Here is a 70811-nt window from a genome sequence, read left to right on the forward strand (position 1 = left end):
ATATAGAAAAGCAACATACAAAGCGATTAATATGCTTGACCACTATGAACTTCAGGACAAACTCAACAGGGAAGCCACTTAACTTTTAAAGCCATTATGAAGTTAAAGTTAAATGTTTGCAGAAAAAAGTAAACGCATACACAGTTTGTGACCTAAATTGACCACTGCTTCTATTTTCTCATGAAAGGTGATTACATCAATTACTAATAGCAGCCCCAAAAATGGATACATGTGACATAAATATGGCCTTACAGTATTTATTCCTGGCCATTTTTCACTTTGCCAAACATTTTGATTTTTTTTTTTTTTTTTTTTTTGGGGGGGGGGGGGGGGGGTGGTTGGCGGCGGTAAGTGGGGGAGGATGGGCATCATAGATGAGTTGTTAAGATGGAGAAATTTGCCTCCCAAGTCCAACAATTTATAGCTTCTAACTTCAGAATCCTGAACAAGCAATCCGAAGATAGGGTACAGTAATCAAGGAGGGTAGGATGTAATTAGAGTTTAACAAACATGCTTACGTCACCTTCAGTTAAAAATCTAGCATATTTTAAAGCATAGTTAATGTTTATGTCGCCCATTTTTATGTTGGCAGAACAAAATGTTTATAACAATGTTTATCCATGATAATTATATCATCCAATTGAGATTTATGACAAAACCAAGCATCAATAAAGAAATTTACCTGACCAGTGCTCTCAAGCCGGCCCTTATATACACGTCCAAACCCCCCTTCCCCTAAGAAAGACTCTGGCCTGAAATTCTTTGTTGCGGCTGCGAGCTCACGAAAAGTGAACGTTTGAGCAGCAATATTTCCACCAGGCCCATCCTTGGGACCCGGTAATTCCTTTTTGTACACTACATTGCTTCTTGATCTGAGTCTGTCAGCTCCTACAAATTCCATTATAACAAAGAAATGCAGATCCATAAGTATCACGCAATTCCCACCTAGACACTCAGAGGCCAAGCTGTGTAAGACCTAAACTCAGTACAGATTGCAAAGACAACAAAATCCCATCACGAAGGCAAAATGAAGGGAACTACAGTAAGCTATAATCCAAATCAGTATGCAGTCACTATGATCAACTTCGACTGCAAAACTTCGTGAATAACAGTTCTACTAAATTCAGCTCTCTTGTATAATTAAATCAATTTACAGGCATCTTCCAGTATTAGTCGTACACTAATTTGAAGCCAAACCTTCAACAACACCAATAACCATTTAGATCGAACAAAGCAATCAATCAAATTCATCATGAGATCTCAATTTTCAAAACAAAAAGATATTAACTGTATCAAAATCTGGTGGGGTCTACTTAAAACAGCCCAGAAATTTGAGTTTCATAATCCTCATCAAAATAATTAATCATGTAATGATACACAAAACCAAATATAAGAACCAAGCATCATGAACATGTTCTTTACAAACATAAATAAATCAGAAACATCCCAGATCAGATCAAGCAATAACATGGCAAAAGATACATATACATAAAGATCATATCAACAAAAACTATAAATAACAGGAGGAGGAAGAAGAAGAAGAAGAAGAAGAAGAACTAACCAGAAGTCAATCCGGAAATGTTAGAGGAGATCGTGGGCTGGCCTTGCTTTCGATCGTTGCTTTCTTTCGCGGGATTCAGCTTCTCATCCTCCTTCGAATCAAAACACGAAAAGCAACCCATTTCCCCAAATCAAATAGAAAAGCGTTTTTTTCTCTCCAAAACAAAAAATAACACCAGATGTATCCAAACTCAATCTACCGGTTCATATTCCAATCCAATTATCCCCCAAATCCCCATCACAACACGTCCAAAATTCTGGGCCTCTCTCGCTCTCTCCGATCAGCTTGGGAACGACGACGATAGATTGGCAGAAAAAGAAGACGTCCAAAGAGAAAAGACAAAGCGAGCGAATCCAAGTTTCATGAAAAACCACCAACAACGATAACAAAGAGAAACAGAGAGCCAAAAAGAAATAATTGCAAATTAAACAGAGACTGCAAGGAGCCGGCTTTGTCTTCCGCTTCGTTTTACATTTGCTGTGACATTACACGCACACCTTATATCAATCTCTCTGTCCCTCTGTGACCTCAGTTTCCCACTATCTATCAGTTTGACCGAAAATGAATACGGAATTTCTGTGCGCGTGTTTCTCTCTCTAAAGATTTTTTTTTGCTCTCGGTAAAAATAGAGTTAAATAATAAATATAGTAATAGTGCCTCGAGGCAAGAAGTAATTAATTGTCTTAATTAATAATTGTATATTATTATAAAAAAAAAATTAATAATTACATATGAATAATATTTCTTGCATGACTCTTGCACAATTCTTACAAATTAAATGTCTTAAAAAGATTTATATAAAGTTCGAAACTAAATCTACACTGTTAAAAATTTTCCAACCACTATAACTAACAAGTTGAGTATTTACGGATATGGTAGTTTATTGTTTTTATTGCGACACAAATTAACATTGTAATAAGTGGCCGTACATGTAGACGTGTCCTATGGCGGGACTTTAATTCAACTGTAAACCACTTTTATTTATAAAATTTAATTAAGCTTTGAATTAATTTCGAATTATATACAGTCTCTCTAATTTTGTGTTTATGATTAATCTGATTTTGTATTTCCTCAAATATTTCTTTAAATATCACAAAATTTAAGATTTATTTAATTGTTTTCCTACAAGTTCCTCCCTTTAATTAAGTTTTGACTTCATGACCTAGTAATACTTCTTCTCCTTTGTAATAATGGGGTTTGGAATTACATGTGGTTTACCCAAGAAAGAAAAAAAAAAAAAAATTGGGCTGCTTTTTTAGTATACGTGGCACGATCCTAAGTACATATGTTGTTCAATAGTTCTTACTAAACACAAAAGTTTTTATGACTACTAAACGCATAATTATTATTATCGTTGAAACGCACCATTTTTGTTACGGCTGAATATATATACAGTTACTAAAACAATTGAATGCACAATTCTTATTACTGTTGAATGCGCAACTTTTATTACTGCTATTGTTAGGCAAACAACTATTATTCTTACTGAATGCTCAATTACTATTACTGTTGATACGACATTGTTCTTACTTTTGAACTCCAAACATATACTTACTGTCACAAGTAAAACTGGTAATTATCATTGCCATTGAATATATACTTATCAGTACTAATAAAATTATAATTATTTTTGCCATTGAAATTGTGTCTGGATTAATATTTGAAGGGATCTCCCGTTACGTTGTATTCTTTTTGTTACCCTCTTTTCCCTTTTCCCTCCTCCCTCGATTGAATATATAAATAAAAAAAATATGATTAATGTTATTTTTGCAATTAAACATAATGATTATTGATTGCACTCTATTGTGTGTTGTCTTGTTTTGTGGGACTTTCGACTTAAATCTTTTGCACGCCTCCAATGTCTTGGTAGCTGCTAGCTGTCTTCATTGGCATAAGTTCCAAGCTTGGCTCCATTGATAACAAACTCGGACTCAAATGTAGTTTTCCATTCAATTTTTGACACACGAAAAAAAAAAAAAAAAGTGCCCTAACAACTATCAATTGTTATGTTTTTTTTATTTTTTCGTCCTTTTTAGTCTACCATGCCTTTTTTATTGCTACTTAAACATATAACATTAATATGTTGCAAATGCAGTTGAGTCAAGTTGCTACTTATTAGGTTGAAGAGAGGTTGTGTCACATGAGGAGTGGCATTTATTGGATTAGAAATGGACTCGCCAAGTCCATTTACTTTGCATCTACTCTCCCTCCTTGGGTCTTTGGAATCTAGAAAGATTATCCTATTTTATATGATTAGAATTGACTGCAATTCATTAGTTGAAATATTACATATGGTTTAGACAGTTTTGAGCCGATGTACCGCACATTTGCCCTATTTATCGAGATTATTTGAATTGACTATAATTCGATCAACAAATTGCATTCAATACTCGTATTGTTTTATAAAGATCAAGATCTCTTAAAATTTTCTAACCGAATTAGAAACAATTCTACGTAAAAACAAAAGAGGCAAATGCAAGTGCAATTTGGGCATAGAAAATTAGAAATGGAAAAGGCGAACCTATATCCCTACCCAAATATGAGGAATCCTTATCCATTTTATAAAACAAGGCATTAGTGGCAGCACTAGGGTAGGGTGGTAGTTGATTGACAAATTTACCCAACTTAATTGCAATTATGCGGAAACCACAAAAACTCAAGACTTAATTGATTTTTAATATGACTAATTTACTAACCATTGATCCATTAGAAAGCCGTACGATCATGTTAGCATAAAAGATCAAGAAGAACGCACTGGGAAGTTGGAACCCTTTTCACCTCCTCCACGGCTGACTACCACTAATTAGCCTGTCCCTTTCAGACTGGTGGAATATTAGATTCCATTCCCACTAATCAAAGTGGACTAATTTAGCTCAAACTAGTTATGAATTATGATGGGGTAATTTTAAATCCAACTAAAAAATAATAATAATAATTTATTTTCAGGAAAAAAATAAATAAATAAATAAAGAAGCCCTTCACCAACAAAATTGTACGTTTTTGTTTTTTTTGGTAAGTTTTATGTGTGTATCATAATTTAATAGTTGATCAAAGTTTTAGAAGCTCCACATTACCAGACTAATAATGAAGTGAAAGAAAACAAAGTGGTGGCCACTGGTAGCAGCCCAAATGTTACGCAATAAAGGGCGGAAAAACGAAAAATAAATAGACAGTGCTGTAATATTTCATTGCGCAAACTAAACACGCTTATCATAAACAACTTTTAACAGCGTATAAAAAAAAATAACATATAACTCGGTTTGTAGAAACTAGAAAATATAAGTTGTTGACATAATTATTGAAAATTAATTTTATTTAGTAGATTCGTGCACAGCTGTTATAGTCTGACAGTAAAAATCAGTCATAGGATTAGCAATGATTTTTTTTTTCTTCTATAAATACTGATTTTTTAAAAATTAATTTTTAATACCATATCATCCAATTGTTTAGAAGTTTATTAAATAAGAGAAATATTAAATGTACTTACATTTTTTTTTTTCAAATGAAATCTTACTAACTGATGTAGAATTTATTTATCGGAGATAACATATCTCTTCGCAGAATATGCATGTCATATGATGCGTTTTTGTTTGTTTAGGGATGGAATATTGAGATAAGCTCGGCTTCTCTTCTATCATGAGAATTTTATTTATTTATTTATTTTTTTTTTTTTTAAAGATGCTTCTATCATGGATTAGAATTTGAAAAACATCTTTTAAGTGGCATACAATTGTTTTTTTTTTTTTCTTAAATAATTACTGCGAAATGATTCTCTCGTACTCGTCCGGTAACAATATATACAACTCACAAGAAAATGTAAATCTTGTAATTTACTGAATTGGAAGTCATTGAAAATGCCACACGTTTTCAATCCGTTCAAACTTTTGGACTGTTTGAGATTTGAAACGAGGCGTGGCAAGGTAAACGTGCCACCGACAATTAATATTCATAAAGCAAACACGCAGTGGGGGAGTACTTCATGGTTCTTCAACCTTGATTATATTAAGTTATTCCCAATATTTATCACCCTACAAGAAGCTTCAATTGTCGTTCTCAATCACAAAAAGAATAACTTTTTTAAACCTTTTTTTGTTATATTACGCGACACTGAGGGTTGGAGCCATTACCCAATATTCCTGCATCAAGGCTTTACAAACAAGTAATACTTAAGCACCACATATAATTATTTATAAATTAAAGTTGATGACAAGATTTAGTAGTAGTTAAATTGATTTTTTTTTTTTTTTAACAAATGTTAATGCAATAGTTTTTTTTTATTTTTATATGTTCACATAAGAGAGGGAGGGGAGATTCGAACTAGTGACCTTTACTTCATAAGACATGGTCCCTAAATGATTAAGCTACCCCTTGAGGACAATGCAATAGTTAATAGACTTGTTATGTCAGTTTTGTGAGATGTTTATATAGTATACGGCATTATCTTACTCTTTTGAAGTATAATAGCTAGTGAAAGAGTAATGTTATATACTCTACAAATATCTCACAAATATGATGTAGCAAAATCTAGTGGCTCTTATTAATTTTTATCCACAATCATTACATAATGTTGATGTGACAGTCTAAACCAATATTTAAATTTTTATTTTATTATATTGATCCATGAGTTGGTTAAAACTACCATATCAGTGTTTTAGGATAATTGTGGAATAATATTTTTTTTATAAAATTATTAAATAAAAAAAAAAAAAAAAAAAAAAAAAAAAAAAAAAAACTCAATAGCTACTAGAGCTTTTCACATCAACTCTGTAAGATATTTGTGTATTATGCAACATTTTTAAAATTGTTGGTTGGCTTGCTTTTTTTAAAAAAAAAAAATTTTGATATTTTTATTTATGAAAGTGTTTAATGCACAACACCTTGCAAATGTTGTGCCAAAATTTTTTTCATTTCATTTTATCTGACTTTAAGATGACCATGTCAATTTGTCAAACAAACATGAGGTACACCGTAGAGCTTGGGTTACTTCAATCCGCGTTTGGTACAGAGGTGTCTTACTGTCTTTCAACGAATACCAGAATTTAATCAAATTTGTCATCTGTATTTTCGGTTTCATAACTTACAATTCCTTTTTCTTTTTCTTTTTTCAGTTTTTGTAACACGTGCTACATGAGAATTTTCTCATTTTAAGTTTTTTTTTTTTTTTTTAAATAAAAACTTAGGATAGATTTGGTACGTGTAATTTAATATTCTGACATTTTCTTTAATATAATATATCTAATAAAAGAGTTGGGGTGTGATAGGGTCAGGGGGTGTAGTGTTCAGCCATCCCATAATTGGTAGATGGGTGGCCCAATTACCTTTAAGGGCTTTAGAAATAGTTTGACCATTTTCAGATTCAATCGCTATGAGGTTTGTTAGGCTATTCCTTTTAATTTTGGGGTGGTACAGCCATTTTCAACGGTGGAATTTAAAGAATTTATTTGTGCATAGATTTATTTGTTACACAAACATACCATATGAAATTATTTATTCATTTTGAGACCTTAAAGATTTATTCATCACAAAATCAAATCTCATGAATCAAAATAACAATTTCTTTTAGGAGTAAATACCTGTGGTAAGACGTATCATCAAATGATTGTGTCAATTTCAAAATGTATTATAGGTGGTACATGGTTTGAGCCTAAATACTGAGATGGTACTTCTGTTAATGAATTTAACAGAGAGATATGCCAAACCAATCAAAACTTGCAACGTGGCTTATATGCCTCATTATTATTATTATAGTTATATTTAAAAAAAAAAAAAAAAAAGACAATAAATACGCATTATAAAAAAATTAAACAAATTAATTAAAAAAGATTTTTAAAAAAGAAAACAAAAACAAAATAAAATTACGGGGTGGCTCAACCACCCTCGTTTGTCTCGTGGGATTTCAACGTAAATCAAACATTTTTTTATTTTTTATTTTAAACAAATTCACTTCTTATTGATAACTAGATCGAGCCAAAAAATAAGACATAGCGACATGACGTTTCCAACCGACAATACCACAGATAATTAGAAGAATGTCTTCCATTTAAAATAAATTTATAACATGGGTAATAGCCTCTTTAATTATGTCGTGGGCGGCTGTATTTGCATTCTTCTCTAACACTATTTATATCATCCATAATATGTCCAAATATACTCAACTGTCTAACAATTTACAAAGCGTCTCCTTTTAATATGATATCGGCAAAACCCATTCCTGTAAACCAAACATTTTAACATGAAAATCGATTGATAAAATGTATCAAAGTTTGACGCTGAATTTCGGATCATGGGCATGTATTCTACGAGGTCACGTGCTACTGTGCTAGTTTAGTCAGTCATATTCAAAAGGCAATTTAATTTTTTTCTTATTAAAAATTGTACACGAACCAAAAAAATTAAAAAAGAAAAAAGAAGTATAGAACACCGCGTTACATTCAAAATGCAGTTCTACAGTCTTTATCAATTACCATAAGGCCTACAAAATTGGTGAATGACTCATAAAATACGTATCAAATGGGCTAATAATCTCATAGAATTGGTGAAACTCTAATGCAAAATAAAAGGCATTTTGACATTGTTAACTATCTATGGCAGATTAACCGTTGATAGCTTATCAACTAGTGTCGAATCGTCATCAATTAAAACCATTATTTTGACATCGGTTCGATTTTGTAGGTGATATAGATTCTTTTTATAGGCGGTTAATTGAACCAATTCAACTTAACCGTGTTTTTTTTATTATTATTTGAAATCAAAATGATGTTGTTTCATTTGAAATGAGGTGGGCTAATCTATTGTCAAATCCAATGTAAAATTATGTCCAATAAACATTTGTTTAGCCAAAAAAAGAAAAAAAAAACATTTAGAGAATATATATATATATATAAAGCCCAATAGTTAACCAATTAACAGACCGGCATATAATCGATTTAACCGAAATAGTAAAAATTGCTACTGTTGGTATAAAGTCGGTTAATTAACCAATTATGGTGATTCAGTGGGTGAAAATTACCTCTACAGTCACTGATTTCACCGATACCCAACCCTAGTCTACCCCCATATTTTTGGACAACATATAGTTGCAAGAGTACGTAGCTTCATATATTATTTTCAACTCAAAAACATAAAATCATAAGTTATATTTATATGTTTTAAAAGATAATTAAATTTTGTTGAATTGTTTATTTGTTTTGTTAGTTATATTTCTTTAATATTTTTAAATAATTTTTGTTAAATTATATTTATTTATTTATTATCAATTTTCGTTCATAATAGCCTTATACTTTGTCAATTTGCTTTTCAACCCACCTAATTTATTAACTTAAGAATATGAGGTAGTAGTTTTATGGGACCTCCAATGAACCTCTCTAACATTTGTTCTCATTTCAACAATTTTTTTTTTTTTTTTATTTTTTTTAATAGTGCTTGACGTGCAATTACTGTATCGAAACACCGTAGGAACTAAAATGATAAGTCTGGCAGTAGATGCAAAACATGAATAGAAAACAAGACGCGTTGAATTATTGGCTCAATTATTATATACATACTCGTCACATGCCGATCCATTGTCAAACATCGATCGATCGATCGCAGCAGCCTTTTGTGAAGAGATCGATGGGAATGCGTTTCGTGGTTATTAGGTCACAACAACAATAAAAAAGGGGGGCTTGGCTTCTTCCCTCTATATCTTTATCTTTATCATGTAAATCATTACTTTACTGAAATATTCCAATGTTTCGAGTTTTCTTTCCTATCACGATGATATGCCTTTGAATAAGACATTGATGATGACGCTCACGGCTCACGGCTCACCTACACTTCTTCACATCCATGATCCACCTGCATTCTTGGAGGACGGCTAAATCCGGTCTACTGGGTCTGGGTCAGCCCGCCTTCCTGAGCGAGCCCAAGTTTGGCCCTTGCTTCATTTTCTCTTCGTCCATTAACCTTTTTCCACTCTTTCAATTGGCTCGTCCAAAGTTTTGTTGAATTTCAAAATTTGATTTTATTTGGAATTTTTTTTATTTTTAAGGTTCAAGATCTTTTTGGTATGAAAAGATCATTTCTCACAACAGCTCCACAACAAGCTGATGTGGTTGGTAATATTTTATTATTTTTTTTGTTTTCTTTTCTTTTTGTAAAAAAATAATAAAATATTACCAGCCACATCAGCTTGTTGTGGAGCTGTTGTGAAAAATGAGTTTAGGGATCATTTCTCTTTTGGTATTTGTAGTTTGAAAACTTTATTTTAACGAATTGCCACGTCAACACCACTTAACACCCTTAATATCGCGACACCTATTCCAGAAGCCACGTCATACAACACACAAGTGCCATGTCACTGCCCCCCCCCCCCCCCCCACACACACACACACACACACACACACACACACACACACACACACACACACATATATATATATATATATATATATATTATAAAAAAAGCTTTAAAAAATAAAAAAGAAAAAAATAGAAGAAGGGGTGGCTCTGTGAGCAAGATGGGGTAGATCGGCCACCCCAATGGCCAAACTCGATTAAGCTTAAGAAAAGTCATTGAGTTATTTTTCCAAGCAGCTTAAATGCGATGAACTCTTACCCAAAGTGAAAATCTATTATCAATCCCGTTCACTCCCTTTTTAACAAAAAAACACAGCCAATCACACATTAGAACAAGAACCCATCTAGTATCTATTATTCCAAATCTTTAACAAAAAAAAAATAGGAGTAAAATTTTATTTTTTTAATTTTATATATTTATTTTTTTGAAAAAATCTTGGGGCTTGAGGGGGCCTAGCCCTCAAATAGCTTCGCCAATGCACCCAAAAACCACTACTAACTATTAATATTGTCAGATCACAACGTGGACAGATCCCTGACGCAGTGACGCTCCATTTTCCAATTTTTGGTCAATTTAATGAATTACTGCACGCACACAGTCACGTTATCGCGAACAATTGCCACTGACTAGTTAGATTCGCGAACATTTGTCCTTTCAAATGTGCCTCTAATGGATTAAGAAACTTATAGCATCCTTATCAAGTTCTTTAAAATTTTCTCTAAATTTAGCTCAAATAATGTAGTTTTTTTATTTTATTCATCACTTTTAAAGTTATTCTTACATCAAACTCTCTAAATTTTTCTCTATTTTAATTATATATTTTTTTTTATCAGTTTTGAGAATAACTACTTTAACTGTATCTCAAAGAACATCAAAGTTTCTACAAACATCAACACAATACCGTAACACATACACAATCGGAAGAAAGAAGAACAAACAGAAAATCAGTTTCAAAGGGGGTTCGGCCAATCAGTGAATTTTATTTTTTTAATTTTATATATTTATTTTTTTGAAAAAATCTTGGGGCTTGAGGGGGCCTAGCCCTCAAATAGCTTCGCCAATGCACCCAAAAAGGGGACATCTATTCATTTGGGATTGTATTGCTTGAACTGCTTATCGAGAAGTCCTCGGAGCTTTCTCCAACCACTTCAACTTCACTGGAAGTCCCGGACTTGGTGAGGTGAGTGTATGACATGGCACTTGTGTTTTGTATGACTCGGCTCCTGAGACAAGTGACGCATTCTTAAGTGTGTTAAGTAGCGCTAATGTGGCATACAGTTAGTTTTTGGACGGAGGTACCGAGTCGGTCTTTTCTCAAAACTCAAGTATTATTTATGATACAAATTGAAACTGAAATACCAAAAAATAAAGTTTTCAAATAACAAGTACCAAAAAGATTTTTAACCTTCTCAATTTTTTATTTTTTATTTTTTATTTTTTTAGCGCCTCAACATACAACACTTTATTGTAAGGAACTCATCCTAGTCGATTAAAGTCTCTTTGGAATTATTTTGTCCGAATTTCAAAACATTTGGGCAAGGAATGAAAGAGGGGGTATGGATTCTGAAATGCTAGAACAGCTTATTGGGTTGTACACATTACAAAAAACAGTGATTTAATGTTGTTTAAACAGTATAACGACATTAACTGAATGATGTCGTTTGTGTTAAAGCGCCCATAATTAGCCCTGTTTAAACAGTAAACGAAGCTAATATGGAGTCTCGACCCTTAAATGGTGATAAATAAGTAGTGCTGTTCAAATTACGCTAAATGAGCAGTTTTTATTTTTATTTTTTATTTTTATTTGTTAGGGTTAAATACGTTTTTAGTACATGAGTTTCAATTCCCATCACATATGGTACCTCAATTTTGAGAAAAGACCAAATTAGTACCTCAGTCAAGTTTTCCTTTCAAAAACTAACGATCCGCTAGGTGTCAACTCCTGAGGATTGACACGCGTTTTAGTATAAAAAAATCTTTAAAAATTAATTAAAAAAATAAAAACTTAAAAAATATATAAATTAAAAAAAAAAAAAAAGAAAAAAAAAGAGTGGCTCAGCCACCCCTTGGCCACCATGGGAGTAGCCGGCAACCCTCATTTTGGCTAAGGGGGTGGCTCAACCACCATCTTGACCGGTCTGAGGTGACCAAACCACCCCATGGGGGGGTGTTCGGCTACCTCATGGCTGGAAAAAAAAAATGTTCAAGAATTTTGGCCCTTGGGGGTGGCCGTGGTACCCTTGAATAATTTTTTTAATTTTTTTTTTTTTCTGCCATGGGGAACCCAGACGGGTCAAGAGGGACTCAACCACTCCTCCTCTTCTTCTTTTCAATTTTTTTAATTTTTTAATTAATTTTTTATGATTTTTTTTTTATTTTTTTATACTAAAAATATTAGTTTTTGGATGGAAAACTTGACTGAGGTACTAATTTTGTCTTTTCTCAAAATTATGGTATCATCTGTAATGCGAATTGAAACTCAAGTATCAAAAAATAAAATTGTTAAAACCCAGGTACTAAAAACGTATTTAATTCCTTTTTTTTATTCTAAAAAAATGCCGCTAACTGCCCTTTTTTTTTTTTTTTTTTTTTGGGTGTGTGTGTTTTTAGGCTTTGGATCCCATTTGCTCAGGCACCTCGGAACCCATTTCTTGTCGGTCCGGTCCTAATTGGGTATTAAGTACCTAGCGTCAATCTGGCCCGGACGAATTAATTTCTAGGCCCAGCTAACCTGCCACCCATAAAAACACATGGAATAATGCTTGTCCTTGATCCTCATTTTTATTTTTATTTTCTCCTGATGACAAAAGAAACAAACGAACGTAGCTTGTTTTCCAAACAGACACGAAAAATACACAGAATATAAAAAAAGAAAGTTTATTGAAATAGATTGTTACAAACATTAAAAACGTTTGAAAAGGTGTTTTGATATAACCTAAATGGTGAAAAAGTAATTTATTATTATTATTATTATTTTTAAAAAAATTATCAAACAATGCTTTTTATTTTTCATTGACGACCGTCGACGGACACCAACATCTTTTGGGATGCAATGAAAGGCACGTAGAATAATCAAGTGGTGTCACATTGAACACGAATCGATCTGAAATTCTTAATTTGTAAATAAGCTAATGAGTCATCATGACCACGATGGTTTGTTTATCTACTGCTGGACTCTGGACTTGCAAGCGTTATTTTATTCGTAGCAACATGATGATGAGTGGCACCCAATTACTCCTCATGCACGCCGCCCGCCCAGACGGATAACAATAATAAATAATAAATAATAAACGAACACAATTTGGCAACGTCGTGGGAAGCATACACATATACAATCTCATACATGATACATACGTGAGGTAATAACCTTGTGAAACGGGGTCAACGTAGCAACGGCCACCACCCCCAAAATTAGCGGCCACACCTTAAACCTCCACCACGTCCGTACACCCTTTCGTTTCATTTCCTTCCAAACAAATTGTTATCGGAAGAAAGATTTTCCCTTGGTGATTACAATTAACAAAGAAGAAGTATAATAATAAGGAGGAAATTATGAAGATGATATGAATATTCTTCACGTCTTTTGGCGTTCCCAGCAACCCAAACTCCATCTTTTCTTTTAATTGACACGCACATACACACACAAGGAGAAAAAGGAAACCGTAAGATCGAGCCTAATCGACAAGTCATGGAGAAAAATCCACATCCTGATCAGAACGACATTGTGTCTTCACCCAGAGATAATTCAGAGACCGTTGATGCCAAATCGGACGGTCAACGACAACATGAGCAGCAAAAGGAAGAAACAGAGGTTGATCAGGAAGACCCACCACCCTCCGATCCCGAGCTGAGCCTCACACAGATTCTGGACGAGGTTGATCGGTTCCTGGAGATCCTACCCAATGCCCAGGAAGGCAAATCGGATCCACCAGATCAAGTTCCCAACTCTGTGGAGTTATTGTCGAAAATGGTTGAGTCCATGATCGACGCGTACAATGCATGCAAAGCGAAGTTTGGTCGAGACCCTGAAGACGACGCGGCGTTTCTCGAAGCTGTGAATCGGATTTCGAAGCTGTCGAATGGGTTGGATGAGTTCCCATCAAACTCGGCATTATCATCTTCTCTGAACCGAGCAAGCTCCGTGCTACAACGAGCTATGTCGTTTTTGGAGGACGAGTTGCGAGTCCTTCTTCATGAAGATCAACCCAAACCCATCAACATTGTTTCAGATCACAAATCTCAGAAGCCATCGAAGCAGTCCTCGTTCGATTTCAATCACGAGCACGACCGTTGCCTCCTACCCGACCCGATCGAACAAAACAAAGATGAAGAAGAATTCCCAGGATTTTCCCAAGAAGCCATTTCCAACATCAACAAGATTGCGTCGGCGATGATCTTCGCGGGCTACGAGAGCGAGTGTTGCATGGTTTATGGCATCTTAAGGCGAAGCGCGTTCAAAGGGGCGTTGAACAAGCTAGGCTACGAGTATTTAAGCATCGACGACGTGCAGAGAATGCAATGGGAGTCTTTGGAAGGAGAAATCGCCTTGTGGATCAACGTCGTCAAGCAGTGCTCCACCAACCTCTTCTCCGGCGAACAGAACCTCTGCGACTCCGTTTTCTCCGACCATCCCTCCGTGTCTCAAACACTATTCATTGACCTCGCACGCCCCGTCGTTATACAGCTTCTCGATTTTGCAGAAGCGTTGGTGTTGACGAAGCGGTCGGCTGAGAAGTTGTTCAAGTTTCTCGACATGTACGAGTCTCTGCGCGATCTGTTTCGGGCCATGCACGGCGGTCCGTACCCGGAGGAACTGATATCCGAGGCATCGGAAGCCAAGACCCGGCTCGGCGAAGCCGCAATGAGCATTTTCTGTGACCTCGAGAATTCTATCAAGAGCGACCATGGGAGGACACCTGTGCCTAGTGGCGCTGTGCACCCATTGACGCGCTACGTCATGAACTACCTAAAATACGCCTGTGAATACAAGGAAACCTTAGAGCAGGTCTTTCAGCAACACCTAAAGATCGACAAGGGTGTTGCTGAGACCGATGATGGGTCGACACCCAAAACGTCGCCGTTCTCGGTACAGTTGTTGACGATCATGGACCTCTTGGACGCGAACCTTGACATGAAGTCGAAGCTGTACAAAGACAACGCGTTGTGCTACGTTTTCTTGATGAACAACGGGAGGTACATCCTGCAGAAGATCAAAGGGTCCACGGAGATCCACGAGTTAATGGGCGACACGTGGTGCCGAAAGCGGTCGTCGTTGATGAGGCAGTATCACAAGAACTACCAGAGAGAGGCATGGAGTAAGGTGTTGCAGTGTCTGAACCACGAGGGTCTTCAGGCGAGTGGCCATGGGAAGGTGTCGAAGCCAGTGTTGAAGGAGCGGTTCAAGAACTTCAACGCCATGTTCGATGAGATTCACAAGACCCAGACCACGTGGGTGGTCAGCGACGAGCAGCTTCAGTCGGAGCTCCGGGTTTCGATCTCGGCGATCATGATTCCGGCTTACCGGGCTTTCTTAGGGAGGTTCCAGCAATACTTGGCTCCGGGTAGACAATCGGAGAAGTATATCAAATACCAGCCAGATGATATTGAGACTTTGATTGATGAACTGTTTGATGGAAATCCAACGTCTATGGCAAGGAGGAGAACATAATTAAGTCTCACCCATTGGAGTTGGAGGTGCATATTGTTGATTGCTATCTCTCTAGTATACTTTCTATCCACGATCAATGCGTTTTTGGAAGACACAATTTGTTTCGTTTCGAATTACATAAATGTTACACAGATTTTTTGCAAAACTTGCATGCTCTTCTATATATCCTTAATTTGGGTCCAGTACTGGTTCAATCATGGTGCTTTTTGCAATTCAATCATGGTTCTTCCTGCTTAATTAGAGTCGCCTGAATGCATCACAGAAACCCAAAATTGACCCCAAAAAAAGAAAAAGATAAACCCCATACTTTTTTTTTTTTTTTCTTTTTTTCAATTTACAATTAATCAAGAAATTTCAAATTTCCCACTTTTTTTTAGGAGGATAATCAAAGTTCTATTCTCATAGTCATACACTAATTTCTTCCGCGCTCCTCTTCATGGTCTCTTTCTTCCTCAAAGCTCTTTATATTATATGAAAATATAAAAAATATTTGTACCCTTTTTTTCTTTTTTACTTATAAAAAAAATATATATATATTTGGCCATTTATCATAGGAGTCCAACTGTCCAACGCCAAAAAGATAGGTAACCAATTAATGCTCTGTTTTGTTTTGTTGCCAGGACATTTTTTTTGATTTAAATTGATTAAGCCTATTAATTTATATGAGAAGATAGAGATTGAGGAGAAGCAGAGAAAGGCGCCCGGTATCCGCAAATGTGCTGGGTTTGGGTGAAAGGGGCATCTGTCCTCGATCAAGGGTCAAAACTCTTTTTTAAGTATAGAAATTTCATAACATAAGTTGAATAGAAAAAGTTGTCAATTAAATTCATGTTTGTGTTTATAAGATACTTTGAATTTGGCAGAATGATTAATATTTCATTATCATTCATTTGTATGTAAAGACTTAAAAAATGTATAAGATAACTACTAAAATTAAAGATGACACACACCTATTCTGATAACTGGTACTCTGCAGCTAGATGTACATTTACAATCCGATCGATAGGAGACCAGAGAGAAAAGATCAGCCTTAATTAATCACTAGAAAATATACGCTTCGAGATTTGCATTCACTACTGGTGGCTTCCTTTATATATCTTCAGCATGCAGAGATATCCAAATGTTATGTTGATGGTTTAATTTGATGAATCTAATTAACTTGTGCGACAGTGACTGCAACAAGTCTAAAGGAATAACTGATGTGTCAAGTGTTGATGAGTTCCTTTTAATTTCCTTGAGCAGTGAGGAGTCTGCTGATGTGGAGCTGAGATACTGATGATCCTGATGAATTGGTTGCTGTCGTGAGAGACTGAGATTCAGGAGAGACATTAACAATTAGTAGTCCCACAGCACAATAATCATAAAGGTTCATGTAATAGCTAGCCTCTTCAAAATCTGCCAACGCGCGTTATCTGATTGAACCAAATTTGAGACTTCCATTATGATATGTGAAAAGTTTCGACAGCATTACAAGTCACTTCAAAGATGTTTTTGCATGTACTATATATATGTATACACACACAAAAATACCAAGGAAATATCCAATCCAACCACATGCAAGCACTAAAGTTGATATTAATCAAACAAACCATTCATGAAGTCTCTTGATTACATGCCTTAAAGATCGAGTTCACGCAAAACCTTTTTAAGGGGGGCTATGGGCTCAGATTTTATTTATTTCTTTATTTCTTTTTTTTGGAGTCTTGAGCAGAGTCATGGCCTCTTGTTCTTATCCCTTGCTTTAGTTCCGAATATGGCTATAAAATTGTCTAAAACTTGGAATAGAATCTCTAGCTATTTCAATTGAAATAAATAATATCAATTTTATTATTAAAAAAATAAAAAAAAATAAAAAAAACTCATGCGTTCTAACATGATTTAATGAAAAAATAACTCCAATTTCTTTATTTCTTTTGTTGGTTGGTGGGGAAATTAGAGTCTTAATAAGGTACCATGTACTTAAAAATTCAAACCCATAAAACCAAAATTATTTGGTAAATAAATTAAAGGGTTAAATACATATTTGCCCACTGTGTTTTACGACCTTTATTTTTTGCCCTCTCAGTTTCACTTTTTATCAAATTTGGTACCTATGGCATATGAAAAGACAAAAATAGTACTTCCGTCTGATTTCTCGTCCAAAACTAACGTCCACCCACAGACGTTATACCACATGTACCAAATGTACCACATGTACAAAATTTGATAAAAAATAAAACTGAGAAGACAAAAAATAAAAGTCGTAAAGCATGGCAAATATTTATTTAAACCTATATTAAACCATATTTCAATAGAGGTTAAAGTTTTTGTACGAAGAACAAACTGTTTCTCCATTGAACTTTCGTTGGGTGGACATCTAAATACTCATTGCACCATCGAATAAAGAGATATCGAATAGTACTTGGAAATTTGGAATAGGTTAAAAAGCGAAAAAAAAAAAAAAAAAAAAGCCTTAAAAGCACGACCGTCGGACCGTATGACGTGTCATAGGACAGTGACCACTACGTGAGCACCGTGAGAAAAAGAAAGCCCAAACAAACAGTCGAGACAGGCACTTTTAAGTTTTTAACAGCTGCAAAGGAAGTTTGAGGTCCGACCTAGCTACCCGATCCTGCCGGTTCAAATACAATCAGATCCTCATATTTCGCTGGGTATTCGGCGCATGTATCCGTACCCGCCGCCCGACCCAGACAGTGCTGCAGGGCACGCCTTGCCTTTTTCTCACTATTCACAACTGCCGCTTTGTCACTGCTTTAGGTGGACAGGTCAGCAGGGTATAAATCCCTCTATGGCTCTATTTACCTTGATTTATTAATTCTTCTGGGCACACAGAATCATGCCCCCCCCCACCCCTGCAATGCAACTGCGTCACGCTAGAGTTCATGAACCCTGGAAACTAGAAAGGGCTTGGTCCACATTAATTGGGTCACAAGCAAAATTGATTTCCAATCCCTGGTATTCAATTTGAGCATGAATCGTGTCCAACGAGTGGAAACATGTTTGGGAAAGATTAATTATAGACAGTCTTCCAATTTAATGGATAGATTTTGTTTACTTGGTTCATATATTTCAAAGGACACGGTCTATATAAATAAGGTCAGCAGCAAAATTGATTTGCACTCAGCGCTATTAAATTTTTGCATGTCTCCAATGAATGTAAAAAGATTTTGGAAGATCAATGGGTAGATTTTTTATTTTTTTATTTTTTTTTCCGAATTGGCTCATTCATATATATATATATATATATATATTTATGTCAGTTTATAAATTTTGCTGGCTCTATCTTAATTAGGACCTCAGCTTTTTTCGTCCTGCCTGGCCACACAAAACATATACATAATGTTTTGTTTAATTTCTTCCAATTTAAAAGATAAATACTCTTGCAATCGTTTGATTAGTAAGTTAATTAATTGCACGCGCTTGTATTAGGTTTATATTTATTCGACAGAAATTCTTCTTTGTCATTGGCCTTAGCATGCATGGTCTAATACCAGTTTATGTGCTATCGGTCTTGGTTACCACAAAACCAGGTATGCGTAGTTGTATTTGGTTTTTGATCCGTTTATATAATGAATGCATGTCATTTTTCTAATTCTACGACATCCGATCCGGCTCCGAATCTGTTCCAATCCGACAATTATTTGTTTAAGAATGAATCGATTGGGCGGAAGTCGGAATTAGATAAGAAGTATATATAAACTAATACACATTGTCAAAGCAAATTGCAACTTTTTATACCCTAGATCTTCGATTAAAGAAGACAAAATTTAAAAAAGCAAGTGTCGTAAGGAAAAGCATAATCAGACATTGAAACCCCAGTAATGGTTCTAAAATTGTCACGCTTTCTTGCGCTTTTCATGGGATGGGAGAAGGTCAAAGTGACAAACCCAAGGAACCATTGATGATGATCACCATCATGCAAATGCATGCCTTGCCGTTGAGAATCCAAATGCAAAAAGGCAAAACATGCGCGTAATGGTCACGTCAGAAGGCAAGGGTTTGGTCGTAGGGTTCGACAGCAAAGACGGACACAGCCGTCTATTGAAACTTCAAACCTGTAGAAAAAGCCTGTGGCCATGTCTCTGCTCCTCAAAGCTCTCAAAAGCATGTACTATATTATTTGCTCCAAACTAGACCCTCTCATACGGTACTCTCTCTCCAACGTAGACAAATACCCTCCGTAGCCGCCTTCTATGGCTGACACCTCTGCTTCCCGCACTTTAAGCTTTTACTGTTTAGAGTAACATTTTTTGTCATCATCTACACCTCGCCACTAGTCAGTACAGACAACAATCCTTTTGAAGCAAAAACTACAAGGTCCTCCACGCACGCGCTGCGACAGCAACAGACAAACTCCACATATTTACTGCACTGCCCTAGCCAACACATTTCCTATAAAACCCCACCATATCACACTCAGATTCTTGGACTTACACGATCACTTAGTTTTCATCAATTTATATTTCCTTTGCTTTCTCTGTTTTTCTTGTTAATTTCGGAGTGAGATTTAGTTACAGAATGCATTACCAGGCTGCTGAGTACTCGTGGGGTTACTATATGCCTTCGGTGAGGAGCATAGCGTCAGACCCATTGGAGCGGGTGTTGAGGGTGGCGTCGGAGAGCGCGGTGGTGATTTTCAGCGTCAGCAGCTGTTGCATGTGCCACGCGGTGAAGAGGCTCTTCTGTGGGATGGGCGTGAACCCAACGGTGTACGAGCTGGACCAGGACCCAAGAGGCAAAGAGATTGAGAGGGCATTGATGAGGCTGCTTGGGAACTCGCCCGGCACTGTGCCGGTGGTTTTCATCGGAGGGAAGCTAATTGGTGCCATGGACCGAGTCATGGCGTCCCACATTAACGGGACCCTTGTCCCACTTCTCAAGGAGGCTGGAGCCCTGTGGCTCTGAGCGTGACATGCACAACAAAAATTAGCGTGTTAATTTTATACACGAAGGGAATGAAGGGAAGGATCGGAGCACTGCGTTTCATTTTAGTGTGTTTGATTTTAATCTTCCTTCTCTAATCTTTGATATAAAAGCTGAGGTTTTGAGGTTTCTAACTTGTGTAATGAATGTTAAATGGAGCAATCAGCAATGTATTTGAATCTCTCCTTAATTTGTATAGATCGAGAATGGATGGTGAAAATTAAAAGCTTCTCTTAAACTGGTTCTTGATCCTCAATGTATCGTAGTTAATTATCAACACCCATATATATAACGGGGGAAAAAAAGAGAGAAAGTAAACGATCAAGAGAGTGCGAGTGTAATTTGCGCCGGGAAACTCTCTGGCCGTCATGACTCATGATGCTTGGGAATGTTAAGGAGGCAAAATCTAGTGGTATCCGTACGCGTGACTATCCAAAGTACTTGATTCATTGCGATGGTTATCTTTAGAGGCCACGTGTCCGGAGGTATGATAACAAGGACGTTGGTCCTGGCCATCAGCACGAATAGCTGTTTGCCATGTTGGATTTTGTATGTACAGGGGGTACAGTACTGCTGATGAAGTAAAAGCCATGAAAATTGCATCTAATAACTCACCTTTGCATGTTTTGACACGTTTGTTTCAATTCAGCAGAGGCCAGCTGTATGTGGTCGGGGATCGGGTACAAAGTACGTGCAATGCGGGCAGGTCATGTGGGAAACGGGGTAGGACCGTAGAACCCACCCACTGACTGACCCACACTCTCACATTAATTACTTTCTTGTAATATATATTTTAACAAAGACCTATCAACGGGTAGTGAGACTAACACGTAAATATTATAGGATTAAAATTATAATAATTTTTAGTATTATTTATTTCTAATTAATTTTTTACGCGAGAGCATTCCTTGATTTGTAAAAAGCTTACCAGTTACCAGTTTTTTGTTTCGCTCAATTTTTTAAATACGAAAAGTATTTTTTGAAGTTCTTTAACACAATTCTAAATAAGCTCTTAATCTCTTTGCTTTTCCCCGAAACATAACACCCAGCAAGCTTCATTTAAATATGTTCATTCATCTTTTCACCTAATCAAATAATTATGGAACATCAAGATAGTTTCGAATTAAGATCCCCTCAAATTTTTTGCCCGAATTTGATAGAATTCGGGCAGGTAGTTGTGAGTGAGCATTTATGAGACCCACCTGACCAAATAAAAGTTGGGCTGCCCAACTACTTATCCGGTCAGGTGAATCTCATAAATGCTTACTCACAACAACTTGTCCGAATTATATCAAATTCGGGCAAAAAATTTGAGGGGATCCTGATCCGATAGTTTCTGTGTCGAGATGCTTTGGAATTCTCTAACCAAATTTTGGAGTTGCTGGCCCGAATTCCTGGGTAGATAGGCCCGCATTTTAAGTTCATTTTCTGTTCAAATTTTGTGAAATTTAGACAAAAAAAAAAAAAAAAACAATTGTAAGGAATCCTTATCAAAGTTTTTCTTTGCCTATATATGATCTTTGGGCAATATCACTGAAACAGCAACTCAAAAGGCTGTTTGATTTTTGTTTTGATTAAGGCTATATTTGATCTCAATTTATAGTACATCGCAAGAGATTTGATTAGTTGTGATTATAGGTCAAATTAGATAAACGCAGCTTCGTGGGATGATAAGGGGATTGGCCCATTTTCCATGGGCTATCATTAATTTGAAGGAAAAACTGAAAACGTTGTCACGTCCATGCTTCTTTCTGTTTCTTTTGGACTGTTGTAGTGTAAAAAAAAAAAAAACCAACATATATATCCAAACATTATAGCCCAATGGATTTATTTTTGGACTGGCGCTTAATAGGATTCTTTTTTGCTGCCTCTTTCCCAATCTGAGGCCCAAGCTAGGGACTCGCACTCATTGAACCATTCCCTCCTCTGAAACATACATTTTTGACAACGAATATACGTACAAAATATTCTTGAAGGATTAAAGAAATCCAGGAAACCAAGAGGCTAGGAAGCCCGATCGATCAGGTGCGACATGTGGCAATGTGGCAACATGGCAACGCGCGAATATACGATATATTCCTCCCTCGTGATCACTGATCCCGAACGATGATGCCAATGTGCTCTTATACACTTGGTTTCGGTGAATCTCTTAACACAATTTAACTGAATGCAGACGAATATTACTCTAATAGAATAATACGTTGCTCATCTCAAGCCCCACGAGAAATTGAAGCCCAACAGTGAAATCGATCTGTGCATGTCCTGTGAGTCCACCTTCACTTTTGACAAGACAACCCCACAAACTACAGGATAAATTATACGCTCAGGACATGATCATTGCACAGTGTCGTTTACTGAACGTTTTGTTGCTGCAGTCCATTTGTGGCGTAGAATGAAAACTTACCCAGCTGCTGTGGTGGAAGCAGGACGCCCATATGAACTAGCCAAGTAAAATTGGCTTGCGATTTCGTCTTGTTTTCATAAACAGAAAGTGAAGGAACAAAAATGAGTCAGAGAACAAGCAAGCCTCCCTGCAGAATTTTTTTTTTTTTTTTTTTAAAAAAAATCCAATATTCCACTGCAACATATTATTGTCCTTCAATCCTTGGACTTACTGTTCTCCTACGGTGGGAAATCACAGAAGCTCCAAATCGAACCCAACATATTATTGCCCTTCAATCCTTGGACTTACTGTTCTCCTACGGTGGGAAATCACAGAAGCTCCAAATCGAACCCCACTAGTTGCCAATCTGCTACAGAGCAATAAACTCTCACACTTTCCACCATTGTGCAATCTGCCAAAAAGGCTCTTCACATGTCTTTGTTTGTAGTGAATAGATAAAGCATTTTAACTCTCTGATTACAGTTGGTCCAATCACCAACTACTCACGGGCTCATTATATGCATACAGGACATACTTATTCTGTTATATATAATAATGCATCCCATGGATCACCACCTATAACTATTGATGCTTTTGTAGAAGCTTCTTCCCACTTCTCCAAATCTCCCTCCCATGGATTCTATAATTCTCCTTGTTCTTGCATTTCTCTTCACTCATCCACTTTCTCTCATAGCTCAACCAACAACTCCGGTCTCCCACATCAACGTAGTGGGTGTTGTTTATTGTGATATCTGCTCCAGCAACACTTTATCTAGACACAGCTACTTCTTGCCAGGTAATTATCCCTTAAAGACAGAAAAAACTACTCTATAGTTCCATTTGAAGACGAAATCTCAACTACTACAAACTCGTGTGCTTTTTTGTTTTACTAATCAGGTGCGGATGTTCAAATCCAATGCAAATTCAATGCACAATCACCAAAAACCACGGAACAGATCTTGTTTTCAGTCAACAGAACCACGGATAAACATGGAGTATATAAGCTAGAAATACCGACTGTTGATGGGGTTGACTGCGTAGAAGGTTTAGCAGTGACATCACTGTGCCAGGCAAGCTTAATAGGGAGCTCATCTTCAGCCTGCAACGTCCCTGCTTCAAAGGTCACATCAAATGTGATCACAGTCAAGTTTAAGCAAGATAAGCTCTGTATATACAATTTGAATGCACTGAGTTACAAGCCATCTAAGAAGAATGCCACCTTATGTGGAAATCAGGAGGAATTGCTAAGCTCTTTGAACTCCTCAAAGTGCTTTCTTCCTTACTTCCCACCATCTGTATTCCCTTGGCCCCCTTTACCTAAATTACCCTTCCCTCCTTTGCCACCCCTCCCTCCACTGCCACCTTTCCCATCACTACCCTTCCCTCCACTGCCACCTTTCCCATCACTGCCCTTCCCTCCACTGCCACCTTTTCCATCTTTTCCCTTCCCTCCACTACCATTTCCAAACCCACCATCTTTGCCCTTTCCATTCCCGCAACTCCCTCCTTTTCCTCCTACTCCATCTCTTCTTTCCCCACCCCCTCCACCTGCATTTAATCTAAGAGACCCAAGAACTTGGATACCCAATATCCCTTCATTCTCTCCTCCTCCACCACCAGCATTTGATCTTAGAGACCCAAGAACTTGGATACCATACATCCCCCCATCCCCTCCTAATAGCCCACAAACCCAAAATCCATAGTGATAGTTCACTTATTTTCTTCAATTATATCAAATACTATGTTTGGTATTTATTGTATCAATGTTGGAAGCCAATGCATATAGAAAATACAATATATTTTGCCTAATTGGATTGTTACAACGGGCAGATGAATTTCTTCACATAACTACATTGTGTTTATGAACACACTTAGCAACCAGTAGATACAAATTTTCTCATTTTCGCTTGCAAGTCCACCACACTAAACAAGAAGAAATTATCTAACTGTGAAAAGCCTTCACAATGTAACAGCAGTAAATTTTTTTGACAAGAGTCCAATGATTACAAAATAAATTACAGTGGCTGAGCAACAAACAAAACCACCTTTTTTCAGGAAACAAGATGTAAACACAAGAAAGTCTCAATTGCTGGCATGCTCAAGCCTACAATTAGGATGCACGCTTTCCTCCAGCATTATCTCACATTACAGAGTTTGAGTTTTTCTTCTTTGTCTCTCCTCAGCAGCAAACAAAATCTTATACTTGAGCGTGTATGAGAAAGTGGTAGATTGTAGCTACCACCAGAAAGTTAGGAACTCTTTTATAACTATAGAAATAGATGATGAGTCAATTGAAAAAAGAAAAAAAGTTCAGGGGATGGAAGCTACAGTTTTGGCAATGGCAGACCCAAGTTCCAACAAAGCAGATCATGTCACAAGACACAAAGAAGGACCAAAGTAAGCTTCGAAGCTTTAGAATGTGCTCAATGCATGTTGATGCAATCAAATAATAAAAAGAACAAAAGAAAAAGATATGGACTACTTCGAGAGAGCCGTGATCTCCAATGGCTACTTCGAGAGAGCATTGATCTCCAAAACAACAAAAAAGGTCTACATTTTCATAATATTCAGCATGCTTATTCCTTGAGTAGGATTACACTTAAATAGATGATGGCTAGGTCATAAGACATAACCATTAGGTCTAGCCGTCATAACACAATGCAGAAAAATAAACTAAGAAGGAAATAACTAATGAAAAATACATTCCTTATTAAATTAAATACTTAAGGAAATAAAATATGGAGAATTAAACTCCTTATTCCAGCTGGCTTGGGGCTGCTTGGTGGCTACGACAGTGCCACCTAGCCCTAGGAAAATCTGAACGTATCACATGTACACATAAGATTCACAAATGAAACACAAGTTAATCCCCATGTACACAGGTGCAGAGGAATTTAATCTATAAGAGCTCAAATCCATCGACGCCAATCGATAAAGGAACATGAAGTAGATATGTGCTTCATGAGCGGTCTCAGTGGTCAAATTTTTGCTTTGCAAAATGGGCATATTTCAATTTTTATTTTATTTTATAATTCCTTTACATGGTAGTCTATAATTACCGAAATGATTAACAATGTATGGTTGACAAGTCAGTCACCGACTAATTAAATTTACAAGTCAAATTTTTTTTCTGCTTAACCATTTCATCAATTATGAACTGCCACCTTAAAGAACTAATAATAAAAGTTATAATACCCTTAATGACACTCATTTGCTTTCACACCAATGTGCTAGAACAATTTGGTCTAACTACTACTTGCATTGGATTTGGTCAATTGTTCTCAAGCTTCTTAAGACTTAAGAGTATTCTATTTAATATGGGTTTATGGTTTCATTAAATACAAAATCCAACTGGACCCATAAAACACAAAGTAGGTTGTTCTCAAGAAGTTCCTAATGAGGGTTTGTGCTCCATATATGTCACATTTAAGGATGAGCGCAAACCCTATAAAATAGGCTTAGTTTGAGTTAATTACAAAAGTCAAGGCTGGTGGCAGCTTCAACCCTTCTTGCCTTCTAGCTCCTTGACCTTCTCAAGCAGCTCAGAAATGGTCTCAGATGCATCCTATGGGCAAACAAAAATTAATACTTCATTAGCAAAAGAAAACATTTTTCAATGTACTAAATTAAGATTTACAGTCTGAGAAAAATTTGCTGACCTTTAAACTCTTCCTCAAATTCTTCTCCACCGCATCTCTCCGGCCCCTTTCTTCCGAGATCATATCAATCAGAGTTATTTGCTCTTGGTCCAGCTCTTCTATTTTACTTTGTTCCTCTTGAAGCTGATGGTAAAGAAGGAAAACCAAACAGACCAAGCAGAATAATCCACTATGAGAAATTACGGGCAAAACAAGTAGAAAAGTGTAATCAGATCATTTTAAGATGTCCAACTCGCTAAGACAATGCTAGGCACATTGTCTGCCTATCCTACTCACTTATGGAAAATAATTCGAAAAATAATTCATATATAGATGATTTATATATATTATAGTTGATTTAAAATGTACAATTGGAAACTCTTAATTAAAGAATGAATTGGGAAAACGATTATCCACTTACTTGAAGTTCAAGTGATTTACGCCTCTCTCTTTCATCCTGTAAATCATTTAGCAGTTCAGTCATCTGATGTAGACTGCCTAGCTCCTTCAAACTGAAAAGTAGATTTCAAAGGTTAAAAATGGAACCACAAATGACACAATCAAACAACATGAGCTCAAAGAGTGTAACAAGAACAAATATACAACCTTTTCCTTGAATTGCCATTCTCTTCTTTTGATTTGGTTAGACTATTTGAATGATCATCAGAGGATACTTGTCGGTCTGGGATTGTGGCAGCTATCTGCGTGTTGGGGAACATAAACAGAACCATTTATAGAGACAAAAAGAATTGTAAAAAAATTACTATTTGAAAGAACCATATATATATAGCTGGTAAATTGTAAAACCAATCGTTGAAACGAAATATCAACTTATATTTTAATGACTAACAGCTTAATAGCATAAGCTTGAGGTCTTTTCTTATGGTATAAGCACATAAGGATTCAACAGGGGTATCAGATTCCAGTGGTAGAGCGACTGATCACAAAACATTAACCTAGGACTATCTTTTACTCATGTCCTTAACTTCTTTCTTAAAATATTTGTTAATCAATGATCAGTAAAACTTAGACACAGGAAGATCTACCTTTGAATTTGATGTGGGGTCTTGGTCAGATTCACGAGAAGGCGATGTGTCATGAAAACTTTCATCTTCGCTTGCAGAGTCTACAGGACGTGGTCTTTTATTAGATTTCACAGTGGACTTTGGTTTAGAACCCCCAGTTGGCGAACCACTTCCATTCTGATTTGTGCGGGAATTACATTTCTCTTTGCAAGATGCTAAAGATTCTTTGTCTGGAGAAACACCTGAAAGTCGCCTTGCAGCATAACCAATTTCCTGGCAGTTTGCGCACCTAAGAAAAATAGTTCTGATCAGCAATTAAGTTGTTCATTGCCTCGGATTTTCTGAATTCAAATAGCTGAAGAAACACACCAGTATTTCCTTTGGATTTTAATTAATCTCTGCTCGAGTCTCGAAAGCACTATTGTACGCTCAAAGCCCTGTTTGTCATGAGCTGGTTCAACAAAATTAGCTTCCAATACACCTGTTGCATAAAAAGGACATAACAAAGAGTAAAGTTGAGTAAGAAATGACATTAAAACTTGTCAACAAATGAGAAAACACAATAATAGATTGAAACAATACCAATAACTCCGCGACCATCACTGCCCGCAGGATTCCAGACCCTCCAGAATGGCTGATAAAAGATAATTTTGCATGTCAAAGAAGACAACAAAAGAGAATGTAATGGACAGAAGTACACGAATAAAGCGCAATGCCTTTGTAGCTCTAGTCTCAACCATTATAGCTGGATTCAATCATGGGAAAAATACATTTCTGTAATATGTAATGGACAGAAGAACAAGAAAAACAAACCTTAATTAATCGATTTTTATGATAAATATTGAACCCCTGAATATCAATATGAGATTTGGCATCCTTTACAAACCCAATTGTCCCGAGGGCAACCATCTGTTGACAGCATTAAGACAAAAACAGGTTATGGTAAAATGGAAGGCATGCAGGCAACTATGCTAAATCAAGTACATGAATGAATCTTAAAAATAACATTACATTTGAATCTTTTTGAAGATGCAGGGGTTTGTATGTTATCTCCTTTGCTAACATCATGTCACTCACTATGTTATGATGTTGAACATCTTCCCCACGCAAAATAATTCTGAAGTTCGGTGGAAGTCTGAGATAGAGAATTGATGCGTAACTCTGGCAAAGATGAAATCCAGAAATGTCACTAACCATAGTGGTCATGCAAGGACTTGTACTGATAACTTCTTAAGCAAGTAAAAAATATTGCAGTTAACTAATTAATAATTACTGTAACAAAATACAGTAATAAGTTATATTTAGTACAACATTCAGGCTAGAAACTGAAAAGCAGAAACTGAAGTTATTAGAATTTAAAACTCCAAGTTATAGTAGATTAAAGTATCCATGGTAAATACTTGCCAATAAGGAATCCATGTGAGTGGAATAAAGACCAGATGAGAATTTAGAAGAAATTCAATTCAGTGGGGGCATTACCAATGAATAGACAATAATGTTTCATATTAATGAAACTCAAGTGAGAAATTTATACATACCCTTAATGAGTGTCGATAAGTTAAGAAGTGTCTAGAGTTGGGATATCGTTTTGACATTTCTATGCTCTTCTCATCTCGGTTGACTCCTCTAAGTTGAATGTCCTATCACATTGAACATTATAAATAATCAGCCTAATCAGAAATTGCTTGAGCCACCAAGAAAAGTCAGCAGATGAAAGTAAGAGTGATAAAAGCTTACATGTTGATTGATGTCAAAATCAAGTTCAAGATTTCCTTCATCATCCTCCCAAAGGTTGTATATAATTATTCGTGTCCCATGATCTTTCAGGGAGTTGAACTACATGAAACAAAGAATGATAAATAATGATAAAATGAGAAATGTCATTATACATATCCTTTTGAAATAAATCCCCCAGTCTTTTCCTTTTTCTTCTACATATCCTTCTCCCTTTGGTAAAAAAAACAAACAACAACGGATAAAATTGAAAAAACCAAAAGAAGACTTACCTGCTTAAGAAGATCTTCTTCACTTGCATAAGGTGACCACTTCACTATGGTTGCTAAATTTCTATTCCAGTCATGCAGAGAAGATCGCGTCATCTTGTTCCACTCTGTTCCTCTTTTCTCAAAGTCAATCTTGTCGTTCCAAATGAAAAATTAGTGATAAAGAGAATCATTATGTACATGCAAGAATCATTAGAACTGGTCTGGTCTTACCATGGGAACCACAACATCTTCCTTTCCGGTACCCCTCAGAAATGTGTAGGATAGCATTCCGATGCTTTGTGTGAGGCTTAAACAAATAAACACAACTAAATTAGTCTTGATTCTTGAAGATGACATGCAAACAAATTGAGCCAACCCAAGATCAGAGGAACAATCACCATAAACATCCCATAATAGAAAGATTAAAACAAGCGAGCATAAACAAGAAATTAATTGAAAGCAGATAAAAGGACTTACCTTTGTCCACCATTCCCTTGACAACGTGAAAACACGATAACATCTGCTCCTAGCCTCATTGTACTTGTCTTGAACCCATTTCCATCTGGGAGAAAATTGGAAGGGAAAAAACAAAAAGGAAAAGATTGTTTACACATTAAGTTTATGAGTGTGAACTTTTTAAAGTAATTTAGGAGCTCACATTGACCAATGGTGTTGGCCATTTTGCTTTTTGCAGAATAGCCAAGAGACATGCACTGCCTCATCTTATCAGGAGTCATTCCACCACCATTATCTGCAGCACACAAGTACAAAATCCGCCAAGGACAAAATATTAACATCGGATATTTGCTGATTAAGACAAAGACAATAAGTAAAGAAATCTCCAGATAGAAAACAATAATTGAATAGAAGGCAAAACAATAAAGCTACCTACCTTCAACTTGCAACATTTTACTTCCATCTTTCTGGTTTTTAAGAACATCTACATAAATATATGTGGCTCCATTACAGACCTGCAGTTAAAAGACGAGAAAAAAAAATGAAAAGATGAAAATTAATGTGATCATTCTTAACTTTTGGAAGTAAAGAAGCGAGTTTAGGTTCCTCATCCAAAGAGTTGTCTAGCAGTTCTGCAAAAGCTGTGCAATTAAGACCCACAGTCAGTAAAATATTCATTTATACTAGGATGAAAAAAAAAAAAAAAAAAAACAAGAAGAACAAGAACAAGAAAGATAGAGAAAAACATATAGACTATCTACCTCCCAGAGCCCATTTATGGCTGGTCGCATTTGAATGTAGAAATTTAGGATGGACCCTGACATGATCTATGCCAGCTGCAAAATAACAAACCAACAGAATTTTGAGAATTTACCATACTAGCTAGCAAATTTAGGTATGTTTTTCTTGCTTTGAAATTGTTATACAAACATTTGATTTCCTCTAATAAATCAACCAATTAAGTATATTCGATCTTTTAAAAAAAAAAAGTATACCCACACATGATTGTCATATTTGAATTCAACAAAAGTTACGTATAAAAGAAACTAAAATCTACTTATCAAGCATTCAACTGATGTGCAAATAGTTAAAAAGAAAAAGAAAACGAAGCATATATACCCATTAATTGTCATGTTTGAAATCGAAGAAATCTATGTTGTAAAAGAAAAATAAAATATATTTCACAACAGGGACGGAGCTGGGAGGGGGCCAAACAAAAAATATATAAAATATGTGTTCAAAGTATAAATGCAAAATATACTGGGTGAGCTTGGTATCTTTTTATCTTCAAGTTTTCAACGCCTTCTTCAGTCTCTTTTGTACTTGAAAAAAAAAAAAAAAAAAAAAAATTAAAAAACTGCATCTTTCTACAATACTTTTCTTCTTTTTTATTTCTTTCTTCTCAACTCTACACTACATCATTTACAATATAAACCAATATTTCTTTTCATTCAAAAGGTAATATCAGTCACAATATGGTAGAGTGGTGCTTTTCACGTACGGTGTAGCTGAACCGCCTATTAACCCAAAATTTCTTCATTAAGATTCCAACTCCTACAAAAATCAATATTCTCAAGATTTTTTTAATATCTTTCTCTTCCCAAGTTCCCAGCACTCAAGAACGAACCTCCAAAAAAATATGTAAAGAAATTTGCTCCTCTGTTTTTAGCTTGCACCCATACTTTATTCATTTTTATTTCTCCACAAATTATAGACCGTTTCACAAAGAACCAATTGACACAGATAAGCTCTAATAGGTTTATTCCTCCACACTTTAACAACAAAAAATGGGCTAAAATTTCTAAAGGGTAGGGCCAAAATTTTTAATGAGTAGAGGCTAAATAGACCGAAAATCAAACTATACTTGTTATTTTATTTTATTTTTCAATTCCCAAATGAACTGGGGGCCATGGCCCTACCGGCCACCCCCAGCTCCCGTCCCTGCTTGACAAGCACTCCCATTAATACATTCAAAGATATTGAAAAAAAAAAAAAAAAAAAAAAGTGTCGAACCGTAGGTAATATTAATGTCATATATATAAATTTGAATCGATCCAACGAAATTTACATCACAAAAGGCAAACATAATAATTTACTTAGCAAGCATTAAACCTAATGCAAACAGTTAAAAAGAATGTTTTTTTTAAAGAAAACAAAGGAAGAAAGAAAAAACGCGGGACAACGTAACGAATGATTATTAAAGAAAACAACGCATGCTCTAACAATTAATTAATTACCACAAGTCGAAGCAGCATCGCCTCGGTCGCTGATCTCGTAATCCCCTGCTTTCCAAAACTGCTTGCAACCTTGAACAAGGAGACCGTTTGGTTGCATATTATGTACCGCAACCTCGACCGGAGCCCTCACCGACAACGGCCAAGCCTTCGTCACAGGCAAATCCTGATCCTCGACCTTCACTATCCGGAGAGAAGAGAGAAAATCACTCGGAAACACGACTTTTGAGTCGTTCGAGTCGTCGATATCGGAAGAACCACTCGAACTACTACTTCTGCTACTGCTGCTAATATTTCTGAAAACGTGTACGGTTCGATCGTTCAGTTCCAACAGTTTATTACCTTCCGGGAGTTCTTGCTTTCCTTCAGATTTCATGGTTGAGAACGTGAAGGTTTCGCGTAAGGGTTAGTGCCGGTTTTGTTTGGAGCGCAAGAAAGAGCGAAACTTTTCTTTCCTTCCTTTGTTTTAGGGTTCTCTAACTTCTAAAATTCTAAAAGATCGTTAAAAGAAGAAACACTGCCGCGATTATACATATAAAGGGCCGTAGCCAATAGGATAGCGCGCAGCACGTGGAAAGCAAGGCTCCCGTGACAGTTCCCTATTTATTTATTTATTTATTGGGATAAATACTCCATTGGTACCTGAATTTTACGTGTTTTTAAATTTAGTACCTCAGTTTTATTTGGTATCATAGGTGGTACCTGAATTAAGGATAAAAACTCATTTGGTACCTCTGTTAGATTTTCCGTCCAAATTTTAACGGCTCGCCACGTGTCAACCTCAGCGGTTGACACGTGGCACTACATAAAAAAAAATTAAAAATTAAAAATTAAAATCTTTAGAAAATGATTAAAAATAATAAAATTTTAAAAAAAAAATTAAAAAAAGAAAAAAGAAGAGGGGTGGCTGAGCCACCCCCCTTGGCCACCATGGGGGTGGCCGGCCACCCCCATTTTGGCCAAGGAGGTGGCCCAGCCACCCCCTTGACCGGTCTGACCGGTATGGGGTGGCCGAACCACCCCCTCTGGGGTGGTTCGGCCACCCCACAGTTGAAAAAAATAAAAAATAAAAATTTTTTTTGAAGGGTTTTGGCCCTAGGGGGTGGCCGAACCACCCCCTAGGGCCACGGGGGTGGTTCGGCCACCCCCAGACCGGCCGGACTGGGGGTGACCGAACCACCCCCGTGGCCCTAGGGGGTGGTTCAGCCACCCCCAAGGGCCAACCCCAAAATTGTTTTTTGAAGGGTTTTGAACCACCCCCAGTCCGGCCGGTCTGGGGGTGGCCGAACCACCCCCGTGGCCCTAGGGGGTGGTTCGGCCACCCCCAAGGGCCAACCCCAAAATTGTTTTTTGAAGGGTTTTGGCCCTAGGGGGTGGCCGAACCACCCCCTAGGCCGGTCTGGGGGTGGCCGAACCACCCCCTAGGCCGGTCTGGGGGTGGCCGAACCACCCCCGTGGCCCTAGGGGGTGGTCCCTAGGGCCAAAACCCTTCAAAATTTTTTTTTTTTTTTTTTTTTTTCAACTGTGGGGTGGCCGAACCACCCCCTATGGGGTGGTTCGGCCACCCCAGACCGGTCAGACCGGTCAAGGGGGTGGCTGGGCCACCTCCTTGGCCAAAATGGGGGTGGCCGGCCACCCCCATGGTGGCCAAGGGGGGTGGCTCAGCCACCCCTCTTCTTTTTTCTTTTTTTAATTTTTTTTTTTAATTTTATTATTTTTAATCATTTTCTAAATATTTTAATTTTTAATTTTTAATTTTTTTTTATGTAGTGCCACGTGTCAACCTCAGCGGTTGACACGTGGCGAGCCGTTAAAATTTGGACGGAAAATCTAACAGAGGTACCAAATGGGTTTTTATCCTTAATTCAGGTACCACCTATGATACCAAATAAAACTGAAGTACTAAATTTAAAAACACGTAAAACTCAGGTACCAATGGGGTATTTATCCCATATTTATTTTATTGATGGGTTTAGAATTTGAGAAATATTAGACTTCTCAAAAAAAAAAATCAAAATTTAGTTCTCAAATAATATGTCACAATTTCATGAGATGGTGAGACATTTTTTAAAATAATAAATCACATGAAATTGTAACACGTCATTTGAAAACCAAATTTTTGAAAAAAAAATTGAGACATGTAACATTGCTCTTAGAATTTTGTTTGATCTTGAGTCTTGACATTACATGCGGCGAACTTGTTTGGAAGCAAGCAAGTTTTATATATAACATTCAATCATTTGCAGGAAAATAAAAAATAGACGACGTTTATAATTCTCTTTTCTTTTATTATCTCTTATTTATGGCTTAAGATTTATTAAATTATTTCAGTTTGATTCGACAGTCCAAAATAATTAAGTATCACATAAAATATGTCAATTTGTAAAGACTTGCAGTAAAAGTGGTACTCTTGTTGCCAATACCAATCGTCATGCAATGCTAACATGGTGGCAAGTGATAAATGTGGAGATAATTAATGAAGATGGGGAAGATAGAAGTAAGATGCATGTATGGTTGAGTATAGTTTGGAGTCAGCAGTAAAATATTTTAAAATGTTTTTTCTTTACTTTTGAAGAGAGACTTATTCTTTACTGAACCAGAAGATAATTTTTTGCTCAAAGTTTTTATACGATATAAAATGTAATAACTTGATAAAAATATATTCAATTCTCATTGTTAACATGTCACATTTTTAATATGTAACATTTTTCATGTACGTCGTTCAATGTAAAAAATGGTATGATCAAATTCACATAATTTGATAATCTAAAATTTCTTTGAAATTGTAGAGAATCTTAATTCATGATTCCGATGGTAAAGTGAGTGAGTGAGTAATGACTTATTCGGATTGCCAAATCAAATTTAAATATAATGACAAATTTTAGATTGTGAATTGTAGATTTGAAAATAAGATGTGTATAGAATATGTGTAGAAAGTGTAGGAATATCATTTCTCATTAGGTAAAGATGATTCAATTTTTTTTATTTTTTTATTTTTTTAAAAAATAAGCATTTTCTTTTGTATTTTAGTTGGTAGTCCTGATTTTTCAATCATTTTTGGACAAAAAATCAATTATCGCTAGATAATTCAATTACCAAAATAGCAAAACGTAATAACTAGAAGTAAAATCAAATTAAATAATAATAAAAAAAAAAAAAAAAAAAAAAGAAAAGGAGAGAGAGTTAAATTAACAAAAACTCTTTTTTTTATTATTATTATTTTGTCATTTAAAGAAGGTGAGGAATGGCTGTGAAGCAAAAACTTCAACATGTATAATTAATAATTCTACTGATGTAGAGCATAACGCGTTACGAAAATAACCTATCTTTTTTCTTTTAAGGATATTTCCATCGATCCTAATATATTATTAGGAGTCTTTAAAGTCTTATTCATTAACTATTATAAACTTTAATAGATATGATTCCCTACCAATTAACTAAAAACATAACTTTTCACTTGAAAAGGAGAAAAAAAAAAAAAAAAAAAAAATCTTAAAAGGTGAAACTCATATATTATTCACTGTCAGTTAAGTTAGTTGGTAAAAATTTTTGTTTTTAATTGGCAGGAAATCGTATCTCATTAGGAATCGGTGTCTATTAAAGTACTGTTAGAAGGACTTTGTTTAATTCCAATACGATTTCCTAGTAATAGCAGGATTAGGAGTTTTAATTTAGCCTATTTAAAGGCAACTTTTGTTCTTCCAATTTTTGGATATTCTTAATAAACCAATATTTGATGCCATTATTCTTGATATTATGAGTGAATCAACAGGTCTAAAGAAGGCCAGATTTTGCTTTCGATCCCTTTCGGTATTAATTATAACCAAATCAATGGATTCAAGATTATTTATCTTTTCTTATACAATATTTAATTTTTCTGTATGCTTACATCAATCAGAGTTAACTCATTCCCTGCATCACCTATCTACTAATTTGTTTGGACCGGGTTTTTAGCCATTTGCACTATGATTGATTAATCATTGGTTCTCCATCGAGTTATACGAAGATCGAGGAGTCAAAATTTTATTTCGTTGTTTTTTAATGGTATAAATGATCGTACGTTATTTAAAATTTTTAAATGATATAATTAATAATATATTTACCTCATAACATTACGAATGAAAATGTGAACAAATAATAATCGCCCGCGAATGCGGTTAGTAAAGATCAATCTCCACATATATAAAGATGTTGATGGCAATTTTAGAGAATGCGGATGTGGTTAATACTGCATCCTCATTCACTTTATATATAATATATATATATTTTTTATATATAAAATTAAATTCACAAAAACGACGTCTTTTTAGATTTGGTAAATTTATGATCTTTAGGTTATGTTAGGTTTTTTTTTCACTATTATCTCAAAGGCATACATCATGACATTTACATTTATTCTTTTCTTTTCTTTGGTAATCAAAATCTTAATTACTCTATGAGACAATGACCCCTATGATTGATAATCGCGAATTGTGTACTAAGTTAAATATTAATTTATTTAAGTTTGCATATAGTAATAACTGAATTATTTAATCTTGCATATAAATTTAGATAAAAAATTTAAAACGATCGTTACCTCGTATGTAGATAGTATTTAATAACCGTAATAACGGCACAAATGCTGATAGTAATCATATAATGCAGATGCGGATATCTAAAAATGATAACGGCTGCATTTTATAGATACGAATTTTGGTAATAACTGCATCCGCATTTTCACCCTTACGTAGCATCATGTATATCGGTAGAACTATGAAATAAAATATTAATTATAAAATGATTATCCTACTCATCATGTATAGAGTGCGTAAGATTTGATTATATACAATTAATTTGACAATGATTACGTGTTAGCCTGGCCCATATTCTTAAATTCGTTCTTTAATCCAACGGCTACCTAGACCGTTTGGAAATCTCATGAAATAAGAATAACAAAAGTATAATAGTTAACTTAACTAAAAAAAATAAATAAAAAATACAAAGGTTACAAATTCAATGCCTTATCTAAAATGCATCAGCAAACACCTGCATGGCCGAAAGTAAATGAAAAGTTTCGAGGGAATCACAACATAAGAATCAAAATTAAAATTAAGAGAAAATATCAAGCAAAAATAAAAAAACAATTTAATTTTTATAGTCATTCATAAAATAGTTTTTCATATGTAACTTGTAATTTTACTTGGCTTAATTTATATCCATTAAATTTAGGGTTGCTTCTCTTGTTCTTGTAAGCAGGGACGGAGGGAGCCCCCCTTCCCATTTTTCAAAAAAAAAAAAATTATTAGGTGAAATTTTTTTTTTTCTAAAAATTTAAAAAATATAAAGTAAAAATAAAAATTTAGCTTATTTGGCCCCTATCAAAAAAAAAAATCTTGGCCATTGGCCCCTGCCCATAAGAACTTTTGGCTCCATCCTTGCTTGTAAGTGGAAATATTGGACTCCATCTCGAATTAATGTCCGCTATCATTGTTGAACTCCATCCCGAGTAAATTTAAGGGAAAAATGTCTTAATTTTTTTTTAGAAGTATCTAAGATATCACTTTTTGTTAAATTCACTCCCTAACAAAATTTAACCGAAAAATCGACCTAATTGACACGGATTGAAACTTCTGAGAGTAGATTGGCAAGATTGAAATCTCAGTGAGTAATTTGACAAAAAGTAATACTTCATTTTTTCTTAAATTTAATTAATACTATTCTTTGTCATTCAATGAAGCTTAAAACAGTATTTTTGTTCCGGCAGCTGTTTTTTAAGTCAGGTCCTTCTGGTTTAGAGTATAAGGGGTTTGTACATCTTTCTCAAAATGTATGCCTTCAGGCCTTTTAAGCAAAATATAGTAACACATACTAAATGTTCTAAAAAAAAGTCATAACATCTCAATTCTGTTGATTTTTTTTTTTGTTGTCATCGATCAATTGGAAAATGTTGTATTTTCTTTTGTCCTCCTTTTTTTGGCACGGGATGAATCGGATCGAAGAGGGTAGACTTTGAGACATTAATTCAGGATGCATGATCATCTAAGTGCAGCTGTTAGACGGATAAAAAAGTCTAACAACGCGTTAATGAAGCTGCCGATTGCTTCCAGCGGAGGTAAATCAGCAGGTTAAAGATAAGCACTTATTTAAGAATTGTAAAGTACTGCCTACTAGCCACTAATGAAATCTGGATTTAGCTTATATTTAGGTAGCGTAAAAAATTTGCTCCAAATTTCTTGTAGGCCCTTTAGCGGTTTTAATTAAATTCCTCTTTTTGTTTTTTTTATGAAAAACTTTTTTTTTTTTTTTTTTTTTTTTTTTTTTTTTTTTTTTTTTTATGAATCTATTTATAGGCAAAAATGTGTAGTACTTCTACTTAAACTAAGAATGTTTGGTGTTTGATTTAGTACGAGAGTTCTATCTCCATTCAATTGAAAGTTGGACTGTTAACCAGATTCTTCAAGAAATCATTATTGGACTTGGATTGAGACTGGATCCGGCTTCCATGCGGTAAAAAAAACTACCGGACATCTCCGGTAGAAAAAAGTAACGGTCCCGATTCATTTGAACATATTTTTACTCACACGACGTCGTGGAAAAGCGTTCGATGAAAAACACCTTAATGCCGTTTCAAATGGAAGGAAAAAAACACGTTCACGATTTCTCCCTCTTGATTTGCTCCATCATGCCCACCTTTATCACCTTCACTTTCGATCTCCACCACCTGTCCACCTCCATTGCCACGCCACGCTCTTCCCGGTCTGCAAGTTCCTAGCGTGGTACACTTCGCAAAAATACTGTGACCCAGAAGCCGACAACTTTCAATGCATGTCTAAGCGTCAAGGTAGCTCTTTTAGTTATCCTTTAAAACTCACAAAAAGTAGAAACAGACAATCATGGTTGGTTCGATCTCATGCCTAAGCTCCCAAACCAAGTCTGAAAGAATTTGCTCTCATTTCTTGTTACTCTACTCTCTCAATTAATCCCTCAAAAACAACGACCCCTCATCTCTCTCTGCTGGCTGGCCTCAAAGCGCTCCCAAACCCAAGACTTTACGTTGGTCCACGATCCCACTTGTCTCCATATAGATCCAAGAGATAGGAGTTGACCATGACTTGTCCAAGCCAAGCAGGATTCAAATCCAAGCTGTCCCATTTCTTGAACCAGACCCTAAACCCAGTTCGCGGAATTAAAAGGCAAGCCCTGCTACCACTACATCTTTTACCCGCATTGACAAGGGACGTGAAGCAGGAAGCTCCAGCTTCATGGGTGGCCTCTGTTTAGATTGTGAAGAAAAGGGGAGAGCAGAATGAAGGTTGTTGAAGGAGGCAACGTATGTGGATGTGTTTTTTTAACCTCCTTTGAAACGCTATTAAGGTGTTTTTCATCAAAACGTTTTTCCACGACGTCGTTTGAGTTAAAATATATTAAGATGAATATGAACCGTTACTTTTTTCTACCACAGATATCCGGTAATTTTCTTTACCGTACCGCATAGGAGCCGAATCAATTGAGACTACTACTCCAATTTAACTTGGAGTAAAATCATTCCCAACATGTTATTCTCACATTTTAAAAATTAGCGTGAGAATTACATGCTCTCATAAAATTACGTGTGAAAGAAATAAGTCAGTTTAATTAACTGAAATAATTTTTTTCTCTTACACAGTATGAAATAAAACTTTATTCTTATCAAATTATCTATGAGAATACTGTTGCAATATCTGTCAACTGTCAACAGATTCATTTTTGTCTTTTGTTTTTTTCAATTCATCCAAAAAAAAAAAAAACAATATCTTGATTGCAGAGAAGAGTTAGGTCTGACTTAAATTAGGATTTAATCGAACACTACAGGATATTGGTATGATAATCAATGGAAACGTATAAGATATAAGGTTTTTTTTTTTTTTTTTTTTTTTTTTTTTAAGTTATAAGATATAAGTTTTGGAATGCGTCAAACAAAATAGTTTATATATATATAATTATCAGTTTTGATATTCATGTTTCACGAACCACTTCATTAGTTTTTATTTTTTATGGCTAATACGTCAACGCTTGATTAAAAGACAAAATAGAGAACAGTTTTATAAAGAGAATTTTGGTATAATCCGTATAAACAGGGCAGTTATACAGTCATATTACGTCCACATTCCGTCATACCTAGGTAATATACACAAATGCTATTTTTTCATCTCTCAATAATTTCCACCATATATATATATATATCTCCATTCATATTCTTTTTAAATTCACCATTAAATTTAAATATGAAGGATCCACATGCATATCTGATGTACACCACCTACATCAAGTGTCAACCAAATCGTATTTGGTATAAAATCCATGCATGTCGGTCCACATATGTGCAAATAACCCATCTTTATGTGATAATAAATTTGAAAAATAGATGAATAGGAGATGGGGGGAGTAGCATGTCTCATATATATATATATATATATATATATATAATGCTGACATGACAATACCAACTAATTCTTATTATTATTATTTTAATAAGTTTGATCTAATTATAATTAGTTGGCATTTCCCGTTAGCTTATAAGATAGTTGTAGAATAAAATTGTGGTTTATTGCATGAAAAATGTTATATATTATACCTCATTCTACCCAGCTAATGAACACTGCCACACCAACCATTTGATCAATCATTATTAAAAAATAATAAAATAAATAAAGTTTATATAATATGGAGATATCCAAAGAATATTATGTAATTTTTAGAATATGGTTTTAATTGTCTAGCCAAACTAATTTCAATGGAATTGCCCCAACAATCTATTCACGTTTTAAGTTGTCATAATGAAAGTATTTTAATCTTCTACGAGTATTAATCTGAAACATTCTTCAAAATGTGGCAAGTATACATTGTGTCAGTAATAATCTACGTGGCATTTTATTACAAACAAGAAGAGTAATAGTTGAGACCTTGACATCACCTACTCCCTCACTATTTTTTTATTTTTTTTGACTAAGCACTAAGCAGTACGTGCTTTAATTAAGATTATTTTCTTTCTTGTGCTGGTGATGAAATCAATTAATATATATATATATATATATTATCAATAATCTTCTAATATAATGCTATTAAAGGGAAGTCGATCTACAATTCAATTTCGATGGATGCCGAAATTATGGAAAAGAAGTTAAACTTGGACTGGATCAGTGTAACGAGCCTTTCCATTGTATATTCAACGAGCAATTTCATGTGAGAAGTTGTATGAGTTTCACTTGTTTAGGCAAATGTTCGGACAATTCAATTTTTATTTGTACAAACAGCTATTCAAACAAGTAAAGTCCAAACAACCTCTTACATGTGAGAGGCTATTTGAATCCTATTTAGAGGTGGATCTGCCCTGGCCTTGGGGGTAGGAGTGGGCAAAATCCGCCCAAACCCACACTATCTGACCCGTCTCGTGAAAGTTGAATTTTAGGTTTAAAATTGTGGATCCAGATACAAAATTGGACTATCCGTGCGGGACAAGACAGGTCACGGGCATAACATTTTTAAAATCCCGAGTACCTGGCCCGCACGTCTAACACTAAAAGACCTAAAAAAACTCTAAACTACCCACTCCTAAAAAAAAAACCTTAAACTACCTCTACCTCGTCCCTGCGTCGCTCACCCCCTCAAGAGTCAATACCCAGACAATATACGGTTTTCGTTCACCTATCATGGTCTCACCTTTCAGTTCTTTCACCCTCATGTCTTCAGAACTCTGAAACCTTCACTCTTGTGCCTTGCAATTGCAAAATCGATTGAAGCCTTAACGCTTGAGCTTCGCATCTATAGAGATAGAGAGGTAAACTATTTCTTAGCTATAAATAAGTAGCTACTTCTTTGCTTTTGAGAAGTACTTGTTCTTGTTGTTGTTGTTACCATAGTTCGAAACCCTTTTACGCTTCCACCTCTTCATTCTTGTGCCAAAACAAGCTCTCTAGGGGAATCTTTGTGGGAGGGTTGTTGATGCTTTGCTGCTGATGATGATGATGTTGATCTTCTTAGCTGCTCGGCATTCCTCTTCCTCCTCCACCTAATGAGAAAAACCTAGTCATTGTTCCTCCTCTAAGTCTAACCGGGAGCTCAATTGTGATAGACAGTCCATATCAGAAGCTCCACTCTCTCAAAAAATCTGCAGAACCCAAATACGAAATGGGTATTATTCAATTCCTATTTTTTTCTAGCTTCTGTGCGTGAAACTTATTCTCTTTTGTTGAAAATTATTCTTCTATGTATTGTAAATGAGTGTTGTGTATACCCGTCTCACCTAACCCGTTCAACCAGCGGTTTCTCCCCAAAAAAAAATAAATTAAATTTTACCCCTAATTTTTTTATTTTTTTTTTAGTTTTGGCCCCCCCAAATTATTTTTTTTTCAATTTGGCCCCCCCCAAATTTTAAATCCTAGCTCCGCCCCTGCGTTCAACCCACCCCGCCCAACCTGAGGCCCGGTGGATACTGCACACTGTAGCCAGGTCACGGGTAGGGTTTTTACAACCCGCAATATGCGGGTCTGGGTGCAAAAATGGCCAATACCTGGCCCTCCCCGACTCGTGTATTTTTATGAATTCGACTCCTTAAAATTAATTTTATATCATTACAAATTTTCATTTGTTAGCTTCGTCCCCCCTCGCATCAAATCTTGGTTTCGCCAATATTGATTTTATTTGTTTGGGCAACTGTTAAAATAGTTCAATCCATACCTATTCAAACTGTTATGATGATTGCCTGGTCAGATAGAGTCCAAACAGCTTCTTACGTAAGATCATCTCCATCAAGTTAGTCAAATTTGACTATTATCAAGCTTTTTTTTTTTTGTTCAATCTAGCAGATAAGGCAAAGTGGTTATTTTCCTTATAGAATGAATAGTGAATATGCTATAGAGTATATTCTCTATTCATTTTATAACTAATAAAATATTGAGAAAAATTAAAATTAAAACTAAAATAATATGATATTCATGTATCCCACTCTCTCTCTCTCTCTCTCACCCACTTTTTATTATAAAAGCGTACATAATAATGCATAACATGATTATTAAAGACGAACGAAATGCTGATGATGCTAGTGACATTGAATATGAACAAATCGATGAAACTCCCTACGTACAAATTTTTCATGAGCATATGTTTGGATTTATGGAGTTCATTGGAAAGGCATGTGAACATTAAAGACGGTCAAACTCATTCTCAGTTGCAATATGACCTTATAAAGCACGTACATGTGGCAATTGCACGGTGAATCTTAATAAGTATTAGTCTTATTGTATGTTTCTAGTTGCTTTGTTTTCCTTTTTATATTGCTGCTTCTTTTTCTTTTTTTTTTTTTAAAAAAAAATGATCAACCACTTTGCTTTCATAAATTGTGTAATTTTGTTAGAAAATTGAACTGATACAACATTCGTACAGTGTAGCTCAAAGAATATGTGAAAATTCAATATTTTATCTTTCATTGAGTGTTGGCAAAAATATAATAAAAAAAATAAGAAATAATATTTAAATATAAATAAAGAGTAGAATAGAAAATCTATTAGAAGGTACAAAAGAAAAAGAAAAAAAAAGAGAATTATACTTTTTAAATAATTATTTTGACTATTAATACTGAAGATGCTGTAGGTAAGGCTATTGGTCGTAATAGGCTGCATCCAAATCCTAATTAAACTTGGACGGAAAACAATTTTCTAATGTGAAGTCAAATAAATCAACAAAGTATCCATCGCCCTTGCTAACTGTACAAGGATATAGAAGTGGATGTTAACATTAGCACACCATATAGAAAACATCATGTGGCTAATAGTACTACTAGTAACTTTTTCAGATAATGATTTTTAGCAATTTTTTTTACTCAAATTGTAGGTCTTAAATTTATAAAAGAGCTTATATAAAACCCAACTATTTAAGTAGGTAGTTGAACAATTTAAAATTTATTTTGACAACTAAATTTTATTTGAACTCTCTCGTAACATAATCCTTAAATTATTAGCAATTGTAATAAAAAAAAAATTACTAAAAATTATGTAATTATAATTTAAACAACAACTTTCTTCACAGTAATGGAAATTATGTATTTATTAATTGTAGGCACATAATAGAAATAGAAATAATTGGATTCTCTTAAAATTTTATTTCTGGTCTATGACTGAGAATTTTTTGGTGGGCGAGCAGTCAAAAATTGAAAAAAAAAACCACAAAGGCACAAATACAACACAACGTGGATTGACTTTGAACCCACATTCATTAGCCGAGGGAAAAAAGAAACGAGGAATCATCTCGGGATTTGAAAAGGTCATGGATTATTGGATACAAGTCAAACTCAACCAGGATCCCTGCATGCACTAACTATTAAGCCTAGTTCAATTTCAACTCGTATACCTGCAATAAACACATTCAAAACGACAAATATAGATCGTGTACGTGGGCGGCTAATGCTGTATAAGTATAGTAAAGTCTTTTTCATCGATCCATCCATCCCGTGACGCTGTCTATTTAGATGTAATATATTTAACCTGATATCGATCGTATCGTAAACATGAAATCCGCGACTATAATTTACAATATTCTCTAATTATACGATACAATATTTAGTGAAGACAAATGTTAATTTGGTGTACGTACTAATACCATTTTTCTGTTTTTGTTATACTTCTTTTTACAAACTGATATTATTAAAATGATTAATAGTATATGATCACTCACAAATCAGACAATAACTAAAGGTTTGTTTAGTTTTGAGAATTTAAAAAACACAATTAAGTATTTAATTAAATCGTGATTTGATATTTCAAATTACAGTTTAATCTTTAAAATCATATGGTTTAAAAAATAAAAAATAAAATAAAAAAATTCATGTACGTATCTTATCTTTTTAAAACCGTCATTTTTGTTTTTAGATTAAAAACAAAAATGTGCTTCCAAACGAAATATTTTCCTTATCCGTGAATTGTTATCGCTTACCAACAAGAATATAAATATATATATATATATATATGGTGGTAATAAAGTATTTGTCCACTTGCATCGATTCACAGGAGCTGGCCTCTTCATGTCACCATAAGGGTGAAAAAGGAAATTGGAATAGTGTTGCATAGAGAAAGATACAGGCTCATTGGCCATTCTGTCCTTCTAACGTTGACAAGTAGGTTACCTTTAAGAATAATTTAAATCCCATTTGAGCTTATATATAGGAAAAGAAAGCTAGTGGTGATCGTCAACTAAAGCCGCAAGTGAGGCCAATATCCAGCGAGAGTACTCTTCCGGTTCTTCTTATCCTCTTCTTCATTCTAGAGTTCTTGAAAACACTACTCAAATGGCTACCTTCCTCTGAATCCTCTTATGGGTTCACAACCTACTTATTTTATGTGATTTTTCCGTCCCAACTTTTTCTTTCTGGTTCCTCTTCTTGTGCATGATTTCATCTGCTTTTCTTTTTCCAGTTTAATTAGAAAGGTATGAGTAACACAATGAAGCCAAGGGTCAAGGTCAGGTTTCATTTGGTTTACGACAGAGGTTAACCAAAACACCCAAGACTTTCAAAGCATTCTTTTTACGTACCCGCGTCTCCTTGATCTTTTTCTTCTTTTTTTTTCATTTGTGCTTAAACATGGAGATATTGTTCGTATGTTGTGAGTGAATTTTAAGCTCATATATATATATACTTGCGTTTCCTTTATCCTTTATGCTCTAGAATTAGCTATATATTATTCTGGTTAATTAATTTTTGTACCGATCGACGAAAATGGATGTGATCGCTGAGGAAAAAGGGAAGAAGGGGCTGATCATCAAGACATGGGAGCGATGCAAATCCATCGGACGAGGCCGTAAGAGGTCCTCGGGACCCGTGCGTGCCCTGACTCTGAAGAGCAAGTCGTGGCCGTCGCTCATGGAAGAAGATGAAAAGCGTGCAAGAAAACGCCGGGTAGCTCCGGAAGGCTGCTTCTCTGTCTATGTTGGACCTCAAAAGCAAAAGTTTGTGATCAAAACAGAATATGCAAACCATCCTCTATTCCAGATGCTGCTTGAAGAGGCCGAGTCGGAGTATGGTTACGGTAACCAAGGCCCGCTTGCTCTTCCATGCAACGTTGATATCTTTTACAAGGTGTTGTTGGAAATGGAGGATGGCCATCAAATTCATCAAGGATGCGGCTTGAAGCGCTATGGTTCGTATCACCTTCTTAGCCCGCCTCAAATGGTCGCCAGAAATACTCAGTTTTAAATGTACGTGTGCCTGCAACGCAGCCTGTGCCTTTTGGTTCTGATCGTTTTGTTTTTCTTAGACTCGATCGTGTGATATAAGTGTTTTAAGAATGTTTTGTGGGGTTTTCTTTCGTTTGTAATTACATGGTTATGTGGGATTCATGAGTTTTCTTAGTTTCTGTAATCATGGAATACTGCTGTACGTAATCGAAGAAGGGGATCGATATGCAGGAAAGAAATCCAAGCTATATATATATATATTCGTATCAGAATATTTGTGATGGTGTCAATCGAACGAATTATTATTATTATTATTATAAGTCTATTAAACCGTCCTCTTCCTCTCTCCTCCATTTTCAACCGCCACAACATGCACAAAGCAACAACAAACATCACCTAACTCACCTTCAAAAAAACATTTCCATTTTCATGAAAACAAACACAACAGTAACATCATATAATATAAACACCCACATCAACTCAATCTATTCAATATTTAATGTGTGTCTAAATTAAAATGCAAAATCATATACGTCGTCGATCGCGCATCAGTTAATTAATAAATTGATTGTATAAAAAGTCAAGTTTAAAGAAAAAAGTTTGTTAATTAGCTTGAATAACTCTTAATTAATTAGTGTGATTTTAGCATTTGACTTGATGACTGGTGGGGCCCGGTGGCCAACGGATGTTGATTATGTACTATACATATATGTTGGATCTTGGCCGTGTCAATAACTCCAATTAGTCTGAGTTAATTACGCCATTTGACTTAATGGATGGCGGGCATAGTGTGGGTGGCTAGCTAAGGGATCCATGATTATATTATGTTATTGTTATATATACTGATGTACAGCTACTAATTAAGGATTTGTAGTGATTACGTAATTTACGTGTGTGGCATAATAAAGCCAAATTTGATGAAATTAATACGATTAATTACTTGGTTTTGCGTGAGGATCGGATCGTTCTAGCTTGATCGATAACATGTGGCATGATTGCAAAGTTAATTAATCCATGCTATTTTATACGTAACGATTTTCATTACCATATACTTCATTTTCACTTTGTCTTGCACAACTTATAAAAGCATTTAGTACTATAAGAGTCACACACTTAAACTTCAATGATTTAGTCTACACAAGTTTTCGTCGTGCTTAATTATTGAGTAATATTATTAGTATAAAAAAAATTTACACTCTTTTTTGTTGGTTCCACTCTCATCAACCATTAATTAAACAGAAAGGAAAATGGTTCGGGCGTATGGTTGGTCACCAATAAAAAAATTGAACATTTTTTTTTAACTGACGTGATAGTGTCACATCGCACTCTTACATCAACACCGAAATGGCCGGTGCATGCCTTCGCCAATCACCATGTTTGTGTGGCATCACTGGCATGGGACAGATGACTTTCATTCCCATAATCCGGCCACCATTGTAAGTTTATATGAAAGTCAATTTCACATAGTGCGAAATCAAGACATATCTATATTAGTCTACAAATTTTGTAATAAATATATATGCTTAGTCAATATAAATCTCAACAATTATAGCTTTGTTTTTAGTGAGTATTGCCTTCAACAATTATGATTATATATAATTTCCTTTAATTTTAAAGGAATAATTCTAGTTTCATTGATGCCATAAATTTTTTTAATTAGCAATTAATCGCATGAATGGACCACTTACCAATAGAATTACATGAATGGACTTTTCATACCAAGCTTGTACATATATTAATTGGCCCGTCATGCCAGGCGTGCCATTACTTAAATACATAATTGACCTTGAAGGTTTTTTTCTTTTTCTTTTTCTTTTTTTTTTTTTTCTTTTTTTTTTTTTTTTTTCATCCAGCAGGCCATTTAATAAATTCAGCGAGGACCTTCAAGTAGTTGAACCACTAAACCCTATTTGTGCTCTTTTATTTTATTGTTATTGTTATTTTAAAAAAATTAGGGTTAGCTACATTTATAATTTACTTCCCTCTAACTACCAATATTTTTGCAACGTTTTTTCCGCAATGTTTCCATTCTCCTACTTAAAACAACAAAAATACCCTCTATTAAAAATGCAATGTCCTCATTCTTAGACCAAAACGAGAACATTGCAATTCCAATGGTAAATTAAAAGAATATTAAAAAAAAAATTGATAAATGATTTAGTCTTACGTGCATTTGGTATTGCGATTTTGTAGAAAAAAAAAATGTGATTTTAAGCCAAATCGCCTAAAATAGTTTGGAATTGCGTTTTTTTTTTTAAAAAAAAAATGTAATTTAAAAAAGCAGAAAATATGTATTTTCAAATAGCAGACAAGTTGATTTTTTTTAATACGCGTAATTTTAAAGGTCAAATGTTTAACTGCGTTTTAAAATCGTTATTTTTAAATCACACTTTTTGAAATAACAAACTACCTTTAGATTTCTACTTCCGCTATTGAGAGGAGCTCTATATTTATTGAATAATTCTATTATGAAATTGTATTATATGGTTTATTTCTAGGAAAGGTAGGCTAAAAAAAAAAAAAAAAAACATAGAATACAGAATACAGATGGGCCTATATATGCACACTTGACCGGCCTGCTTAAGCCTGGACAGCGGGTGGTGCCACAAAATTCCACCAAGGGAGGCGTACGGTGTTGATGAAAAGGAAATGGAGGTTTATCTGATTTCTTCCATATATTCTTCTCACTTGTACAGTTTTGATTGAAAAGATCGAGTTATATATTCTATGTCGTGATAATGGCAATCTCAATTATACCTTTAATTACACGAAATCCTGCTTCAAAACCAATTGGAGGAAGAGTGTAAACCAATGGATTCCATTTCCACCAACTATGAGGACAGACAGGGAATACTAAATTCCACAAGTCAGTCCATTAAAAAATAATTAATCATGTTTAATTATCATTGTAACTTTTATACTAAATTAGTCATAATAAAAATAAAAAATGCCTCCACTAGGGTTGGCAATTCGGGTCAGCGGGTCGGGTTCGTGTCGACCCGACTGACCCGATTACATAATCGGGTTCAACACGAACCCGACCCGATTATTAATCGGGTCAGAACTGCAAACCCGAACACGACCCAATAACGAATCGGGTTACACGACACGAACCCGACGAACACGTTTTGCAACTCTGTTAACGCCTACTCACTGGCCACTGCTCTCTGCTCACCGGCATCGTCTCATCCCACAGGCCACGCGGACGAAGTCACGGAGGACATGAGGTAGAGCAGGATCGACTGGGCTTGGATAGTTGGATTTGAGAACCGATCTGGCCGTCGCAGATTTCGACAAATTTGCCGTGCTTGATTAACGGCACCTTCCAGGCTTCCAGTCGACCACCAAGGGTGGGCTGTAGTTCACGTCGGTGGCGTGCCTGCCGCTAATGGTCTCCAACAGCAAGAATGCAAGATCCCGAAGGCGAAGCTCAGATCCTCGGCGCTCAGATCTCGGCGCTCAAATCCACAACACTCAAATCTCGAAGCTCAGATCCCCGGGGCAAGGTAAATCGTGAAGGAGTCTGGACAGAGGAGTCGAGGACACTGGACTGGACAGTCTCTTGGAGGCTTGGAGCAAATAGGCGACAGGCATACCGATTGCCGCGTGAAGAAGGTGAAACCGTGAAGGCACTGAAGGGAAAAGAAAATATGCGGATTGCGGGCATCTGCGATTCTGCAGCTAGGGTTGCCTTTTGCGTTTTTTTTTTTTTTTTTAATCGGGTCTTATCGTGTCTGGCGGGTCAACCCGCGGGTTGACCCGCCAGACACGATTTTAACCGGGTCATAATCGGGTTGACCCGATTATGACCCGAACCCGATTATGATAAACCCAAACCCTATTTTCCCGTGTCGTGTTCGTGTCGGGTTCGCGGGTCGTGTCAAAAATTGCCAACCCTAGCCTCCACTTATTTTTCCCACTTGACTCACAATGCTTAATTGGCCCTCAAAAATCAAAATATATACAATCTCATCTCATGGATGCAAATTTAGGGACAATTCCACTTCTGCATGATTCCGGACAGTACGAGGTCGGAGGTTCCATAATGTTCCACTACCATGACTAAACTCATCAATATATTAATGGATTGTTGCGTCATACATAGTTCTCACAACTAAAGAAAAATTAAACTTACCATGCATTAACCATTCCTCTGGATACAGAAAGATGATCGATCGGCGGCTACGTTTGTATATATATATATATATATAAGTTTTTCTTTTTATCCCAAATAAATATATCAATAAATAATTCAAAGTTCAAAATATAAAATATTTTTTTATAATTTGTTTTTATTGTAAGAATATTTTGACAAAATATTCAAAAACAAGAGCTAATTTATTATTTAAAAAATAAAAAAGATTAGATAATCGTGTAGCCACTATCAGTGGAAGAGAGGTGGATGTGATTGTGCGGCCACCCTGACTGACTTTTTTTTCCTATTATATGTTTTGGGTTTTTCAAAATAAGCGAATGTTCTATAGAAAAATGATTACAAATGTGAATCTACTAGAAAACACCTTTAAAATCAATTTTTACATTTATGTTATATCATTACCTTTTTTTCAAATTAAAAACAAAAATCACTTTTTAAATATATTAACAAACATACCGAATTATGACACTTCAAAGAAATTATTTACTATTGTACATGCAAGTCTTATAAATCTTTCGTTTGATGAATTAAATTAAGGAAAAATTACAAAATCTGTCCATGTAATTTACCTTATCTACAACTAGCTTTTTGTAATATTAAAAAAGAATTGATTGATGCACTACAAGAGTGCACATGTTGTGTACTCTCCCCTCATGTGACACATATTGTAAAACTAACATTTCTCATATTAAAATGAGCTAAAATGTCCGTAAGATATGCGCAAAAAAAAAAAAAAAAAAAAAAAAAAAATTACTTCTTATAGTCATATTGTGTCTACAGACTTGTCATAATTTTATTGGCTACTTAGTGTACATCACACTGTTCGATTCAGTTAATTCAGTGGACTGAAATCGACAAACCCAAGCTTGGTTCATTGGTTGTCAAACAGAGAAACGGAGCGACAGAGAACAAGAGTGAAAGTGGACATGATGGCCGACACCTCGATCATACTCCACAACGCCGTGATCGTGACCATGGATCCCGAAAGCCGGGTGTTCCGCAATGGTGGGATCTTCATCCGAGACGACACAATCGAAGCCATCGGTCACTCCCCCGATATTCTTCGCGATTTCTCTGATCTCGCCCACCAGATCATTGATCTCCACGCCCGAATCCTACTCCCAGGTCCTCTACTCCTCTCCCCACTCTTCGTTTTCCTTGGTAATAAACGTTAAGGCTATACAGTAGTAGTTAAATAGAGAAACTAATTGCAATTAGGCAACAAAATAGAAGAAAGATAACCAGGTAACAAATTGATTGCTGCTCGGCACTGTAGTACAACTTTTATTTCACTGTGACAGTAACGTTCTACTGAACAATTAAAGTTATTTGTCGCGTAAATTATTGTATTGATTCATAAATTTAATCGTAACTATTTGGCAAGCACATGAACTGAAATGACATTGCCACAACAGTTTGGATAGAAATTATAGAAAAAACGGTAATAACCCAAGCATTTTCCTTTATTTTATTTTTTTTTAAGATTAACCCAAACATTTTCCTAACAAATTAGTATCATTGTCTAAAGTCTCATAACTGATTAGATTGTGTGTTTGGTGCTAACCAGGATTGATCAACACGCACGTGCACACCTCTCAGCAACTAGCGAGAGGGATAGCGGATGACGTCGATTTGATGACATGGTTGCACGGTCGCATTTGGCCGTACGAATCCAACATGACCGAGGACGATTCCTATATCTCCACTCTGCTGTGCGGTATCGAACTCATCCACTCTGGTGTAAGCACCCACAGATGTTCTTTTGTTTTGTTTTCCGGTTTGTGGTGTTTCTAATTCGGTGGTTGATGATATTTGTGGTTTCTTGAATCAGGTAACATGCTTTGCTGAAGCTGGGGGCCAGCACGTGTCTGGAATGGCGAGGGCAGTGGAGTTATTGGGCTTGCGCGCGTGTTTGGCCCAATCAACCATGGATGCTGGCGAGGGTTTGCCGGCATCATGGGCTACTAGAACGACAGATGACTGTATTCAGGTTGAGTTTTTGTCTTTTTTGTCTTCACAATGTTGTACTTATTTAAGTTTTACTTGTGGTGGAATCCCATGTTAAGTAATAGCAATAAAAGTAAGGACAAAGTTTTCCTCCCAACTGAGTTGGAGGATTCCAATTCAATTTATTAGACTGACATTTGGTTTTAGATCGTGCATTTTTAATAGATATTCACATGCTCCAAGAACACATGCCACTGAATTGGAGGAAATTCATCCAACCTTAGTTGGAGAAAAACTTTGTTCTAAAAGTAATGTTGAGTAATAGCAACAAGAGTAAGTAGTTGATAAAATATCGTTGGATCCAAACCCACTGGCTTAAAATTTTGGTTAAAGTGGGATGCAAAATGTTATACCAAGGCTTTACTTGAGGAAGTAAAAACTTCCCTAGGTGCTTATCTCCTAGCAGATTTACATGTGATTTGTTCTTTATATTGCCAAATATGTTATACATATGCATTTGTTTTTGTTGTTCCAGTCATCAATTTGATTTGCTTATGTTAAGGATTCAGTCTCAAAAGGAGCTCTATAAGAAGCACCATAATACGGCAGATGGGCGCATCAGAGTATGGTTTGGAATTAGACAAATCATGAATTCAACTGATTGTTTACTACATGAAACTAGAGATGCTGCAAGAGAACTGAAAACTGGAATCCACATGGTAATGAACTCTTTAGCATACGTGCGCGTGTGTGTATGTGTGTGTGCATGCTTGTGCATTAAGTGTCTTCTCTTCCATAGCTGTATATGAATTACAACATATGAGGATCAGTACATTATGATACATATAATCTACCAGTCTTTGAAGATATCTATCCTGATAGCTTTGTTTAATGCGTGCTGAAGTCTTCTTGTCAAACCAGAAAAATGCTGAGTGAGCAGCCCTGTTCTTGCATGACATATGAAGTTTCTGCCATACATAATGGACTAACATTGGTATAATGTAAATGGTACAATTTTACAAACATAGAATTTCTCTTCAATATTTCAAGTAGATTTTATGAAATGGATGTGAATAACTTTAAGTTGACTTATTTTGAAATGTTTTCAAAAAAAAAAAAAAAGAAGAAGAAGAAGAAAATAAAAACTGAAATCCAATTGCCTTTTTCGTCTTGAGAATCCTTAAATGTCCTCAAATTTAAACATTAAACTTCTGCAGCATGTCAGTTTGATCAGCCTGACCATTGATGCTAAAGAAGATTGTTGGTTTTGAAAATAGAATGACTTGACCTTTCTGGTGTTAGCATGTTGCAGAGATCCCCTATGAGAATCAACTTGTGATGGATACTCGCAAGGTTGATCATGGAACAGTTACATACTTAGAGAAGATAGAGTTCCTCCAAAACAATCTGCTCGCAGCTCATACAGTTTGGGTCAACAGTACTGAGGTGAATTTCTTCTTATTGCTTGCTGCACTTTAAGGAAATCAATAGATCTTCTTACTTTTTCTTGTTTGTACCGTCTTATTAAGAAACAGGAAAAGTAAGGATGATGTCTTTTACTTTGAAAAAGGTGGTGAGTAGAACAAAAAACAAGGGTTGGTAGAAGTGTCAGTGGAGTTGGACTTTCCATTATTGAGCGCTTTTGATCTGTTTGGATCTTCTGGCTTGGGTTCTGTTAATTGAAAATATGAGCATTATTTACATACCTATTCTGTTTGTCAAAATTTTTTGTTCATACATATAATTTACCATTCTTGGTATTCTTTAATTGTTTGAATTTATTCCTTGTGATAGTTATGATTCTCTCTAACACGGATGGTATGAAACTGTACATCTTATTCTTAATTTGGGATTACAAGAAGAAGAAAAGGCCACAAGAGTAACTAAACCTTAACCATCAATATGTTGAATGTATATACCATGATCAGCATTAGAACAGATGCTATATACCATGTTCCCATGCTCTTAGGTGGTAATCCTTAAAACTCATGCTAGGGTAGTATTCTCTGAAGTTCCACATACTGATGACAATTGGCATTAAGTGAAAAGTGGTATTGAGTTAAGTAAGAGCAGACAAACTATTGGGAGCAAATATTACTTGCCGATTGTAATCAGTGGCAGAGCCAGAATTTTGGTTCATAGGGGGCAACATTAAAGATAGAGTGAAAAAAAAAAATAACTAAAGAAATAAATAAACAATTCAACAAAATTTAATTATCGTTTAAACCGTAAAAATGTAACCTGTAGTTTATGTTTTCATGCCTAACATCATCTGAAATGTGGTACATTCTATTACTCTTCTTGTCACCTTTCCAAATAAAAGTTCACATGACTCAATATTTTTAATGACTCCCTTAGGGAGAATGAAGTGAGAGGACCAATCTGTCTTCCATCTTCAAGTTTCACTCAACGTTAGAAAATCTGAATAGTAAATAGAACATAACTATTTGTGTTTTCAATTCAGTACTGTTATAACTTAGGAAAAAAAAATCAGTAGTGTGATTGTAGTATTACTTAACCCTCACCTCCCCATCCCAAAAAGTGTTATAGTGGTGTGTGTCAGGTACTTTTAAGTATTTTTAGTCTTTTTCTTTAGATTTGAAATTTTTTACCATTTGTAATAAAGCCTCCAGAACTTCGTCAAATCGAGCCCTCCTGCTCGGTGCTTATTACTCTCTCTCTCTCTCTCAACCCTTTTTCATTTTCCGTGCTCTGTAATCGACCTCAAACGGCTAACAATAATCTCCCCAAAAGAATCATCAATGTTCGTATCTCGAACCCTCTGTCAATTTCCCTAATCCCTCTCTCTATTTGGAAACCTAGAAAACCACACAAAATAGAGTAAAGAACACTCTTAGACCGAGCTGTATCTTAGATTTTATAATAATTTTTCTTTTTCTTTTTCTTTTATGAGCTTTCTCAACAACCAAACAGAGCTTTCCTGAACAAAGGGATGTGATGGTATTTTTCCAAGAAGTCTTCGTATAAGTATTGGTGTTTTTGTGAAAGAGGGTGAGTGTATCTTGCAAGTCTCAAAAGTCTCAACAAGAGAGGGGAAGGTGCTTTGAATACCTTACCAAATAAAGTATAATCAAGGGGGTTAAAATTTCTTTAGGCGGGCCAGAGGGACATTTGCCCCTTCTCGAACCCCTCAAGCTTCGCCACTTATTGCAATGTTGAATGTGATGGTGTATGGTAGTTACTCCTATTACTTCGTCAATTACTGCTAGCAATATCCATATTTCTGTGTCATGCTTTTTCTTATTTTGTGGTTTTAGTATAGTGATTGTTTTCTTTTACATTTCTTCTTCAGATTGGTTTTCTTGCAAGGGCTGGAGTCAATGTATCTCACTGTCCTGCTTCTGCAATGCGAATGCTTGGATTTGCACCTATTAGGGAGATGCTTGATGCTGGCATTTGCGTCTCCCTGGGAACAGATGGGGCACCATCAAATAATAGAATGAGCATTGGTTTGTCCAAATACTATATCAATAGTTGGTTTTGTTTTTTCTGAATTGCACATTTTCCGTTAAAAACTTTCACTCCGTTAGTATCTCAGACACATTCCATCACTTAAACACCAAAAGGAAAATATATACTAGGTATTAGCTGTAACTGATATGCGTACTTAAGAGGATCCTTGTGGAGAGAATGCCAGCTTCTCAAGGGTCTGCTGCATAACCTGTAATTAACTGGAGCAAAAGGAGTTTCAATTTACTATATCAGTTCAGTACAATCTTTTCTTGATAACTTTTTTTTTTTTTTTTTTGAATAAAGGATTCTTGCTGTAAGACTGATGTCTGGAAATTAATATATGGATTCACCTCTTTGTAGTTGATGAGATGTACGTCGCTTCTCTTATTAACAAAGGACGGGAAGTTTATGCAAAAGGAACCACTGATCCTACTGCTCTTCCCGCTGAAACGGTTCTCAAAATGGTGACACTAAATGGTGCAAAATCAGTACTCTGGGATAATGAAATAGGTTCTCTTGAGGTTGGGAAAAAGGTTGGACCATTTCCTCAAATTATTCGCCCTTGTTTTTTTGCTTCGTTCTCCTTTTAAGTTTTCCCCACAGTTCAAGTTTTATTGTATGAAGAAAAGTTCCTATCTAGATCACCCTTCAGCTATGTTTAGTTATATCTTTCATTAGATCACAATTACCAGATTGTTTTAGTCATTCTCCTGACAATTGAGGCTGATTAATGTTTGTTCCTTATATGGTAGGCTGACATGGTTGTCGTCAATCCTTCCTCTTGGTGTATGGTTCCTGTTCATGATTGGTATGAACTCCATCCCAGAAGAAAACATATGCAGTAGTTTTATTCATAAACTATTTTGTTAAGTTTTGGTATGACTTTATTCCATTACTTGAATGGTTGTTCATCTTTCTTGAAAGTGAATCTTCTTGCTCTTCTTTCGTGATTTTCTATTTGTGGTGTGTTTTGTGATTTGATTGTGGTTGAAAGTACATGAATCTAGTCTTTTGTAAGACTTAAATTTTTCTGATTAGTAAGTAATGACTTGAAACTCAATCGTGTGGAATAATCATTGACCATCAGTTATTCTTAACTCTTTTAGTATTCTCTGGCTTTTGTTGGTAATAAGTGCTATATTCTTTCTGCCCGCGAGGGTTATGGCTTGAATAATCGCTCGTTTGGTGTAATGCTACGAGGTCGGCTGTTCGAGTATCCTTTTTACCGATTTGTGATCTCTTATTGAATGTTTTGGTTTACTACAAATGCAGCATTTCCAGCCTTGTGTACTGCATGCGAAGTGAAAATGTGGTCTCTGTAATGTGCAACGGCCAGTGGATTATGAAGGATAAGAAGATTTTGCGGGTAAATGAGGTATCTTGAAGTTACTTTTCATTGGTGTCATTATAAACTGAAAATTAACAGTATTAGCCTTCTTTTTAATCACCTATTATAAGTTAAATATTCTAATATCGTTTATTGGCACATATTGGCATTCTTTTTCCTTGTTTCTGAGAGTTCCATGGTTTTCTTGTGGATGAAAAATTGTAACCCAACAGGAAGATGTTATTCTGGTGGCACGGGAAGCTGCTAGCGAGCTTTTGAAGAGGGCAGGAATAATAATTCCAAACAGAATGAATATCCTGTAATTGTTCAAATTCTTTTGTGACGAATGTACTTCCTGAAAGGCATTTGCCTTTGTATGATTGCCTTGTTACTCGGGCTTCTGTTCTCCAACTCCTTGTTTGCTCTTTGCAGCACAAGCAATCTAGCTTGATAGCACTCTTGCATGGAATGTGAAAAGCATTTTCTTCATCAGCTGAGCTCCGTTGTAATTGCCTTCCATCCTCAAATTCTTCATCAACAATTAGCGCAAAATTTGCTGTAACTTTTTACTTCTCCTAAACAGAGGAGGAAGCTCTCTCGTCTGTTGCAATTGGGGAATGGAATGGATTTGTTGTAGTTCAAAGGTAGAAGAACATGAAAACGGAGAGGCAGTAATATGCCTTAAATAGTTGCATACTATATATTTATATTATGGATAAAAAAAAATGTATAAAGGTTCACAAACTCACGCTTTAACTCCACTCGGATCGCACATTAAAAAATATAATAGCCTAACTTGAGGCAGAGTTGAGTCGGGTTTGTCGAGTATCATGTTCAGTTCAAATGGTATTCTCGACAAGCTTGAGCTTGAACATACATTTCATAGCTCGGCTTGAGCTTGAGCTCAGCTCGAATATACATTTTCATAAACAAGCAAGGCTTGAAATCTTAAAGCTCAGTTTGGCTCGATTACAGCCCTTTCACAATTCATTCCATGCTGTCGTCGGCCGTCTCTGAATTTTCATATCAACTAAACGCTGAAAAATGTTTTTCAGTTGAATGATTTCGCTGAAAAATTTTCTAACGAAAAACATTATACGTCAAAATAAATAGAGCATAAGATTCACTTGGAAAATGAATTTTGAAGTACAATGATGCTGTTAACTCTCTTGTTATGTTTGTTAATATTTCGGTAGGTGTTTTTGGTTTAAGAAAAATGTTTTGACGTGAAATAAATATGATAAGTGTTTTTTATAAGTGTATTCCAATAGGGCTCATATATGAGAAAAATGTTTTTTATGGAGTATATCTATCTATTTTGAAAAAATTCAGACAAATGTATAGTTTACTCATTACTTATAAAAAATTTAAAAAAATATGGATATGTAGCCATTCTCAGTCGAGGAGAGGGTGGCCTTGTTCGGGGTGGCTGTACAGTCACCCCTAGCTTGATGTGGTGGTCGCGTAACCACTTTTGACTAGAATCATCCAACCAAATAGGAAGAGTCGTGGTCCGTGGGGTTACCTTGATTAAGGCCGGAGTGGTTGCGTGCACAAGGCAACTCTATTTTTTTAAATAATAAATTAAATCCTAGCATTAGCTAAGCGCTTATTATGTCGAAATATTATTATAGAAAATAAGAAAAGAATGCAATTTAATAATAATAATAAAAATGCAATTTAAAAAGTATTTTATGTTTTGAGTTATTTGTTAATATATTTAAGAAATGAAATATTCTAATAGAATAAAAAAACCATAATTTATTTAATTTTTGGATAAAAAAAAATATATAGTCAATCCAAAATGATCACCCGCGTATCTATATAAAAAAAAAAAAATGATCACCCGCGTAAACTCGGAAGAATCTACGGTCATCTAGAACATCACGCCCCCCCCCCCCCCCCCCCCCCCCCCCAAGTATAAAAGGCCCTCCAATTCGAAAACAACCTGACCCGAAACTTCTCGAACTTTCAATACCCTTCTCGAACCAGAGACACTGTACGATTCCACTCTTTATAAACACAAGAAACCCAAATTCCTTCTCCCTCAGAAATCCAAAACACAGCAAACACTTTCATAATCGCAAAAAACATTGAGAGGTCTAATTCGGTGATGGATAGCCATTGGTATTTCCCATCGCGCTACGCGCAGAAAACGGAAACGGTGCCGTCTCGGAAGGTGGTGTCGATCCCGGTCAAATTCGTCGGATCGGGCGGTCGGAGCAGGTCGGACTCGGCGTTGAAGATCCAGAAGGCGTTCCGGGGGTTCCTGGTGAGGAGGAGCGTCAGGAAGATCGCGGCGATGAGGCGCGAGGTCGAGGAGATGGAGAGGAAGGTTTCGGAGGAGTCGACGGTGGAGTCGATTCGGAGCGATCAGAAGGAGAGGCTGAGGGTGAATGAGGCGCTGATGAGCTTGCTCTTCCGGTTGGACTCGGTGAGAGGTGTGGACTCGGCGGTTAGGGATTGCCGTAAGGCCGTGATCAGAAGGGCGATCGCGTTGCAGGAGCTGGTGGACGCGATCGTCGCTGGCGACGGGGAACGAATCCTAGGTTCGTCCAGTGAAGAAATTGCCGGAGCTGTTAATCAAACCCTAGAAGCTCCCAAAGCGGATAATGGTCAAGCCTCTGAGACTGAAATTTCTGCTGCTGATTTAGTCGATAATTGCTGCGATTTACGTGAGAATTGTGAAACTTTGGAGGAGTTGAAGACTCAAGTTGTTGATTCCATACCTAATTCTGTTGATTCTATGCCTAATCCGAGTGAGGCTAGTGATGCAGATTGTGAGAATTCGGATAAGGTGGATTTGGGTGGAGTTGATGAAGTAGGTATCGAAACGAAGGCGAATCGAAGCGAAGAAATTGCTGAGAGCGTGGGGAAGAGTCAGAGTGAGAGCGAATCTGGGTCCTCTGCGGATCCTGAGAGTTTGGTTGAAGGAGTTGAAGAAAATTCAACAAAGCAAGAGGAGGGAATGGAGATTGTTGGACCTGAGAGAAAAGAAGAAGTGGGTGGTGTCAGAGAAGATTGTGGTGGAGCTGGGGGAAGAGAGGAGAGCAAGGGGGGCAGGGAGCTTATGGAGAGGATGATGGAGGATAATGAGAGAATGATGGGTTTGATGACTGAGCTCTTTGAGAGGAATGAAATGCAGACTAGATTGCTGAGCTCGCTGTCGCAGCGGGTGGTGCAGCTGGAGAGGGCCTTCATGTGTGAGAAGTTGAGAAGGAAGAAGAAGAAGAGCCACGCTGATGGGGCTGTAGATGTCCTGGAAAAATTTCCCGACACGAGGAAGTCCGGTAAGATATAGCGGGCGGGCGGGCGGGCGGGCGGTCTGAATGTATAGGGTTTTAGGAAGTTTAGGTATGATTGTGAAAAGAAACAAGTTGATGCTAATGTTGGTTTCTTTCCCTCTTGGGATGTTCCTTTTGAAGTTCTTTTTATTTTGGGGGGGGGATTTAAATGGAGTTACCGATGGCTGTGATCAGTGTATTTTTTTCTTCTTTGTTGTATTACATGTCTCTGTTTTTGACATTCCTTTTGGTGTCCTTCTTGCCAAAAGCTTCTTATGCATCACTAGCCTTCCATGTTCACATTCTGAAAGCTTTGGTTTGCTGAAATTGAAATTCAATGCGGCCTGGTGATCCAAAAGGGACCAACGGTTGCTTCTAACTTGGGAAGCTGACTAAGGGTTTCATTCAGTTTGGGTTTTTTGTCTACCAGCATGATTTTGTCATACACACCTAGTTTTAACCCTTATTCTGAATGGGATAATGAGAAGATGATGTCCCATAAATATTTGATGTTTAAAAGATGTACTGATGGCTTAGATTTAGTTTTAGGAGATTGATTTGCAACTATGAACCAAGTATTTTTTAACGTTTTCGTAAATTCGATATGAAATTAGTAAATTGTGGATATCGGGTTTGACTTAATTAATAAATTGAGTTATAATTAATTTATATAATTTTATATTTATATTTTGACCCAATTCGAGCCGACATGCAATCATGAACTGTGACTTCCTTCTCTGCTTTTTAGCAATAAGTTTGCCTTTCCAGATTGCAGGGGTTGTTTGCTAAGGAACAATACATTACAATATTGTTAACGTTTTTTTTTTTTTTTTTTTCATTTTTTTTATACTTTTCATTACTAATCAACATCAAAATATTTCTATTTTTTTCATTTTTTTATATCACATCAATAATTTTTTATTACTATTCATATAAAAAAATTCACTATAATACAAAACTTTTTCACTTTTTTATACAAATTCTTTTTATTTTATATCACATCATCACTTTTTCCTAATTTCAAAAACTAACAACCCACTACTCTGTTCTGTTCTGTAATATCACTTACCAAACAAGCCTACAGTTACAGTATCTCTTTTTTTAACAGTTAATGGAAACGTTTTGGATATCCTATTATTTTCAGAATTGTGAAGAGAAACTTTCTAATACAGCGGCACAAGCTGTGCCACTTCTAGAAAGTTCTTCTTTCAAGTTTGTAGGGTATTGGCTAGTCTCATTCCAATGTTTAAGTCAATTTTTTAAAAATAATTTATGTCAATTCTCAAATCATAATAATATCAACTAGATAATACATGATGGTTTGTATATATTTATAGTGGAGACTTTAATCGTGCTTCTCTGATTTTGAGAGGTGATTCCAATATATTCAGAATCTATCCAATTTTGGCATCGTGGAATTGTCACGCCCATAATATTCTCAAGTATCTCAACGCCTTGGTGTCTTTGAAATACTTTTGAGTATCTTGAGATTTGATATCTCCTTAACTTATTGCTCGTTATTCTTATATTAATTTGGGCTTTAACTTATTATCTAATAGATTGTGTAACTGGCCTTTCTTGTGATTAATATTAATAGATGAGCTTGTAATTAAGAAAATAAGCCCATCTATTAATTGATGAGAATATTTCTCAACAAGAATGATGAACGTACGTTACAACATTCTAGTGATTGTACTTTGCCAAGATCCCCCCGCGGAGAAATGGAGATTCAATAAGCTTTGATTAGTTTTCCTTACAGAAGGTTAATTGTGACGTAAAAACTCATGAATTTAAAGACTATGGTGAAAATGTAGATACGGATATGGATGCAGTTATTAATAATATTCGCATCTTCATTTGTTGCTAATATTCGTATTTCCATTCGCATAATTCGGGTGTCACTTTTAGGTATGCGATTACTATCTGCATCCGCACGATTATTACGGTTATTATTTGCATATGAGATAATAGTTTTTTTTTTTTTTTTTTTTTTTAATTATCATCTAAATCTATATGTCATATTAAATAATACAGTTATTACTACATGCAAGCTTAAATAAATAAATAAAAAGCCCCTTGAGCTAATAACCGATTATGTAATAGTCTATTGAATTTTCAAGTGTATTATTGTGATTCATTAAACTACCAAAGTGTGCAAAAAATGCAAATTTTGTTGAAATATTCCTATAATACCTCTATTCTCTTAAAAAAAAAAAAAAGAAGATAAATGCAAAATCAATCCATATGGTTTGCCTAAATTACAAATCGCTCACTGGTGAATAAAAATAATTCAAACATCTTCAAGATAAGCAAAAAATAACAATTTAGTCATTGTAGTCAAATTCCGTCAAAATACTTGACGAATTTTGTTAGTGTCAGCGTCAATACTAATAAAATGATGACACATGTCACTCTTACTAAAAATATTAAAAATATACATTTATAAATAAAAATCATTCCCTGTAACCAAATTTTGTTAAAAACACTTGATGAATTCCTTAATGTACTATGTTAATTAGCATCAATAAAATGACGACTCATGCCGCTATATGGATATATAACTAAAAAGTTAAATAAATTAATTAAAATTAAAAAAGGCCACCCCAAATAAGGGGGGGCTGTCGAGCCACCAATTTTTTTGTTTTTTATTTTTTAATTAAAAAATTTTAATTTGTTAAGTTCTTTAATTTGTTAGTTTTATATTAATAGTTTTTTTAAATTTCTTTTTTTTTTTATTAATTTTTTATTTTAGTTTTTAAGATAATAAGAGTATTATACTAATATTTCGACAAAAGTTGCATTTATGGCACACTTTGGTAATTTGATGGATCATATTAGTACAATTAAAAATTCATGGGCTATTATAAAATTGACTGTTAGTTCAGGAGGGCTTTTTTATTTTTTTTTATTTTTTTCTTAAATAAATTAAGATTCCATTTGTTACATAATTCACGAAAATCAGCCATAGGGAGTCATTATCTAATAGAAGAATCGGGATTTGAATTACCCAAATAAAAGAAAAGAAAAATAACTATAATAAGATATGATTTTGAGATAATTACAAAATTCAAAACGACGACGTAGTAGATTTACTTAAATTTATATTATATATAAAATGAATGCGGACATGATTTTGCTAACCAGATCCACGTATGCATATAACTGATAATAATTAATTAGATACTAATAATGAATAGAGACGATTATTTTTCGCCCGCATTTTTTCCCCTCCTCGTTCCCAAGTCGTGAAACCTGTAACTTGAATTTGAAGCCTCGGTTAACCCCTTTAGCGCAGGGGACCCATTTAAGGATTTTGTGTATAAATGAAAAGTTCTCTGAAGCATGTAAAAGAATTCACAAATTTCCCAAAGCATTTGTTAAGACGGGTTTTAGAGTTGTGAGGACAAAAGTTTTCGCCTTAATAGGTATATTGTAGTTGACAAAATTTTATTGAAATATTTTTTCTAAACATACATATCATTTTAAAAATGTGATAACTATACTTATAATTTTTGATCTTTTATCACTTTTACAATTAGGTATTCATCTTTAAAAAGTGTCAATTTTAAGTATTCATCTTTCAATTTTTTTATTTTTTTTTTCAATTTCAACAATTCGTTAAATTTTTTTGTTAAATTTTATCAAAATATCACTGTTTTTTTCTTTAATATATATATATATATATATAATTTCAAATATTCAGGTATGAGTATTTTTACAAATTCTGACCAATATTTAAATCCTTGCATTTTTTTATTCTAAATAAAAAAACGAGGAGTATTTTAAAATTTTTAATAGGATTTAACGAAAAATTCAAACGGGTGGTTGAAATTGAAAAAAATAAAAAATTGATACCATCAATTAATATTAAAATACACATGAAAATCATATGCTCTGTTTAAAATGTATGTAATTCTCGTATACATTTTGAACATAGGGTAGTTTAATATATTGAATTTGATGAATGTCTTTCTCACACAGCTTGAAGGAATACTTTATTCTATTATAATACAAATTTCAGAAGACAATTTTCTTTAAAATCGATTTTCTTGTAATTTTATGAGCTTCTATTTTACACGACTTTTGTAGGAACTATGTGATGAAAAGCGACAAATACGATTGACCAAGTCTCTTGACTCATAAAGTTTAATAGTCTTAAACCAAAAATAAAAATAAAAATAAAAATAAATAAATAATTGAAATCTAATTACTATTCTTATTGTTTTTTATTTACAAACGCATCTATCATTGATAATCAATTCATATTCTATAATATGTTGGAATTAATGAATAACGGACGCGGATACTTTCAATTTCAAATAAAATTGATAGTATCAATTTTATAGTTAAGGTTTATCGTTAGGGCATCTAATAATGTACACACTATTATATTATTTAAATTTTTGGGTTAAATACATACTTGTCCCCTGTGGTTTGCAAACTTTAGTTTTTGTCCCTTCAGTTTTACTTTTTATCATAGGTGGTACATGTGTTATAGAAAAAGATGTAAATGGTACCTCCGTCTATTTTTCTATCCAAAACTAACAGAAATCCACGTCAACGCCACGTGGTACCATTCAAAATACGACATGTGGTCATAATATTTTTTTAAAATTTTTTTTTAAAATAATAATAATTTTTAGGGGGGGGGGGGCCACATAAGGGTGGCCGAACCACCCCCGTGGCCCATGGGGGTGGTTCGGCCACCCCAAGGGCAAAATGAGAAACAAAAAAATGCAGGGGTTTTGCCTTGGGGGTGGCAGAACCACCCCCATAGGCCACAGGGGCCGAACGGGTTGTTCAGCCACCCCCAAGCCAAATGGGGTTACTGGCCACCCTCTTGTGGCCCAAAAGGGGTGGCTACAATTATTTTAATTTTTTTTTTTTTAAAAAAAAAGCATCAAAATTAAAAAAAAAAAAAGATTAAAAAAAAGGTGTGGCCACGTGTCGCATTTTGAATAGTGTCACGTGGCGCTGACGTAGATTTCTGTTAGTTTTGGATGAAAAAATAGACGGAGGTACTATTTGCATCTTTTCCTATAGCACATGCACCACCTAATATAAAAAGTAAAACTGAAGGGGTAAAAAATAAAGTTTGCAAACCACAGAGAGAAATTTTGCATTTAACCCTAAATTTTTTAACAAACGTGCCAATATTGACATCATGTACACCTTTAAATTAAATGTACAAACTTAAAATTCGGACCATAAAGCCATTTTATTTAAAATAGAGAGTATCTTATTCTTGAATGGGGAGCATCATTGTAGTTTTTTTTTTTTTCTTCTCTGAATTTTCGAACATGTAGGATGTGCTTTTTTAGCCTATGGACCAAGCATGATTAATGTTAAACTTACAATTAGTTTACAACTATTTAAGAATTTGTTAACACGTGTTAGAAAGTGATTTGAGCCACACCAACTAGTAAAAAAAAAAGTTATCTTTCAAATTATTACTGGCTCGGGTCAATAAGTTGCAAAAACAAAACTACATTTACCCCTCAATTCGTAATATCCCATCCCATCAATCTTTCAATTTGATTTATGGCCCTACCAATTTACCATCAAGTTGCAAAGTCTCTTTTACCCTCAAAAAGATAAAAATGCCCATAAAAATTTTAAAAGCCAAAAAATTTAAATAATTTATAGAGAAAAACAAGGGGTTAGTTAGGTTATTTATTTATTTATTTATTTTATTTTTGAGAGTATTTTATTTTTAAGGGTAAACCGGAGACATTGCACTTTCAATAATAAATTAAAAGAAAAGATTAACCAAAAAATTAAGAGGAGATTACAACAATGATAACAGATCATAGGCAAATATAATTTTCCCCTAAAAGAGGTGTAGATAAGTAGTAGGTCTAACATTATTCAATTAACCATAAAATTGAAGGACCCAAGCGTTATTGAATTCAAATATCAACCTGTTACATAATTTTTTTTTTAAAAAAAAGTCCAAGTTTTTTCCTTAATGTTCACCTCCGGCCCACAAATTTTTAATTTTTAATTTGTTTTTAAAAAAAAAAGATAAAAAAAAAAAAGAAGAAGAACTAACTACTTTTTATCCAATATAAAATGAAAAAAAAAAATAATAATTCTATATTTCTCGATAAGCAACCTGTTGAAATCATATGACTTGATTAGTTGATTTGGCTGTTCTGACCACCACCCAAACCCTCCCCTCACCCTTTTCCTCTGTCTTGCTTCGCTATCGCTCTCTCTCTCTGCGCAAGTGCTCTCAACAAACTCTTTCCGAAACCCTAGATTTCCCGAATCCCTCTCCCTCTCTGTCTCTCCCCCTCTCTCTCTCTCGCTCACTGCCTTGGCTTTGCGTCTTCGGAGCTCCAATCCACAGTGTGTGTATGTGTGTTTGTGTGTTCATTTGTGTTGGTTGATTAGATCTTCGCTCTCCCTCTCTCTCTCGCTCGTTCAAGTTCATCACCTTTTGACTATTCAATGGCGGAAGGCAAGCTCGATCTACCGGACGATCTCCTCATATCCAAGCCGTCCGATCATTCCTGGACCTCCAAAGGTACTTCTCGCTCTTCCACTCTACTTCTTCATTTTTTTTTTCATTCCATTTCTTTTATTTTCTATGTTCTTACATCGGTTTCGATTTTTTAGCTGATCCCAGAATATAAAATAAAATAAAAAATTGTGTAGCTGATGGATGTGATAGATTCCGATTCGGTGCGAGGTTAGGGGGTATTGATCTGGAGCGTCCTACTTGTGATGGACCAGTTCATTTTCTGTTTTTGAACAATCAACGCCGTCAATTAGGGTTCCGAACCAACTTATTGGTCATTCTTTCAGATCAAAGTCTTCTTGTTAATTGGTTTTAGAATTTGTTTCTCGGTGATCGTTTGATTGATTTACGATTTTCTTAAGTTGTTACTGGATGATTTATGGGGAAATTAGGAATTTGCAGATATTACTGTCTTTAGGTTTCGATTAGTTTGTTGTCGGTTTCAGTTGCTTCTCTTTTCTTTTTCATTTTTTGTTCCAAGATTTTGTTATAAAACTATCAAGGTTTTATATGACAATAAGGTTCTGATTTTTCGATAAAGATAGGTCTCTTCATTTCACTTGAGTGGACGGGAATGACATTGGTTTTATGCTCATGATTTGGTGTGTGGTGATGGCTAATTTAGGAACTTTGTTGTTGATTTAGCTTAAGTCTTTCATATTTTAGAGGTATGAAGATTTTGGTTCAGTGCTTGAAGTATTCTTTCGGTGTGATTCAGATCCTTTATCTATCAGGAAAAAATGTTTTTCTTCTCTCTCCCTCTCTCTCTCAATTTCTTTTTTTGGGGTGCTCCAGGAGGGTTGGATTGCTTTTATGGCGGTCTATTTTTTGTTACCAGTTGCGCCTTGCAATTGAAAGCTAAATGTATATTTCTGTGTTTTCTTCTGTGTTCATGCTATGCCAGTGGAAGCTTCTGGAGGGAATGAGGAGGAAAAGGGGCTTATGTTACTTGATGAGTCAAAAGGTGTTGCTCTAGTGTTGGTTTCGGTTGTTTCCAGAATAATGAACTATTGGTTCCTATCTGTGTTACTTGCTATCATTTTGTCTCCTGTTTCTGTTCTGATGTAAATTTTCATTATTTCAGATCAAGCGGCATCAGAAAGCAGCATACCTCTGTCTCCCCAGTGGCTTTATGCCAAACCAACTGAACCAAAGATGGTATAATCTTACCTTCCAGGAAACACAGTTCTATTTGTTTTTCCTTTTCTTTTGGTGGTAATGTATATGCACTAAAGTTATTGTTTTGTATTTATATTAGAGGTTCTAACTTTACATCTTTTACAGTATCAAAACATATTTTTTTAATTATTTGGAATTGTCCAGTTGGTATCTTGACTACAAACTTGTTATGCAATTTATATTTTGACTTTAAAAAGCCCTTAGAAATTGCTTGATGATTTCTTTTTCGGATTTCTGTTAATATGGAAATTTTTATCTTGTTTGGTAACCCCCTTTTTAATGGTACCAGAGTATGTAGTAGTTTTGTTGTGAAGTGATTTAGGCACAATATTTATGTGTACCTTATTACCTGAATTGTATAAGAGGTAAAATAGGGAGGCTGAATTACCACAGTAGTACTCCGAGGTGTTTATATGCCTTGCCTTCAGGTCCCTGTTAAATATTATGTTGTCTGCTGGGCATTAGAATAGATTTTATTTTATGGCCATTGTAGTATTTTCAAATTTAAGAGACGCTTTCAGGTCTGGAGTACACGTCAGAGCACATTCTTGGCTGTGGATTCCCTTTTGTATATCATATTTCAATTTGAAGTAACAGGAGAACAATGAAAAAATAAGTGCAAATAGAGTTTGCTCATTTTGTCTGATCTGCTATAAAGGAAGAAGTGATGAACTAAAAAAAATTTATTGCAAGTTCCCAACTGTTACCAACTAGATTTAGTATCTTAATTTTTCTTGTTTTTATTTGTGAGAAAGTGAGAGTGGCACCAATTGAGGATAAAATGAGGAGTCGTTTGACATTGTTCTGACAAGTGCTTCAGAGGCCAATGAATTCATCAGTGTGAGACTTACTGAATTAATGTGAAAGGAACAAAAAATGGAGGTTAAAAATAAAGTGGGTAGAAGTTATGAGGAAGGGCATGATTATTCAAGAGGTAATAGGGGACATCACTCTAGATAGGGTTGATTGGCGCAAAAGAATCCATGTAGCCGATTAGTTGTGATTAAGGTTTAGTTACTTATCAAAAAAGTTGTGATTAAGGTTTAGTTGACTTGAGAGTCGACTTGTGTTGAACTAATCTCCTTATCTCTAAATCTTGATCCAATGGAGTTAGTGGGTTATTGTTTATTCTCTTAATTGTAATGCTTAAATGTCTACTTTCAGAAAAAAGTTGAGATGCTTGATCTCTCCTGTGTCAAAACGCAGACCCGTATTTTGGTATTCTAGCTTGGTGCTTAGCCCCCTTAAGTTAGTACCATAACTTCAATGCTTCATCCCTTATTTTCCTCACTGGGGGAGGCAACCAGATTCAGGGTGCCAGAGGCCTGTGCCTTCTTTGAAGTTGCTTCTTGCTCATGTATCACAGCTTTCCAATACAATGTCCATCGTTAGAAGTGGAGTTTATGATAAGTGATTATAATTGAATAACTGAGTTTTGGATCACATGCAATTTGTTCACCCATCAGTCCTGTTCATGTATTTTAGAGCAATTTTTGTGATTCAATGTTGGAAAGTTTTGTGATGTTTGATCATCATCACGCAAATGATCTCATTATTATTATTATTATTATTTGCAACTTATAACCATATGGCCAGGTTTGTATGTGTATTCACAAAGATTTTGCTTTCATTTGACGTTCTGTCATTATGGGTACTGTATTTAGTGTTGCTTTCATATTTGACAGGAAATGCGTGCTCCAACTTCTGGGTCTCTTGGAAACTCTACTGATCCTAATCAGAAAGAGGGTTGGCGTTTGGATGGATCTGAGGACAGAAAAGATTGGAGGAGGACTGCCACGGACAGTGATAGTAGCCGTCGCTGGCGTGAAGAGGAAAGAGAAACTGGCTTACTTGGTGGCAGAAGAGATCGCAGGAAGGCAGAACGCCGTGTTGACAATCTCTCTATCAGAGAAACAAGTGAGAGTAGAGCATTGCCTACCACTGATCGGTGGCATGATGGTCGTAATTCTGGACATGAAACACGGCGTGATAGCAAATGGTCATCTAGATGGGGTCCTGAAGACAAAGATAAGGACTCCCGAACTGAGAAGAAGACAGATCTGGAGAAGGAAGATGCTCACAATGACAATCAATCTTTTGCAAGTAGTAACCGTTCAGCTTCTGAGCGTGACTCAGATTCTCGCGATAAATGGAGGCCACGACATAGAATGGAGGTTCATTCTGGTGGTTCAAATGCCTACCGTGCTGCACCTGGATTTGGACTTGAGAGAGGACGGGTGGAGGGTTCAAACTTGGGATTTACCCTTGGACGTGGAAGGCCAAATGTTGTTGGGAGAGGTTTATCTACAGGCCCCATTGGTGCTGCTCATTCTGACAAGAGTGAAAGTGTTCCTGGAAGACCTAGCCACTCTGTTGATTCTTTTTGCTACCCAAGGGGAAAGCTTCTTGACATATATCGGAGGCAGAAGCTTGGTCCATCGGCTACTACCATGCCAGATGAGATGGAGGAATTGCCCCCCATTAGTCAAGTTGGCTTTATTGAACCATTGGCTTTTGTTGCCCCTG

General features: G+C 35.5%; 9 protein-coding genes across 13 annotated transcripts in view; 7 read left to right on the top strand and 2 right to left on the bottom strand.

The window, feature by feature from the left end:
* Window positions 1–2091, bottom strand: part of LOC133864156 (serine/threonine-protein kinase PBS1) — a 5498-nt gene extending 3407 nt beyond the window's left edge. Inside the window, exons 1-2 of the mRNA XM_062300411.1 lie at window positions 1562–2091; window positions 683–888 (exon numbers count right to left, since the gene is read on the bottom strand). Coding sequence (XP_062156395.1) covers window positions 683–888; window positions 1562–1682 — 327 coding nt within the window. The 5' untranslated portion in view covers window positions 1683–2091. The remainder of the gene's footprint in view (window positions 1–682; window positions 889–1561) is intronic.
* An 11192-nt stretch (window positions 2092–13283) lies between these two features.
* LOC133864167 (exocyst complex component EXO70C1) lies at window positions 13284–15712 on the top strand. The gene has a single exon (XM_062300421.1). It carries the CDS (start codon window positions 13588–13590, stop codon window positions 15565–15567), a length of 1980 nt encoding a protein of 659 aa, XP_062156405.1. The 5' UTR covers window positions 13284–13587; the 3' UTR covers window positions 15568–15712.
* A 4265-nt stretch (window positions 15713–19977) lies between these two features.
* LOC133858579 (glutaredoxin-C1-like) lies at window positions 19978–20680 on the top strand. The gene has a single exon (XM_062294059.1). The coding sequence runs from the start codon at window positions 20086–20088 to the stop codon at window positions 20470–20472; it is 387 nt and encodes a 128-aa protein (XP_062150043.1). The 5' UTR covers window positions 19978–20085; the 3' UTR covers window positions 20473–20680.
* A 2763-nt stretch (window positions 20681–23443) lies between these two features.
* LOC133864176 (uncharacterized) lies at window positions 23444–24682 on the top strand. The gene is made up of 2 exons (XM_062300433.1): window positions 23444–23669; window positions 23771–24682. Exons 1-2 carry the CDS (start codon window positions 23507–23509, stop codon window positions 24574–24576), a joined length of 969 nt encoding a protein of 322 aa, XP_062156417.1. The 5' UTR covers window positions 23444–23506; the 3' UTR covers window positions 24577–24682.
* A 1690-nt stretch (window positions 24683–26372) lies between these two features.
* On the bottom strand, window positions 26373–32333 carry LOC133858363 (protein MICRORCHIDIA 4-like). The gene is made up of 19 exons (XM_062293820.1): window positions 32215–32333; window positions 30739–30813; window positions 30572–30618; window positions 30414–30492; window positions 30180–30272; window positions 29999–30083; window positions 29753–29828; window positions 29543–29671; window positions 29274–29372; window positions 29075–29176; window positions 28548–28697; window positions 28350–28445; window positions 28119–28170; window positions 27906–28017; window positions 27558–27825; window positions 27118–27212; window positions 26933–27023; window positions 26533–26655; window positions 26373–26438 (listed from the first exon to the last, which is right to left on the bottom strand). The coding sequence occupies exons 1-19, from the start codon at window positions 32309–32311 to the stop codon at window positions 26373–26375; spliced, it is 1935 nt and encodes a 644-aa protein (XP_062149804.1). The 5' UTR covers window positions 32312–32333.
* Window positions 32334–45400: 13067 nt separating this feature from the next.
* Window positions 45401–46667, top strand: LOC133864185 (auxin-responsive protein SAUR71-like). Its single transcript, XM_062300446.1, has one exon. The coding sequence runs from the start codon at window positions 45938–45940 to the stop codon at window positions 46412–46414; it is 477 nt and encodes a 158-aa protein (XP_062156430.1). The 5' UTR covers window positions 45401–45937; the 3' UTR covers window positions 46415–46667.
* Window positions 46668–51382: 4715 nt separating this feature from the next.
* Window positions 51383–58043, top strand: LOC133864191 (uncharacterized). Of its 3 annotated transcripts, none has more exons than XM_062300467.1 (11): window positions 51383–51676; window positions 52119–52291; window positions 52383–52541; window positions 53068–53217; window positions 53801–53944; window positions 55812–55968; window positions 56333–56505; window positions 56725–56780; window positions 57245–57338; window positions 57533–57618; window positions 57732–58043. In XM_062300467.1, the coding sequence occupies exons 1-11, from the start codon at window positions 51478–51480 to the stop codon at window positions 57748–57750; spliced, it is 1410 nt and encodes a 469-aa protein (XP_062156451.1). In that variant the 5' UTR covers window positions 51383–51477; the 3' UTR covers window positions 57751–58043. The 3 variants fall into 3 exon arrangements, with proteins under 3 accessions (XP_062156451.1, XP_062156443.1, XP_062156460.1); XM_062300459.1 differs by having other exon boundaries at window positions 51384–51676; window positions 57245–57347; XM_062300476.1 differs by having other exon boundaries at window positions 51384–51676; window positions 57245–57347; window positions 57533–58043.
* Window positions 58044–59412: 1369 nt separating this feature from the next.
* LOC133858364 (uncharacterized) lies at window positions 59413–60600 on the top strand. Its single transcript, XM_062293822.1, has one exon. It carries the CDS (start codon window positions 59413–59415, stop codon window positions 60598–60600), a length of 1188 nt encoding a protein of 395 aa, XP_062149806.1.
* Window positions 60601–66716: 6116 nt separating this feature from the next.
* The window catches only part of LOC133864210 (protein ESSENTIAL FOR POTEXVIRUS ACCUMULATION 1-like), an 8803-nt gene continuing 4708 nt past the window's right edge, over window positions 66717–70811 (top strand). For 2 of the 3 annotated variants that reach the window (XM_062300488.1, XM_062300495.1), the window contains exons 1-4: window positions 66717–67112; window positions 68011–68070; window positions 68191–68264; window positions 69971–70811. The exon at window positions 69971–70811 is cut by the window's right edge and continues 14 nt beyond it. In XM_062300488.1, coding sequence (XP_062156472.1) covers window positions 67037–67112; window positions 68011–68070; window positions 68191–68264; window positions 69971–70811 — 1051 coding nt within the window. In that variant the 5' untranslated portion in view covers window positions 66717–67036. The remainder of the gene's footprint in view (window positions 67113–68010; window positions 68071–68190; window positions 68265–69970) is intronic. The other variant, XM_062300502.1, reaches the window with a different exon arrangement.

The sequence above is a fragment of the Alnus glutinosa genome, chromosome 1 (assembly GCF_958979055.1).
Source record: "Alnus glutinosa chromosome 1, dhAlnGlut1.1, whole genome shotgun sequence".
NCBI classification, from domain to species: Eukaryota; Viridiplantae; Streptophyta; class Magnoliopsida; order Fagales; family Betulaceae; genus Alnus; species Alnus glutinosa.

Excerpts from the sequence above, each read along its gene's own strand:
- LOC133864167 (XM_062300421.1), top strand. The coding sequence starts at position 13,588 with ATGGAGAAAAATCCACATCCTGATCAGAACGACATTGTGTCTTCACCC.
- LOC133858579 (XM_062294059.1), top strand. The coding sequence starts at position 20,086 with ATGCATTACCAGGCTGCTGAGTACTCGTGGGGTTACTATATGCCTTCG.
- LOC133864176 (XM_062300433.1), top strand. The coding sequence starts at position 23,507 with ATGGATTCTATAATTCTCCTTGTTCTTGCATTTCTCTTCACTCATCCA. Across the intron at positions 23,670-23,770 it reads ACACAGCTACTTCTTGCCAG|GTGCGGATGTTCAAATCCAA; the intron begins GTAATTATCCCT and ends TTTACTAATCAG.
- LOC133858363 (XM_062293820.1), bottom strand. The coding sequence starts at position 32,311 with ATGCAACCAAACGGTCTCCTTGTTCAAGGTTGCAAGCAGTTTTGGAAA. Across the intron at positions 29,829-29,998 it reads CAAGGGAATGGTGGACAAAG|CCTCACACAAAGCATCGGAA; the intron begins GTAAGTCCTTTT and ends TATTTGTTTAAG. Across the intron at positions 29,373-29,542 it reads AAGAAGATCTTCTTAAGCAG|TTCAACTCCCTGAAAGATCA; the intron begins GTAAGTCTTCTT and ends TGTTTCATGTAG.
- LOC133864185 (XM_062300446.1), top strand. The coding sequence starts at position 45,938 with ATGGATGTGATCGCTGAGGAAAAAGGGAAGAAGGGGCTGATCATCAAG.
- LOC133864191 (XM_062300459.1), top strand. The coding sequence starts at position 51,478 with ATGATGGCCGACACCTCGATCATACTCCACAACGCCGTGATCGTGACC. Across the intron at positions 52,292-52,382 it reads TCGAACTCATCCACTCTGGT|GTAACATGCTTTGCTGAAGC; the intron begins GTAAGCACCCAC and ends TTCTTGAATCAG. Across the intron at positions 56,506-56,724 it reads CTCTTGAGGTTGGGAAAAAG|GCTGACATGGTTGTCGTCAA; the intron begins GTTGGACCATTT and ends CTTATATGGTAG.
- LOC133858364 (XM_062293822.1), top strand. The coding sequence starts at position 59,413 with ATGGATAGCCATTGGTATTTCCCATCGCGCTACGCGCAGAAAACGGAA.